The sequence below is a fragment of the Glycine soja genome, chromosome 8 (genome assembly GCF_004193775.1).
Source record: "Glycine soja cultivar W05 chromosome 8, ASM419377v2, whole genome shotgun sequence".
NCBI lineage: Eukaryota > Viridiplantae > Streptophyta > Magnoliopsida > Fabales > Fabaceae > Glycine > Glycine soja.
The window spans coordinates 21,248,702-21,310,526 of NC_041009.1; the positions used below are offsets into that span (position 1 = coordinate 21,248,702).

At 34.8% G+C, this 61,825-nt stretch overlaps 2 protein-coding genes and 1 pseudogene across 2 annotated transcripts; all 3 read right to left on the bottom strand.

The window, feature by feature from the left end:
• Positions 1-28,821: 28,821 nt before the first annotated feature.
• On the bottom strand, positions 28,822-31,006 carry LOC114423790 (probable endo-1,3(4)-beta-glucanase ARB_01444). Its single transcript, XM_028390673.1, has one exon. It carries the CDS (start codon positions 30,970-30,972, stop codon positions 29,014-29,016), a length of 1,959 nt encoding a protein of 652 aa, XP_028246474.1. The 5' UTR covers positions 30,973-31,006; the 3' UTR covers positions 28,822-29,013.
• Positions 31,007-34,672: 3,666 nt separating this feature from the next.
• Positions 34,673-36,873, bottom strand: LOC114423789 (probable endo-1,3(4)-beta-glucanase ARB_01444). Its single transcript, XM_028390672.1, has one exon. The coding sequence runs from the start codon at positions 36,778-36,780 to the stop codon at positions 34,807-34,809; it is 1,974 nt and encodes a 657-aa protein (XP_028246473.1). The 5' UTR covers positions 36,781-36,873; the 3' UTR covers positions 34,673-34,806.
• An 8,951-nt stretch (positions 36,874-45,824) lies between these two features.
• Positions 45,825-49,479, bottom strand: LOC114424015 (annotated as a pseudogene).
• Between the last annotated feature and the right edge of the window lie 12,346 nt (positions 49,480-61,825).

The following is a 61,825-nucleotide window of genomic DNA, read 5'->3' on the forward strand; positions in this document are numbered from 1 at the left end:
CTCAAGGCGAGGACATGTAGTCCTCTAGAGGTGAGGGCGTACAGCCCTCTGATGGTGAGGACGTGTAGTCCTCTCAAGGCGAGGACGTGTAGTCCTCTCAACGGTGAGGGTAACTAGTACCCAAGATGAGGGCGTGTAGCCCTCTCAAGGCGAGGACATGTAGTCCTCTGGAGGTGAGGGCGTGCAGCCCTCTGATGGTGAGGACGTGTAGTCCTCTCAAGGCGAGGACGTGTAGTCCTCTCAACGGTGAGGGTAACTAGTACCCAAGGTGAGGGCGTGTAGCCCTCTCAAGGCGAGGACATGTAGTCCTCTGGAGGTGAGGGCGTGCAGCCCTCTGATGGTGAGGACGTGTAGTCCTCTCAAGGCGAGGACGTGTAGTCCTCTCAACGGTGAGGGTAACTAGTACCCAAGGTGAGGGCGTGTAGCCCTCTCAAGGCGAGGACATGTAGTCCTCTGAAACGGAGGGCGTGCAGCCCTCTGTTGGCGAGGACGTGTAGTCCTCCTAAGGCGAGGGTAACTAGTACCCAAGGTGAGGGCGTGTAGCCCTCTCAAGGCGAGGACATGTAGTCCTCTGGAGGTGAGGGCGTGCAGCCCTCTGTTGGCGAGGACGTGTAGTCCTCCCAAGGCGAGGGTAACTAGTACCCAAGGTGAGGGTGTGTAGCCCTCTCAAGGCGAGGACATGTAGTCCTCTAGAGGTGAGGGCGTGCAGCCCTCTGATGGTGAGGACGTGTAGTCCTCTCAAGGCGAGGACGTGTAGTCCTCTCAACGGTGAGGGTAACTAGTACCCAAGGTGAGGGCGTGTAGCCCTCTCAAGGCGAGGACATGTAGTCCTCTGGAGGTGAGGGCGTACAGCCCTCTGATGGTGAGGACGTGTAGTCCTCTCAAGGCGAGGACGTGTAGTCCTCTCAACGGTGAGGGTAACCAGTACCCAAGGTGAGGGCGTGTAGCCCTCTCAAGGCGAGGACATGTAGTCCTCTGGAGGTGAGGGCGTGCAGCCCTCTGATGGTGAGGACGTGTAGTCCTCTCAAGGTGAGGACGTGTAGTCCTCTCAACGGTGAGGGTAACTAGTACCCAAGGTGAGGGCGTGTAGCCCTCTCAAGGCGAGGACATGTAGTCCTCTGGAGGTGAGGGCGTGCAGCCCTCTGTTGGCGAGGACGTGTAGTCCTCCCAAGGCGAGGGTAACTAGTACCCAAGGTGAGGGCGTGTAGCCCTCTCAAGGCGAGGACGTGTAGTCCTCTCAACAGTGAGGGTAACTAGTACCCAAGGTGAGGGCGTGTAGCCCTCTCAAGGCGAGGACGTGTAGTCCTCTGGTGGTGAGGGCGTGCAGCCCTCTGATGGTGAGGATGTGTAGTCCTCTCAAGGTGAGGACGTGTAGTCCTCTCAACGGTGAGGGTAACTAGTACCCCAGGTGAGGGCGTGTAGCCCTCTCAAGGCGAGGACATGTAGTCCTCTGGAGGTGAGGGCGTGCAGCCCTCTCAAGGCGAGGACATGAGGTCCTCTGATGGCGAGGACATGTAGTCCTCTCAAGTTGAGGACATGCAGTCCTCTGATGGCGAGGACATGTAGTCCTCTCAAGGTGATAGGTACAAGTACCCAAGGGTCCACCCTTATGAGAAAGCAAGAGATCGACTCATCGAGAGGGCCGGTCATCCCAAATCCACAAGATTTGGACATTAGATGTAGGAAATCTATGCAGTTAACATGATTTTTAGGGATGCAGATGCATGCAACCTTTGTCGTGAAATTTGGTAAATGCGGACTTCATATGAAACAATGCAATGTAATGGAAAGTTGTACAATGTTCATGACATTCTTTCCCTATTTTGTGATTTTGATTTTGATTTAATTTTTTTGGAAAACACAGATTGACTGTCCTTTTGAAAGAGGTGATAATTCATGCAACCTCATCCTATCTTTTTGCAAATCTCTCCGGGAACTCCTTTAGAGTGTATGTTCTTTTTGATTTAGTCACTTGACCATTTTGGAGTGACGGCAATGGAGTCGTTTGATGTTTGATCAATCCATTGAAATCCTAGGGTTTGTCCCCCTTTTTTTGTTAAAAACATCGATGGGTGAGAATTTTTGATCGGCCCCTATGTTCACTTGAGGCTCATGAACGATGCCCCTCATTGCCCCAGTGTAAGGCTTTGAGGTACCAATTGTTATCTTTCGTCATGACCTTGTAGCTGGGAACCTATTGGGTGAATACTTCTAATCTGCCCCTAGGTTCGCTTGAGGTTTTTGCATGGTGCCTTTCGTTGCCCCAGTGTAGGGCTTAGAGGTACCAATTGTTGTCTTGTTTTCACAACCTCGTAGTGAGGAAGAATGAAAGAAGCAATTGATTTTTGCAAAAAGAATTTTCCAAGGACGAGAAATAGTTGAAGGATTTTTTTCAGTTGATGGATTAAGTCAAATGACTCCTATGTAGAAGCAAGATGTTTTGATTTCTTGATGATGCTAAAGGATCAAATGCTTCTAAGTTTTATTCAAGACAAGAATCCAAGAAAGTCAAGATATATGATCAAGTTTGATCTCTTAGAATCTTTAGGAAGAAGTTTCCAAATTGAAGAAGCAAAAGGTTTGACCAAAGAATTCTATCATTTCAAATTGAGATTTGCTCTCTGGTAATCGATTACCAGCAGTTTGAAAATGTTTTAATTCAAATTTTTAAAACCTGTAATTGATTACATAAGTCTTGTAATTGATTACCAGAGGGGATTTTCAGAAAATAATTTCCAAGAGACATATCTATTCAAATGTTTTATGAATGGCCATTCAAATGCTTTAAAGAGAGTTTTCATTGCCCAAACAGTTTTATCCTCTCGAAAGATCAAGAGTTTTTCTGAACTGAAATGTCTTATCCTCTCAAAAAGATTCCTTGGTCAACCACTTGCTTATTCAATAAGGAATTTTTGATTGATCTTCATTTTACAATCTACCTCTTTTACGAGAGACCTCTTCTTCTCTTCTTCTTATTTCTGAAAAGGGATTAAGAGACCGTGGGTCTCTTGTTGTAGAGGATTCTTGAACACAAGGGAAGGGTTATCCCTGTATGCATTGTTAATCCGAAAAGAGAGATTGATAGTTCAATTGGGGAATAGTCTTTGCATCTTAATTCAACCCCCCTTTTTCCTAAGGTAACTGAGGCCATTTGTCCAACATCCTATTCTTGATAACTCACTTCTCTCTAAAAAGACAAAATGAGGTCACATGAACGTCTATATTTTTACTTGAAAACACAGTCAATCAAATGCCTTTTTATTTTTTATTTTGAAACTTATTTTTTATTTTGAAACTTATTTGTTTTGAACTTTGCTCGTTGTTTTACGGCACCCCCACCAACGTGCAAGATGAGTAATCTCTGATTGAACGGTCTTGGAAGTCAACACTCAGGAGCGCAGGTTGCTTGAGCAAACAGACCAATGGCTTACACTCACATTCCGGTGGAAGTTGAATAAGCAAAGATGTGTTCGTGAGAGGATGTCCATTTTATCTATATCATTTAACATTGTAACTGTGGTTTATGGCATAAACTTGGAAATCCTGATGAGTCATAACAACAGCTTCCAGAATTGCCCTATGTAGGGTGTTGCTTGTTAATGTTAGGATTCAACAAGCGATTCTCCTCAAATTTCAGCCAGCCCGTATCAATTAGACCTTGCACCTTACGCTTCAGAGCCGTACAATGCTCAATGGAACGCCCCGGGGCTTCTCCGTGACAAGCACACGTTGCGTTCGAGTCGTATTCTCGGAGAAATGGAGGTTGATGAACCTTGGCTAGGGTTATGGCTACCATTTGAATTATCAAGTAGATATGGGATCAAGTTTAGCATATGACAACGGAATTTGGGGTGAACCCTACAGGCTTTTTGCTGCAAAATTCCTTTTTGTTGGTGTTTTTTTTTTTTTTTTTTTTTTTTTTTTTTTTTTTTGGTTTGTGCTAAAGGTGGTCTTCATCATTGGAAGTGCGGTAGACAGGCTTTGTGGTTGATTTAGGGATGGCCTTTGTGGATAACTGGGTGGTGGGTAAGGAGGAGGTTTGTTATTGACTGAGTAATGACATTGTTGGGTTTGGTGGGAAACTTGGCCGTATAGGAATGGCAGTCACAGCATGGGTTTCTCCCTCTTTCTCACCCTCTTCATTTGCCCCAGTTTTCTCAGTCGTCCTAGTAGGATGATCAAATTTGGCTCTTTTCGGATCCACTTTGATCTTTTTGCTGGCGAAGACCAAATCTGTAAAACTTGAAGGTGTGTAACCCACCATTTTTTCATAGTAGAACACCGGTCACGTGTCTACTATCATTATGATAATCTCTTTCTCTGTTTTTGGGGGTGCTACTTGAGTTGCCAAGTCTCTCCATCTTTGGGCGTATTCTTTGAAAGATTCGTGCCCCCTTTTTGCACACTTTTTGTAGTTGCATCCTATCCGGAGCCATATCAGAATTGTATTGACACTGCCTAATGACGGCAACCATTAGGTCCTTCCAAGAATGGACTCAAGAAGGTTCCTAAGTTAGTATACCAGGCGACAGTTGTCCTAGTAAGACTTTCTCAGGAAAAATGTATCAGCAGTTTCTCATCTTTTGCGTATTCCCCCATCTTCTGACAATACATCTTTAGATGGTTCTTGAGACAAGTAGTCCCCTTGTACTTGTCGAAGTCCAGCACCTTGAACTTGGGAATGACCATGTTTGGGTATTAGGAACAACTTTTCTAGGTTAGCAAAGGCATAATCTTCACCTCCTTCAATGGCCCTGAGCCTTTCCTTTAGATGATCCGCCTTTCCCTTTTCGGCCATAGCAGGAGGGGCTCTTCCCACCGCAAAATGCAATGGTTGTGGTTGTGGGCGAAACTGAGGGCCCTCCAAAGTGTTTTCAAAGGGTATACCACCAACTGCTTGCCCTTCAGTGGCATATCCGAGCCAAGGCTCGAAGTCAGCTAGATTGTGGTGGGGAATTTCATGTGTCTCCCCCATGGGTCGAGAGACATGTGCATGATCAGATTGAGGTTGTTGGCTCTTAATGAGTATGGGAGTGGAGTTATTGACATCCTCATTGGGAATGTACACCACATTGGGTGGTGTATAGTTTGGGAGGCAAACCATATGGCGGGAAGGCGTGCTTGTTTTGAATTTGCACATCATGGGGTCATCCGTATTTCCCAAATCTTTGCCTACCATATTTGAGGTTGGATGATTCATTTGCTTGAGGCCAGATGGGAGCATCGGGTTCACCTTAGCGACAGCGCTAGTAGCGGCAACTATAACCGCATTGGCTTCCATTATCTTCTTCATGCTCATCATGGCCTCCATCATTGTGGCCATTTGCTCTTTCATGGCCTCCATGTCGGCCTTCATCTTCTCTTGCACCTCCTCTGCTTCACCCATTACTCTAGCTCTAGCACGAGTTCGGTAAGGGTGCCGTAAAGCGTGTCCTTTTCTTTTTGATAACAATGATTAAGTTCATTTTATTTTATTTTATTTTATTTTTCAACGAAAGAATGCAATGAGCAATGCAACCAATGAAAAGCATGGATGCATGCGAATGATGTACAGTCGAAGTATTGCGAATTTTTACGCAGGATATGGGGTTGAATCAATTTAGATTTTCAACATGGTCCATGACATCTTTGTCAAGGTGAAACTGGAAGTAACAAGGACATCAATAATCCTAAATATGTTTGGCAGTAGACGAAGCAGTGATGTGACTCGATTCATCTTTTGCCCCAATTTTGCAGGATGGTTACTTCCATATTTCAACTTGACTTGATGAACCTTTTTGTAAAAGCTTGAGCTTGGTTCAACCCCGTAATCCAAGGAATGGAAATTCTGATCGCCAATACTTCAACAACATCTCATAGGGATGAATGACTCGGGCATACTTTAAGCTTATGCACGGAAAATGTAATTATGAAATTGAGATGCCCGAAGAAACACCATTTCCTAGTTAACCATGCATTAGGTACCATGTTCAATTATTTTGTTTTTAAGTGAAACGGGTTTATGATCCCAACATGGTTGGCTCCTAACACATGAAACTAAGAATGTAGTGTGAAGTTTCACGCTTCCCCCTTCTTTGTTTTTGTTTTGTAGAGGAAAACGCAAGGATGAGCAAACATGAAAACAAATGGTATGCAATTTTGCAGATCAAAAAGTTTGTTGAACGCATATGCATGATGATGCCATGACTCATGCAAAATGTGAGGCTGGAATATGATAACGGACAAATGCAGGATATGTCCATTATGATGTTATGAAGAGATGCTTATGCGATGCATGATATGAATGCATTTTACGGACACGAGAGCCCGGAAAATTATCTCTTCTTACTCGCGCATTTGGGGGCGCAGTGCCCCATGTGTACAATTAAGAAGGTGATATGGACCTTCCGGCTTCCCGTGACAAAGGACGAGACCAACATACAATGCATGCTATAGATAAAATGTAGGAGTGATTTGATTTGCACAAGCTTTTTGGAGTAGAAACATGGGATAAACTCATTTTATTCAAAAAGTTATAACTAGTCAAGATCTGAGCGACAATACAAACTTCCTAGCGGTTTCTAATCATATGGTCCATTAAGTCTATCATATGTTGACAATAGCTGAGAAGTCCGTGGATCTTCTTGGGGGCGGAGTAGGTGTCCGCCATTGCTTTGGCCTTGGCTAGCAATCGGGGAAGTTCTTGACTCCTGTTCAAAGTAAGAGCAAATCGGTCCGTCCACATTGTTGCCTCTTGGTGCCATGAATCAATTACCCTCTCCCTTGCTTCGCTTTCTGCTGATATCTTGGCGTACTCATCCTCTAGCCTTTGCTCGTGAGTCGCCGCTAGATTTAGCTTCTCTTTGCACTCATCGATGACGGCCCACATATTCCCTTCAGTCTCGCTTAACTGTTGGGACAAATTTCTTTTCGACCTAAGGTAAGCCTTTAGCTCGTCCTTCAAGATCATGCCTTTGACCCGTGATGATTCCTTTCACCTCTTCGGAGCTTGAGCTTACTATTGCTGCCCTATAAAGCCCCTCAAAACTTTGCTTGCACGTGTTCTTCCTTTCGGGCCTTCTTGGTTTCTCGTTCCAAGGCTTCAGCGGTGGCCATATTGACGTCCCTTAGTTCATCATACTCTTTTCAGACTTTGATGGCTATGGACTTGAACTTCTCTTCGACTACTCGGGCTCTTTCAAGCTCTGCCTTTAGAGCTTGTACCTTATCACTTTCTTCTGAAGCTTTAACCTCATCGTCCCTCACAGTCTTTAGATTTGGGAGCCAATCCAATCCTTGTGTTCGGACTCTCAGCCACTTATGATAGCCGCCGATGATCCCATTACTGTTTCCCCTAAGCTCTCTGTCCTTTCTTCACGCCGCATCCCATGCCTTGCGAACTCCTTGGAGTACCCTCGCGTTGTGGTCACTAAAACCCCGTGCGATGAAAGGCGTGATGCTTTCGTCTAATGGCGCTTCTCTCATGGGGTAGCCAAGCTGTCTTATGGCGAGGACGGGATTATAATTAATACAACCCCTTGTTCCCATCAAGAGAACATTTGGACATCCTTCGCATGAAGATAGAATCCTGATTCTTCCTTCCTTCTAGCGAGGAAACCAATTAACAGACGCCCCTCCATGCTAGCCAAGAGTTGGTCCCAATTCGCCTTTCCTTTTTCGACGCACGAGCGGTAACCTTGTAGCGGATAGGCGGGCCTACCTTCTTGGAGAAAAAGGTGTGAAACCAGCCCCACATAGAGAGCTGGAGTACAGCAAACAATCCTTGCACCGCTCTTTTCACATCCCCGGTCGAACGTGTCATACATGGCCAAAATGGCGACGATCGGGCTTTCCTTGCCATGATGAAAGGCGAGGAAAGCGTCAATCGCTGCTAGGTCCACTAACCCTTCCATATTCGGAAAGAGGACAACTCCAAAGATCAAAAGCGCCAAGATGTCAATAAAAGAAAGCCCATTCGCCTTGATTTGCCAAGGCCTTTGCCCTTTCCTCCAAACACTTCCTTGGTACTCCGACTACCCCATTCCTGTTTTGCTTTACCCGGTCCAACTCTTGTGCTGAGATTTTCACTACCTTGGCAACTCTTGTCGTGGAAGGATAGAACCTAGAGAAAAGATATGGCTTCCTTCCTCCCATTGGGCATCCCAGGATTTCTTCAAACTCTTTCACAGTCGGCACTAGCCGGAAGTCCTCAAATGTGAAGCACCTTAGGGGCTGGTCATAATACTGGGAAAGGGATGCAATCGGTTCCATGGAGACTTCTACCCTAGCTAGGTCCCAAATCTTACCATAGGCTTTGCGGAAGGCTTGCCGTTGAAGTTGACCCATTAATTGCCCCAACTTTCGTAAACTGGTGACCTCTAAGCTCTTGATTTTGACTTGATAAAACCTCTTTTCAAGCGAAGGCTTTTGACTTGATCCCATGTTTTACTAAAGTGAAATAAAATCTAATGCGAATCAAAACTCCGACATCTATCATGGGTGGGATGGATGAATGCATGATGGAATGCATATGACACAGATGCAATCTAGAAAAGCGGGGGTTCGGGGAATTTGTCCCCTTCTTAGATACGACGTCTAGGGGTAACAGAATGCCCCAACGCACGTTTTTAAGAAGGCGACACGGACCCTCCGTTGGTTTGTTTACAGAAGGGATCAAGACAGAACCCATATGCGATGCCTATGCAAAAGACACAATGCGGGAATGTACACAGTATGACGATATTTACTGAACATAAGCAAAAGGGTATATGATACTTATGCATGGCAGTGTGAAAAATGGCACGCAGCGTGTCTGCTCGTGCCCCTATTTAAGGGACCTATAAGGGAGAGAACTAACTAGGCATTTAGTGATAACCCCCAAGGTAGTCATATCTCTTTTGATGGTTTCTAGAGGTATCATCCCCTTCGAAGAACATATTGCAGCAGTAGGGACTACTAGCAACAATAAGTTTTCAAAGAGAAAAGCTCTAGATGAGGGTTCACTGTAATCAAGCAAGTCGGAGACCTAGCATGATCACAGATTCACCTCCACTCCTTATGTTCCCATGAACCCGGGTATAGGGCCCTTTTTCACTCACAGTGTGTGCAAATAGTGTTGGTGTTTGTGTGCATCAAATGAATAAATATTTACTTCATGCATACATTTAAAACGCACTAAAAGCAACAAAGAGTTTATATACACAAGAACATAATGAAGGAAAACAACAAAGGAGTAAGTCATGGTAAAGATTTTGCACAAGATTAAATGGCCTAACTCTCTAAAAACAGTCCCCAGTGGAGTCGCCAACTGTCGCAACCTACCCTTCGGCGGGAGGGCGACGCGAGACTCGCGGGATGCGTGTTCCACGAAAGGAATACGCGCGGAGTCGCCACCAACGTTTATTTGAGGAAAACGTCGGAAAAACCGGAAAAGACGCGATCTACGAACTTTTTAAGTGAAAGGTTCGGGAGTTGTATTTACGCACGGGGAAGGTATTAGCACCCCACACGTCCGTCCCAAGGGACGGCAGCCTTTAATCGAATGTGCAAACATGACTTTGATTTTTATGTTCCCTTTTATGTTCTTATATCCTTTATACCCTTTTTATATTTTTTCTTTTTGTGGTCGACAAGGGTGTTTCCCTTTGCTCCTACGTATTCCTCAATTTGGGATGAGAAAATCAGACCTACGTAGTTCTTTCGGAACAAAGTGTTTGGTTAAGTTGTTTTTGTCTTTTTTGTAAAATATGTTTTTTATTTGAACAAAAGGTCATTTAAGGTGTTGAACCATTAAACGGTCTTTTGATTTTGAAAGGGGAGAAACGTTAAGGCGTTGGACCATTAACGATCTCTTGTTTTTGAAAGGAGAGAAACGTTAAGGCATTGGACCATTAACGATCTCTTGTTTTTTTGAAAGGAGAGAAACGTTAAGGCATTGGACCATTAACGATCTCTTGTTTTTGAAAGGAGAGAAACGCTAAGGCATTGGACCATTAACGATCTCTTGGGGTGGTCGACAAAAGCGGGGCTTTTGCTCCTACGTATCCTCAATGAGGAACTCAGACCTACGTAGTTCTTGCTTATCAAGTGATTCTTTTTTACTTAAGTGGTGATCATTTTAAGGCGTTGGACCTTAAAAATGATCCATTTTACTTAGTGAGAAATTGAAATGACAAACTTCAAAAGCCTATTTTTATGGACGAGCTTGACTAGGTGAGTTGATTTTAGCCTTAGTTTCACTTTAGTTATTAATCAATTCGATTAAGAATGAGAAATCCCAAAGAGAAAACGTCCGATTGATTTTCCGCTTTATTTTACTAAAAGATGTCTTTTTGATTATTATATTATTTTTTTACCTCTTTTTGATTTCCAATGTGGTTACGGCATGACCGAACGGTCGGAATTGATTTTAACCGAAGTTAATGGATAATATGATTCAAATGTTCGGTGGAAATTTATTTTATTTTTAAGTTAAGCGAGAAATGACTTAAGCAAAAAGGCTTAAGCATGTCAACAGGGGGTATAAAAAGTAAACAAAACGAGAATAAAAATGCACGAAACACAATGTGGACCACTACGGGTACATAGAATGAATCGAAAAGCTTGGTTCGAGGTACTTACCCGTTGAAGATCGAAGAACGATGAAGAACGAATGAAGAACGTCGAAGAACGGTTCAAACCTTTGCGAGATTCCTCACGGAAAACGTTACGGAAACGTTTCGGAAGCGCCTCGGCTTAGATTTTCTTCACGGAAACAATTTTTCCAAGCAAATTCCAAAGAGAGAGAAGTGCCTAAAGGGCTGGGATCCCCTTCTTCTTCATTTCCTCCCCTATTTATAGCAAAATAGGGGAGGTGGTTGCCGCCCAGCTCGCCCAGGCGAGCTCAGCTCGCCCAGGCGAGCAGGGTTGCTTCCTCCAGAAGCAACCGCCTTCTGGAGGAATCTTCTGGAGGGCCCAAATGGGCCTGGGTGCTATTTGCACCCCCATTTTTACTAAGTACACCCCCCTCTGCTGTTTTTTGGTGATTCTTTTTTCGTAAAGTTACGGAAACTTACGAATTTCGTAACGATACTTGTTTTCCCTCCGTAATGTTACGGAACCTTGCGGATTACATAATCATCCCCTTTTTGACTCACGGAATGTTACGGAACCTCACTTAATTATGCAACGATGCTTCCTTTTGATTTCCGGTGTGTCACGGAAACTTACGGATTGTGCATCAACATTTTTTTGGTTTTTCGGCATGTCCTGGAATTTCATAAATTGCCTAATGATGGGTGCCAAGCACCTCACGAGGACCAAAGAATGGTCGCATGTCATCAAGCAAAGGTCCCCGGACGAAATTAGGGTATGACACATGTCATATTACTTTCACATATACTTGTGGACATCATGCATTCAGTCATAATATTGATCATGGGCACATTCACTCATGTACAGAGCAATATCATCACATCACTTTATTCATCAAATCATAAGTATAAACACCATGCATCATACTACCACTCATTATGATATCAATATTACATACTCATTTTTCCTTCTACGTTACTATGTCCTTCATAGAGTACAATAATCATGTTTAGAGTTGTACTAATCCTATTAAGTTGGTTATTATCTCGTTAGAAAGATAAGACACTTATCTACAACTCTATGTTGACCTCAAAATCCTTTTCAATCATTTAGAAACCAAAAATTAGGAGATATACAAACTGACTAAATAATTTTGACAGCTTAACCTTTACCCACTAAAATGAAACATCTGGAGTTATATAAATCTGTTTTGAGTGAAATCAAATCCCTTAACTAGATAATATTCAGGTATACAACTCTTATGAAGAACAAAAAGTCTAATTCTATCATTTAGTACACGTTTTGGTGTCATAAGTTAAAATTTTCTATTAGAAAATCAACATGTGCGTCCAACGTCAATTATTAAATTCAATTTCAAAAACATCAAAATGAAAAAACATCAAAACATACAACAATCAAATTCACCCAAATCATAACAAAACAAAGTGCTTTAAGGTATTCACAACCCATCCAAGAAAATAAATTTGTTATAATTATAAACCTAAGATCATACAATTTACTCGTGATTCATTACTACTCATACAAAAAAAAAAAAGATAACTCACTCCCCCTAACCTCAAATGAAACAATTCCTCAACAAAGAAATGGAAGATGATCTTGTGACTACTCCCAAGAATGCATTGACCCAATAGTTTCATTCACCACAATTTCAACGACAACTATTACTATGACAAAAACTTGGTTGTGGTTTAAAACACAATCTCAAGCCGTCTAAATTTTTTGAGTTTGAAAACTCAAAGGAAAATATAAAAATATTGACTGAGGGGCTCCGCGCCTAATGCTAAGCCTACTTAATTCTTTGGTGCATACAAGGCTTGTTAGTCTCCTCTATATATAGGGGAAAAAAGGGGTTCATGAAGTTATTTTGTCCAATATGAGACTTTGAACAGTTTTCATGATCAAGTAACCTACTTTGGAGTTGATTTTCTCTAAGATAGAAGTTGATTTTGATTTTTAAGGTATATGAACGAATTGTAGCTTTTTAGCAAGCTTTTCAACTGCACAAAAAATACCTCAAACGGACAATTATAACTCAAGATAAGACATGGTCTATTTAAGGTTGTCATTATAAAACTAACATTAGAATTAGACAACTTTTCAAGCATTTTAACTATAAGAAATTAACAACAACAACAACAATATACATAAAATACACACGTGTATAAGAATATATACACTATGGCAACACAAATACATGGTTAGGACAAAATCAATAATATAAAATAATAATAACAAATATTTATAAAAAATATAATAAAAGAATCTTAATAAGAGCTTTTCTTATGATCATATATTTTTAGTACTCAAAATTTGGAGTGTTAGTATGTTTACAACTTTGTTTCCTTGTTGTTCTTGCAAATATTAAACTATAATCAATCAACAAAAACGTTTTTTTTCTTCATCTTATGGAATATTCATCTTATGAAAAAATAGAAGAGAATCATAGAAGAGTTAGAAAAAATAGTAAATATAAAAAATTATGAAAAAAGTAAAGCATATTTAAATTTTACGCAGTGAAAATAATTAAGTTAAATAAATAAAAATTCCTTTCCTTCGTAGTTTTTCTTGTCTTTATTTCATGGACTTCGCAAAAAAAAAAAAATGATACTATCAAACCGCATATGTTACCCGTTTCTGGGATTTTAAGAAGACAACAACGTTTACAATATGTTACATTTTAATACCACAGTGTTATGCATAATTTTTTTTAGAGGGATTGAAGAATCTTTTATGTTAAATTTTAATACCGCAGTGTTATGCATAAATTTTGTATCTGTTTATCTTTATTAATGAGTATTTAAAGACTTATTTAATATTTATGAGAGATGTTAAATTTGTATATACAAAAGTATATATTTACCTCAAGTATTTAAGGTGTTAAATATGTTTATAAAAAAAATACATATTTACCTCAAGTATTTAAGGTTTTAAATGTAAGATTTTTTTATTTATTTATGAAAGATGTTATACATTATACACATTTTCTTTATAAACAGTAGTCGGGTATATTTTAAAAAACAAAATTGTAAGATTAGAAGTAGTGATCTTTGTATAATAGAGCATACTCATACATATTTACATTAAAGTATTTCAGGTGCTTTTCTTTTTGTTTTTTTTTTACAATTTTTAGAAAAAGAAAAATATCTTATCTTATAGTCGTGATATTTAATTTTTTCAGTTAAATAAACAAGCGTAAATTTCTAAAAATGTATTTGTACTACATGAACAAATTTGTATAATACTACGCAATAAAATAAATATAATTATAAAAAAATAAAATAATTTACGCATCAGAATAATTTTATATTATCATTTAATCATAAAACCCATCATATATAATAAATTTATTAAATTTTATAATAATTATTATATTAATAATACTTTATAATTGATTGAAAGTATAAAATTATTTTAAATTATGATTATATGTGTTGATGTGAATAGAAGTTAAGAAGTTAGTGGTAGTTTCTTGTAAATAGGAGTTATGTGGAGTAGTTATGTGGATTAGTTTTAAATATATTGTAACTGCAATAGTCTATATATTGTAGCTTTGTAATTGCAATAGTTGAATTTGAAGATTAAGAAAAAGAACATTCTCTCTAAAACTTGTATGTCATTGTTCTTTTTAACAATTGGTATCAGAGCTCCATTGTAGGGGCCTGATATTGAGTGCATGTGAGGAAAACAGTGAGTGTGTGAGGAAAACAGTGAGTGTGAGTCAAGAAAGAAACTGTAGTTTTTCTTTCTTTTGAGTAGAACGAGTTGAGAAGAATGGCAGAAGGTGGGAGTAGCAGTTTCGTGCAGCCTGCAATTCCAAGGTTTAATGGTCATTATGATCATTGGGCAATGTTGATGGAGAATTTTCTCCGCTCCAAAGAATATTGGGATCTCATTGAGAATGGGATATTGATGGTGGCAGATGGAATATAGCCTACGGAGGCACAATGCAAATTGATCGAGGAGCAGAAGTTGAAGGACTTAAAGGTAAAGAATTACCTTTTTCAGGCAATAGATCGTGAAGTCCTTGAAACAATCCTCAAGAGGGACACGACAAAAAATATATGGGATTCAATGAAGCAAAAATTTCAAGGTTCAACCAAGGTCAAAAGGGCTCAACTGCAAGCTTTACGCAAAGATTTTGAGATTCTTCAAATGAAGGAAGGAGAAACAGTGAATGCATATTTTTCTCATACTTTAACCATAGCCAACAAAATGAAGGCTCATGGTGAAAGTATGAGTGAAACAGTCATTACTGCAAAGATTTTGAGATCAATGATCTCAAAATTTGATTATGTGGTATGCTCAATTGAAGAATCCAACAACTTAGACATGATGACTATTTATGAGTTGCAAAGTAGTCTTCTTGTTCATGAGCAGAGGATGAGAAGTCGTGGAGAAGAAGAGCAGGTTCTGAAGATCTCCCACGAAGACAAAGCAAGTAGAGGAAGAGGTAGAGGTAGAGGTAATGGTTCATTCAGAGGAGGTCGAGGAATGGGAAGGCAATCATTCAATAAAGCTGTTATTGAATGTTTCAAATGTCACAAGTTAGGACACTATCAATATGAATGTCCTGATTGGGAGAAAAATGCCAATTATGTTGAATTAGAGAAGGAAAAAGATGAAGAATTGTTATTAATGGCTTATGTTGAATTGGAGCAAGACAAAATGGAAGAAGTGTGGTTCCTTGACTCCGGTTGCAACAATCATATGACTGGAAACAAGGAGTGGTTCTCAGAACTGGATGAAAGCTTTAGCCAAACTGTAAAACTTGGCAATAATACCAGAATGGCTGTTGTGGGAAAAGGTATCATTCGTATGCAAGCGAATGGATTTACTCAGGCAATTTCTGGTGTCTATTATGTTCTTGAACTTAAGAATAATCTATTGAGCATAGGGCAACTTCAAGAAAAAGGCTTAACTATTTTGATTCAACATGGGAAGTGTAGGGTATATCATTCTGAGAAAGGATTAATTATGCAGTCAGATATGAGTGGAAATAGAATGTTTTCTGTGTTGGCTACCATGATACCAAAAGCTTCTTCGTGTTTCCAAATTGTATCAGAAAATGAATCTCATATTTGGCATTGCCGGTTTGGTCACTTAGGCTATAACGGATTGAGGACACTTTTTTATAAGAAGATGGTAATTGGGTTGCCTTCGGTCAAGATTCCAAAGAAGATATGCATAGAATGTTTAACTGGAAAGCAACACAGAAACTCTATGCCTAAGAAGAGTTTATGGAGAGCATCAAACAAGTTACAACTTGTGCATGCAGACATATGCAGGCCTATTAAACCAGAATCAAATAGCAACAAGAGGTACATCCTAAGTTTTATTGATGATTTCACTCGTAAAACTTGGATTTATTTCTTACATGAAAAATCAGAAGCTTTTTCCATGTTTAAAAATTTTAAAGCTCATGTTAAAAAGGAGATTGGTGCATATATTGCTTCTTTAAGAACAGATAGAGGTGGTGAATTTACCTCAAATGAGTTTGTAGAATTTTGCAAAAATCAAGGCATTAGTAGACAATTGATTGCAGCCTATACTCCTCAACAAAACGGAGTTGCAGAGAGGAAAAATAGAACGATAATGAACATGGTGCGTTCTATGTTAGTTGAGAAGCAGGTTCCTAAAATGTTTTGGCCCGAAGCTATAAAATGGAGTGTGCATATCCTCAATATATGTCCTACTGTGGCTGTGCAGAACAAAACTCCAGAAGAGGCATGGAGCAATGTGAAGCCAATGGTTGATTATTTTCGAGTTTTTGGGTGTGTAGCTCATGCACATGTCCCAGACCAGAAGAGAAGCAAATTAGATGAAAAAAGCAAGAAATGTGTTTTCTTGGGAGTAAGTGATGAATCAAAGGCATACAGATTATATGATCCAATTTCCAAGAAAATCATCATTAGCAAGGATGTGATTTTTCAAGAAGATGAATGCTGGAATTGGGGCTAAAGCAATGAAGAATGCAGATCAGATGTTTTAAAGTGGAACGATGATGGTGATGAGAATAACATGGAAGAAGGAATAGAAAACAATGAAGAAGAAGGTAACATTGAAGGAGAAGGCAGTGATGTTGATACAAGAAACTCAAGTGAAACTGCTGTTTCTTCTAGTGAATCAATTGAAAATGATTCACTAATTTTGAATGAAGGGAGGGTAAGAGGACCACCATCCTCGGCAATAAACTATGTAACAGGTGAAGGTTTGTCAGATGAAGATGGTCTGAATGCTATGATAATGCTCACTGAAGATGACCCACTTACATTTGAACAAGCTGTCAAGTGTAAGAAGTGGAGGGATGCAATGATGGCAGAGATAGAGTCAATAGAAAAGAACAAGACTTGGGAGTTAACTATTCTACCGAAAGGGGTGAAGCCAATTGGAGTTAAGTGGGTTTTCAAAACCAAACTTAATGAGAAAGGAGAGGTAGACAAGTACAAAGCAAGGCTAGTGGTGAAGGGGTATGCACAATAGTATGGAGTTAATTATACTGAAGTTTTTGCTCTAGTTGCTAGACTTGACACCATTCGATTAATACTTGCTTTGGCAGCACAAAACAATTGGGATGTTTTTCAACTAGATGTAAAGAGTGCATTTCTTCACGGTGAACTCAATGAAGAAATCTTTGTGCAACAACCATTGGGATATGAGAAGAAAGGTGAAGAAGGCAAAGTTTACAAGCTAAGAAAGGCATTGTATGGCTTGAAGCAAGCACCAAGGGCGTGGTATAGCAAGATAGAGGCTTACTTTGTTCGAGAAGGGTTTGAAAGGTGTTTATGTGAACACACACTGTTCACAAAGTCGAAGGAAGTAGGTAAAATTTTAATAGTAAGTCTTTATGTTGATGATTTAATATATACTGGAAATGATAAAAGTATGTATGATGATTTTAAGAATTCCATGATGTTGGAATTTGACATGACTGATTTGGGGAGGATGAGATATTTTCTCGGGATTGAAGTAATACAAAGTTTAGATGAGATTTTTGTGTGTCAAAGAAAGTATGCTCATGAAATTCTAGGAAGGTTTGGAATGGATAAAAGCAATCCAGTGAAGAATCCTATTGTTTCAGGCACGAAATTGTCAAAGGATGAAGCAGGAACCAAAGTTGATGAAACTTTGTTCAAACAGGTAGTTGGCAGTCTGATGTACTTGACTGCAACTCGACCTGATTTGATGTATGGAGTGAGTCTTATTAGTAGATTCATGTCTTGCCCAACTGAATCTCATTGGCTTGCAGCAAAAAGAATATTAAGGTATTTGAAAGGTACAACTGAGCTTGGAATTTTCTACAAAAAGGATGGTTGCACAAATCTGGTGGCTTACACCGACAGTGATTTTGCTGGTGATTTGGATGATCGTAGGAGCACTTATGGCTTTGCATTCTTACTTGGTTCTGGAGCAGTTTCATGGTCTTCTAAAAAACAGCCTGTAGTGACATTGTCTACTACTAAGACTGAGTACATAGCTGTTGCGTTTTGTGTCTGTCAGTGTATTTGGTTGAGAAGAGTTTTAGAGAAACTTGGCCATAAGGAGAAAAATAGTACTTTGATTCAATGTGACAATAATTCTACTATACAACTATCAAAGAATTCTGTTTTTCATGGCAGAAGCAAACATATTGATATAAGGTTTCATTTTCTTAGAGATTTGACCAGAGACAAAATTGTGGAGTTGAGTTACTGTAATTCTCAAGAACAAGTTGCAGACATAATGACAAAACCTCTCAAGTTAGAACAATTCTTGAAATTACGGAGTATGCTGGGAATGGTTGATGCGTCAGTTATAAACTAAATGTTTGTTTTTCTTTTTAGTTTAAGGGAGGGAATGTTGATGTGAATAGAAGTTAGTGGTAGTTTCTTGTAAATAGGAGTTATGTGGAGTAGTTATATGGAGTAGTTATATGGAGTAATTTTAAATATATTGTATCTGCAATAGTATATATATTGTAACTTTTTAACTGCAGTGGTTGAATTTGAAGATTAAGAAAAAGAACATTCTCTCTACAACTTGTATGTCATTGTTCTTTTTAACAATATGATCATGAAAATCTTATAAAAAATAATTGGACTATTCTTTTGAACTATTTAAGATAGAAATTACATTACATAATATGAAAATGATAAATCCTAAAATTCTATAGCTTCAATTCAGAGGAGAAGAGAACGATCATGCACACTCGCATGTTCCTTATTTTGTTAGTAGTTAAACTACAAAATATATGATCAAATAACTAATAAGACAATTTCCATTTTCGTGAAACTGGAGAATTATTATGCCTAGCAAACGAATATTGTCCTTTTTTTTTTCTAATTAGAGGCAAGAAATTAAGATTAACAGAAAAAGAAAAAAGGACATTATACATTATCTACTGTGTCTCTTGACGTGCACGCGAGGGGTGGGGATTGAATTCTGAAAATGGAATGGTGTGATTGTTGTGGCCGCTAACATGATAAATGATAATGGCTCTTTTGAATCTGTGTTGCCAAGCTGCCCTACAACTACAAGCAGGTTGGTTGGTTGCAAATGTGTGATTAACACTGAGTATGAATTGCAATTTGCTTACTTTTTTTTATCTGCTTCTAGGATTTAATAATTTCTGACTTGTTTTAATTTTAAATTTTTAGAATTGAAGTCTCATCTATTAACATAGGTATTTTTTTTAAAAGATTTGATTTGGTCTTTTTAAGAGATTAATCCAACGTAAAAATTTATATAAAAAGTTATTTTATGATTTTTTAAAAAATAAAAAAATTACCTCAAATAGTAAATAGTCTGACGAGTGTAAACTGGCATGTAAATTAGTGAGATTAAATCATTAGATATACTAATTTTTAAACTAATATAGTTTATAGGAGTTTAATTACTGTAGGTGTAAATTTTTTATATTAAAAACTAATTATAATGAATTATATATGACTATTATGGTAATTATATATGATAAGACTCAATTTTTGTAAAGATTTGATATTTTATGACTGGTTAATAATTTGCAAGAGAAATTTTTTTACAAGAACGAAAAATAAAAAAAATATATTTTGAATAGTAAAATAATATTTTAAATAATAAAAAAATATTATCTAAAATATTTTAAGAAAAAAAATATTTTACAAGAAATAAAATAAAAAATTACAAAAACGAAAATAAAAATACTACATTTTAAGAATGAAAAATGTATTTAATTTTTATATTTTTAGAGAAAAAATTAGTTTTATCTTATTATTTAATTACAAATCACCACATAAAAATTATCATAATATTTATCTTAAAAATTATATAATAATAAATTATAATTAAATGATAATATAAATTAATTTATATTAATATAATTATTAAGCTCATATTTTATTATATAAATTTAATATCTCTAGTAAGAGTCATGCAATTACAATTGTTTTTTTTTTTTTGGAGGGACAGACAGAGCAAGTAGGGGATGAAAAGCAAGTGGATGGAGTAATTGGAACTTGAGCTTTGTATAGGGACATAGTTAGACACCATAATCAACCTCGCTCGCTCGTACCTAAATTCAAAGGCATTGATTGAAGACTCAGTAGGCTATTTGTTGTCACTGTCACGTCTCATGGTCAATGGCTCAATGCTCATCTTCTCCCTCCCTCAAGACCCGCACGGAACTTGATTTATGGCCCTTCCACCCATTTTTAAATCTCATGTGAAATCAATTCCTCCACTCAAATTATGAAGTATATAGTCTGACAAGTGACAACTTATTTATTAATTTAATATAAATAAGCTATCATACATCTTATCCTAACTATAAGTTGACATCTTCTGAAATTTAATACCATGCCAGGTGTTATCATAAGGAACCGAAGTCAACCTTAGTCATATATGCTAATTATCATACATCTTATCACAACTAATTCAATCACAAGCTGTTAGATATATAAAAGTAGAAATGATAGAGTATATATGTATTAAGATTTTTTATTTTTAATAATGATGACATATTAAGTTAATACTTACAAGACAAGCCTTTGCTTTCTGAAATTTATTTTTACGTATATTTGGATTTAGATAACTTTGCACGGTGCTATAACTTGTCACTGAATTTGTGCTGTTTGTATATATGTATCTCTTGCCTCATACGTTTCCATGTTACTTTACCGAGTATCCGCTCAAAAAGTTTTGATGTGTTATGGTTCTGACTTCTGAATGAGAAAGTTCTGAAAGTAGTACCATCAGATTGTACAGTAATTATGCTACACACGTGTCCTTTGAAGTGGGTCAGTCTCGTGAGCGCAATGGACTAGCTTGTAGCTTCAACTGAGATTATTATGCTATCAGATTGTCATTTGTTATATATTTTAATTTTTAAATAATGTCACTCTATTTAAATTTGGTGTAAACTAATAGTAAAAAATAATAAATAACTTTTGCAAAGTAAAAAGTTATTTAAAAAAACAGAAAGCTAAAGCACCTGATCATATCCTGCAAAATTCAGACTAATATGTAAATTTACCCATTATTATCATCCAATAATACAATGAATAATGGATCGTTAATTAGTAGGCGTTGCTCCCTTTTCTAACCCAAAAAATTCAAAGTTGTTTGCATGTGTTTTCTTTTAATTAAGAAACATATTTAATTAAAAATATGCTTAAAATTATAGTTTTTTTTTTTTAATTTTTAAACTAATAAAAAATCTAATTTTATATTAAGCTAAAAAAATCTTCTTAATTAGAAAACCTAAAAAATTCGAAATTATAAAAATATTTATATAACATAAAAAAAGCCATCATTAGTTAATAATAGTATATAGGTGCCGAGTAATAATGAGTTTTTGAGTGATTATGTATTCTGTGTTCCTTGAAATTTTTAGTTTTCTTAAAAGATGACTTCTCACTTATATATTTTTATATGAAACTAGTTTTTTTCGATAAGTTTTAACTGATGATTTAAAAAATCAATGTTCAAATCACTGTTCAACAAGGGAAAAAAGCAAAATCAAATACTATATAAGTGTGTTTGTACAACCTTTGTCTGAACGTAGCACGGCACGTGCATGGTTACAGAAAGTTTTTGCAGCTGAGATTAAACTTAACAAGCATGAATCCCAAGCACGAACCAGACACCAGACAAATTTTTTACCTTCTCATCGTTCATTCGCGATGGGAAAGGTATTTGGTCATAGACAAAAAACAATGATGATTAATTAGTTGTCTTAGTCACGTGATCAAACACATAACGGTAGAAAAAGGGAAGTAGCTACTTGGTTCTCACGGGCCACGGAGTAAAAATTCTAGTAAAACTTAATAGAAATCACAGTTTACTTCTAGTACTATTAGCTTAGAACAAAAAGAATTCTAGTACTATTAAAAAAATTCTGTTGGTTAAAGTTCACACACTATTAACTTGAACAAAAAAACAAACTTAAAAAATTTACTGTAAGTTGAAAAAAAAATTCTTCGGTGAATATTTTGACATATTTTGAGTACGTTGTGGAATTTGAGTTCGAGGTTGTAGAGGTGACAGATATGCCTGTCTGGGTAATTATAAGGTAGCAGAAGGCTTTGATAATTTGATTCTTTTGGTTAGAAACAAAGTTAGGGTACTAGAAATCAATTTTATGCCTGAGAAGGCTTTTATATATTTCACATGTGGTCATGGCCACTTAATGTGATGAAAGTTTAGTGAATGTGGCTAGGGATGAAAAATACTTATACAACAGTGGAAAGTGTGGAGTATGTGCTGAGGAGTGGAGTGATGTGGGCTTAGTACAGTGCAGTAAGGTGAAAGACAAACAGTATTGCCTCTGCTGGGACCTCTCTGGCCTGCAGAGTTAGTGTTGTGTGAAATAGTTTGGTGAACAAAAAGTTTTTTTTTTCTTGCTAGATAATTGTGTTCTATACACAGTTTATTTGATGACAGAATTTTTTTCTCTGCTGGAGTATTTGATGACATACTTTAAGCTAATTTATAATTTTTTAAAATTAATTATTTGAAGTTTCCTCTTTAATAACTTTTTAGCATTTTCCAATTAATTATTTTGTTTGAGTTGTTATTTTCAGTAGCTCAATACCGACTCGAGGAGTCCAATGAACTACATGAGCAGGTGGAGTTTTTCCTATAAATTTTTTGAATCGGACGTTGCTTTTTAAGAATGCAGCCAATTTAAGTGGCATATACAATTATTATTAGATTTTAGATGCTTGTCGAATGAGTGTAACTTTGTTGGCATCATATCTTAGTTTGTTGGGGAGAACATCTGTTCTATTATCTCAACATATACTGATATAGAGTGAGACGATAAATTTTAAATGTAATTTAATCTTGATCAGATGATTAATCTCAGACGGTTTAAAGAGTCGAAAATTATAAAAATATATTATAATTCCATTAAGAATTTAAATATCCTAATAGTTAAAAAATTTTAAATCCTTTTACAGAGTCAAAATATTATAGTTTTTCGCATATCAAAATGTTAAATCAGTTTGGACTTTTTCGCATTTGAGTCTTTTGGGTCCACAAACTAAATTTGGGTTGATGTGCCTTGGGCACCTCTGCTTTTAAGGAACACCCCAATAAAAAGGTGGCTGATGCTAGATGCACCCAATAATATTTTTTAAATATGTCAAAATTGTTTATGTGTTTCTTCGCATTTGTATTAGGTGTGCGTGAGGATGGTCCGTAAATCGTACAGATCAAGTTAATCTGTAAGATTAATACGAATAAAATTGATTCATATGTTGATATTAAGCATACAAATCAAGTTGATCCGTAAAAGACTTACGGACTGTAAGGTTTCTATGGATCAACTTGATCCGTAAACCTTTTACGGATCAACTTAAAAGGCTTACGGATCAGGGATATTTCTGTTGGAAATAAGACTTTTTATGTTTAGGAAAAATGTTTAGGAATATTGGAGACTTTGAATAGAAACTTGATAGGAAGGAGAATTCTTTATGGAGGAGAGAACTTTGTATTTTTGCTTGATACAAATGTGTAGGATTACATATCTATTTATACTACTCTAAGGAGAACTCTAGACACACTAATTCTAGAGAGTTCTCAACTCTAGAGATCCAAAGAATATTCTAGAGAATATTACAACCATAAGAAATACCTAGACACTCCAAACACTACAAGAATTCTCTAGAAACATGACCCATAATTACTTAAGCCCAAAATAACTAAGTCCAAGGAACCAAATAATTAATTTAGGCCCAAATCAAGTTTATATTTCAACATCCCCCCTTAAACTTGATTTGTGACTCCAAGCATACTCCTTAGCTTCACGAAAGTTTCCAACTTGAGTGGCTTTGTGAAAATGTCGGCAGCTTGATCTTGAGACATCACATACTTCAACTTTACCTCCTTCTTCTCAATGCATTCTCTTATGAAGTGGTAACGGGTGTCAATGTGCTTACTTCTTTCATGAAAGACTGGATTCTTTGCCAAAGCGAGTGCTGATTTATTGTCAATACATATTTCCGTAGGTTCTTCTTGTGGCATTTTTAACTCTTTCAACAAGTTCCTTAGCCAAATTGCATGACAAACACATGATGTGGCAGCGACATACTCGGCTTCACAAGTTGATAGTGTGACTATTGGTTGCTTCTTTGACATCCAAGTGAAACCAGTATCTCCCATAAAGAACACAAAACTAGTAGTGCTCTTTCTATCATCCAAGTCTCCACTCCAATCGCTATCACTATAGCCAACAATGTTATAATTGTCAGAAGAGTAATAGTGCAAGTCAAAGTTTGTTGTACCTTTGATGTATCGAAGGATTCTCTTTGCCGCCTTGAAGTGAGTTGTGGTTGGAGCTTCCATGTAGCGACTTACTACTCCTACAACATAGAGAATATCCGGCCTTGTACATGTCAAGTAACGTAAACTTCCAACCAAACTTTTGTAAAGAGTTGGATCAACATTCTCTCCTTTTTCATGCTTGCTCAACTTGCTGCCACATTCCATCGGGGTGCCAACTGGATTGGCGTCATCCATCTTGAACTTCTTAAGGACTTCTTTGGCATAGCCTTCTTGGGTGATGAAAATTCCTTTGTCTTCTTGTTTTACTTCGATGCCGAGATAATATGCCATGAGCCCCATATCCGTCATCTCAAATTCATTTGACATATCTTTCTTGAACTCTTTGAACATGCTTGGATTGTTCCCTGTAAAGATTAAGTCATCTACATACAAACACACAATCAAAATATCACCACTTTGCGCTTTGATATAGAGTGCATGCTCATATGGACACTTGATGAAGTTCTTGTCTTGAAAGTACTTGTCGATTCGAACATTCCAAGCTCTCGGTGCTTGCTTGAGACCGTACAACGCCTTCTTCAACTTCAAGACTTTTCCTTCTTGCCCTTTTACTTCATAGCCCAGTGGTTGCTCAATATAGACTTCTTCTTCGAGAAAACCATTCAAGAAGGCTGACTTCACATCCATTTGATAGATCTTCCATTTATTTTGGGCTGCCAAAGAAATGATCAGTCTAATAGTTTCAAGACGAGCAACAGGAGCAAATACCTCATCATAGTCAATTCCTTGTCTTTGACTATAGCCTTTAGCCACCAATCTTGCTTTGTATCTCTCCACATCTCCTTTAGCATTCTTCTTTGCCTTGTACACCCATCTTACTTCGATTGCTTAGTGTCCTCGTGGAAGTGTAGTAAGTTGCCACGTATCATTCTTCGTGATTGACTTGATTTCTTCGTCCATGGCGTCTTTCCACTTTATGTTTTCCGCCGCTTCTTGATAGCTTAGAGGCTCACAATCACCAAAAAGACAAAAGAGGTTAATGTTGTTTAGGTTTTTGGTTACCTCATAAATCTCTTCAATGCTCCTTAGTCGCGGTGTCCTCTCACTTGAACTTGTTTCATCCAGCCTTGGTGTCAGTGAGGCAGGTGGTGTAATATGCTCCTCTATGATTGGTTGTTCAATTTCATCATCTTCTTCAAAATAAGGAAGAAAATCATACTTATCTTCTTGAACACTCCAATCCCAACAATTTTCTTCGTCGAACTCCACGTCGCGACTCATGACGATCTTTCTACTATTTGGATTATAGAGCTTGTACCCCTTGGATCTTGAGTCGTAACCCACAAACACGTACTTCTCACTTTTATCATTGAGCTTTGTCCTCTTTTCGTCTGGAACATGGGTATAGGCAATGCTTCCAAACACTTTGAGGTGAGAGATCCCGGGCTTCCTTCCACTCCATGCTTCTTGTGGTGTCTTCTCATGCACGCTTCTTGTTGGGGAACGGTTTGTTAGGTAAACTGCACATGCCACTGCTTCAGCCCAAAACTCCTTCGACATCTTCTTGCTCTTGAGCATGCTTCGCACCATTTTAAGTATGGTCCGGTTCTTTCTCTCTGCTACTCCATTTTGTTGTGGCGATCTTGGCACTGTCAGTGGGCGACGGATTCCATGGTCTTCACAATATTTGTTGAACTTATTTGAAGTGAACTCTCCTCCTCGATCAGATCTCATGGCCTTGATGGAAATACCACTTTCTTTCTCCACGAGGGCTTTGAACTTCTTAAAGTTTTCAAACACTTCTGATTTCTCCTTCAAGAAATAAACCCAGATTTTCCTGGAATAATCATCAATAAAGAGGAGAAAGTACTTATTCTTACCAAATGAATTGGGTTTGATTGTCCATAGACATCGGTGTGTATGAGCTCTAGCGGCTTTGTTGCTCTTGTTGTTGATTCCTTTGGAAAACTTTTACGAAATTGCTTCCCAATTAGACATCCTTCGCAAAGTTGGTCTGGGTGGTTAATGCTAGGCAAGCCTCTCACCATCTCCTTCTTCGCTAAACGTTCTAGACCGTCGAAGTTGAGGTGCCCGAATCGTAGATGCCATAGCCACGAAGAGTCGGTATAGCAAGCCTTGAGACACTTTGCACATCATTTTGAATGTTCAAGAGGAACATTCTATTCTTTGACATAGGCACCTTAGCAATCAAGTTATGTCTACAATCTCTCAAGAAAAGACTACGTTCTTTCAAATGGATGTCATAGCCTTTCTCTAATAATTGTCCCAAGCTCAAAATATTATTCTTCATGTTAGGCACATAGTAGACATTGGATATGAATTGATGACTCCCATTCTTCAAACGTATGAGAATTTTACCTTTGCCTTTGACTGGTATCTTTGAGTCGTCTCCAAATGAGACATCGCCAGTTGCCGCTTCATTGATCTCCACGAACATGCTTTGATCGCCGCACATGTGGTTGCTTGCGCCGGTGTCGAGGTACCACTTGTTTCTTTTCTCTTCAAATTTGTTTTGGCACGTGAGTAGCAAAGTTTCTTCTTCTCCGCCTTTTTCTTCTACAAAGTTAGCTTTCTCTTCAACCTTCTTCGAGAATCTACACTCGGATGCGTAGTGACCAATCTTGTTGCAATTGAAGCACTTGATTTGTGATTTGTCATACCTCGACCATGAATTTCCTCTTCCACGATCTCTTGTTACTTGTGGATTCCAACTTCTTTCTCCATTGTTGAATTTTTTGGAGTGGTTGTTGAAACCACCTCTTCCTTCTCCTCCATGTCCTCGTCCACGTCCACGATCTTGGCTGCGACCTCGTCCTCTTTGGCTCTTGTAATTTGCATAGTTTGCTTCCTTTACGTTGAGTTGTAGTAGTTGCTTCGTAGCCTCCTTTTGTTTAATTTTTCTCTTTTGTTTTTCTTCGCATGCTTGTAAGGAACCCATGAGTTGCTCAATAGTCATGGTCTTTAAATCCTTGTTTTCTTCAATGTTGGTAACAATGAAGTCAAAACTTGGATTTAAAGTTCGAAGTATTTTTTCCATGACCTTCACCTCATCAACATCTTCACCATTTCTTTTAAGTTGATTGACTACGGCCAATACTCGAGAAAAATAATCAGAAATTGACTCGGACTCCTCCATAAACAAACGCTCAAAGTCACCTCTAAGAGTTTGAAGACAAATCTTTTTTACCTGCTCAACTCCTTTGTTGCAAGTTTGAAGCTTATCCCATGCTTCTTTGACCGTCGTTGCGTTGGATATCTTCTCAAATGTATCTTCATCCATCGATTGATAAATGAGAAAGAGAGCTTTCTTGTCTCTCTTTCTTGACTCCTTCAACGTCTCCTTTACACCTTGGCTTAGCGAGGCTTCATCTTGCTCCTCGAAACCATTCTCTACGATATCCCACACATCTTGAGCTCCTAGTAGCGCCTTCATCTTGATACTCCAATTATCATAGTTGTTCTTTGTGAGCATCGGTATTTGGAAAGGAAAACCTCCATTCGCCATCTTTTGAGGATCTTGAAGCTCTGATACCACTTTGTTGGAAATAAGACTTTTTATGTTTAGGAAAAGTGTTTAGGAATATTGGAGACTTTGAATAGAAACTTGATAGGAAGGAGAATTCTTTATAGATGAGAGAACTTTGTATTTTTGCTTGATACAAATGTGTAGGATTACATCTCTATTTATACTACTCTAAGGAGAACTCTAGACACACTAATTTTAGAGGGTTCTCAACTCTAGAGATCCAAAGAGTATTCTAGAGAATATTACAACCATAAGAAATATCTAGACACTCCAAACATTACAAGAATTCTCTAGAAACATGACCCATAATTACTTAAGCCCAAAATAACTAAGTCCAAGGAACCAAATAATTAATTTAGGCCCAAATCAAGTTTATATTTCAACATCCCCTTAAACTTGATTTGTGACTCCAAGCATACTCATTAGCTTCACGAATTGGATAGCTCATGAATTTTTTTCCCCGTAGGTCTAAATGAAAAGAAGGAGTCCTACAACACTTGCGTGCTTCCAAGGCCCTTATATATATTTGATAAAGGTGAAGCTTACATGTATATAAGTATGGATTTTGATTTTCTGGTTCTCTTTTGCTTTTTCTTACCCTTTATAAAGTTGACATATTATCAAACACTGCTATCTACATAAAGCGTGTTGTTGTGTGGTTTGTGTAGCATTCATTTCTGCCTATTAAATTTTGAACCTTGAAAACTCTGTATTGCCAAAATAATACATTCCTCTTTAAAAGCATGAAGCATTACGAAAATGAAACCACACCTACTGAGATAGTTTTCTACCTTTCTTGTGAACTTGAACATCATTCCTTGACTTGATTCCCAAAGCTCAGACAGCAAGCTGCCAAACTTGGCTCTAACACTACTTATGAACACCAAACACAAACAAGTGAACTATGCTGTGTTCGAAACACTTAAAAATTATAGGAACCCTAACTTCTAGTGCACTAAAAATTATGGTAAACCACAAATTTTATTAAATTCTTAAAAAATCCCCAAAACACATTTCACATAACTGATATATGAGATACAGAATTTCGTAAATGACTGCAAATTACAGCATTGATAATTAGTCAAATTGAAACATCATACATTTTTTGGATTCGGCTCAATTTATCTAGTCCAGAAACTTGTGTGCAACACTCCTCATCTGCTGTGAATCCACCACAAGAGATTACTCAACGAGTTCCCATCATCAAAACCTTTCAACTTTCTAATATTTTCCAATGCTGTTTCCTTATCATAAATTCCTTGCAAGGCATAGGTCATTCCCTTCCACCCTTCACTAGTCAAAGAGGGCATTGTCCATTCCACAAGCTCCTTCACATAATCAGCATCAGAGAACAAAGTCTCAGTAACAGGAGACAATGGTAGCACTTGAATTCCAAGCCTACACTCTCTACACGTAGCAGGGCCCCACCATAGGGCACTATCTCTCTTGTTAGCCCACAGAACACCCACTATTTTGTTCTCTTTTGCAAATTCTTCTTCGTACAAGTTGCCTTCTGCTTTCACGTGCCACCAAGTTTGTGCAGCAAGAATTTCCAAAGCCAGTAGTGTTGATCCAATGGCAACAAGATTTGAGTCACCATATGCTAAACCTACCAATGCCGCTGAATAGTACGCATTCACAGCCTCACTTGTACTTTCTTGATTCCTTCCATCTGCGAATTCAGTCACTCCTGAAGCCCAAGAGTGTAAGTTGTAAAGGTCAAAACACCTTAGACGTGGATAACGAGAGTTATATTTTTGGCCCAAGTTCATAAAATCTGTGACAAGTGAATAAACTTGTGGATTGTATTTTTGTCCCCACTCAGGATCAATCTTTGCAAGGACCGCAATTCCATAAAGGAAGTATCCCAAATGATAATGGTGATCATTGTACACTCCAAACCCAAAATCAGCTGTTGAATCCGTTGACCCCAGTTTGGTGACAAGTCCACCCCATTTATTTTCGTATAGAAATCCATTCCCTTGTAAAGTTCCATCCAACCAAGGCTCAATAGACTCCTTAAGAAACTTCTTAATCGTGGGAACCACGTTAGAAAAAGAAACTTCTTCCGCTATCAACGCCAACCTTGCAGCCCTTCCAACACGCTTTCCATAAAAATAAGATGAACTTGTTCCTATTGATGAAGAATTCAGCTCTTGCACATCCTTAACAAGTGCCGAGACAATCTCATCATAAGAATCTTTTTCCATACCTTTGTTGGAATACCATGTCACAGGAATAGGATTGGTTTCCAACACCCATGAGTCTCCAACAACACCAACAAGATCACCATCAATGCTTCTATACTTAAAATCGTTCAGCACAGTAACTAGACCATTATAATTATTTGATAGAAGCTTAACATGAAGAGGGTGAGCTAGCATGAGCAAGTCCCCAGAACCTTCCTTTTGCCATTCATACACCACACGGAAAGGCTCTACGAGTGTTGCATTACCCGACAAAGGGTAACAAGTGCTGAACTTGTCAAGAATTGTTACGTAGTTGTGGTTAGGCAACACTGCCACACGAATGATGCCAGAAAATGGCTTGGATGTAACCTCTGAAGCATTATTATGGGTGAAATAGATTGGTGAGGAAGTGTATATGAGCCATGTTTGAGTGTTGTTAAGCTTAAGGGTGTATTTGGTGTTGTTGTCATCATTGGAAGACAAAGAGACTATGGTATGCACTGTTGTGATGGAAAGAGATGTTGGAGATGTCACAGAAACGGTTAGAAAAGGGCTTCCCCTTGAGAGAAAGAACCTTAGGTTGGAGGAGGGAATGTCCAAAGTGACACCAAGGTCACTGTATGATGAGATTACATGGTTTTGTGAGGTTGTTTGAGTTGAAGAGATGGTGATATCTGCCACAAAAGTCTGGTACAACACTGCAGTGGTGAAGAGGATCAGAAGAGGGTATGAAGCTGATAGTGAAGAGTTTGAGGTTTTGATGAGGTAAGGGTGAATGTACTCAGCTTGGGACCCGTTTGGAATAACGAAGTTTTGGAAGAAAGAGTTTGTGGGGAGTGGAGATGAAAGGAGGTTTGAGGAGAAATAGGTTGAAGGGTCTGAGAGGACTGTGGATTGTGTTTGAGGGAAAAGAAAAGAAGACATTGCTTTTTGTTTGTGGGGAAGTGAAGGTTGTGATTGCTCTTTGCAGTATTGTGTGGTGCCGGCCTAAGCCTCTTATATATATAAGAAAAGATAAGAGATTGTTTGGTACCAAAGGTTGCACTTTAGAACCAAGAGAAATGCTATAAATTTATTAATTAATAATTATTATAACCATGTCCGGTTGTAGCCCCTAAACATTCTTTATTACTATTAAATTAATTTCATTAAAAATAAAACAAATTGGGTTGGTCATATGTCTTACTCTACGAATTAGTACGGAAAAAATTAATCTACATTCCACTTATGGGGCGTATGAGTAGAAGAAAGAATGAGACAGAAAAAAAAAAAAGAAAACATTAAATGTGATAAATAATATTGTAATTAATGTAATGGGAACTTAAGAAAGAAATTGAAAAAATATGAGGATCCAAACCTTGATTAGTTAAATTGCGGGAGGTTAACCCTTTTATTAGATCCAACTCTCATTAATGAGAAACTAGATGTATGATATTTATAAATATTATTTATGATTTTTATTATTTTTAATCAATTTTAGTTGGTGATAAAAATGTCCAAAAAAGAGTATGATAGTGAATGCATTATTGACCCTACGAGAGTAAACTATGATTTTCTTATAACTTAAAATTAGACATTTAATTTATATTTTTCCATTTTTATTTTGTACCACCTTAGTTTTTCTAAATTTTAATTTTTAGTATAGGGTTAAATTTTAATATATATATATATATATATATATATATATATATATATATATATATATATATATATATTGGGATATATTTTTTTATAGTTTTCATTATAAAAATAATGTCATATTTTTTAAATGAGGAGGGATCAACTTATTCAAAGAGTAACTTTTTTAAAGTTACTTTTTATCCTCATCTTTCATTTTTTTTTAAATTTAATAGTTGTAATAAATAACTAATCTTAACCATTAGATTTCAATAAAATAAACAATAAAGACAAGAAATAACTATAAAAGAATTATTCTTGGAGTATGTGAATCTATCTTCTTTTTAAATAATTATTATTGTAATAATTATTATTGTAATTTTCTTTTTATGATGAAGATAATGACCATTTTCAATTTTTAGATAAATATTATAGTTTTCTTTTTATAGTCTTCATTGTTGAACTAATGTTATTTTTTTTCTCTTTTTAAATTGAGTATCATTCATTTTTATTCGTAATTTTCTTTTTATAATTTTTTATTGGTGTTTTAAATACTATAAATGATTATAATTACAATCAAATAGCTTTATTAGCCTTTTGATTATAATTAATTTGAGAAATAAAAGTTACTTATATATAAACCTTTGTTATTGAAATTGTAGAGCAAGCTTATTAACACAAATATAAGAGATACATGATTTTCAAACATAACAACAAATATTCTATTTTTTTATGATAACTCTATATATTTTCTTTATTTCTTCTTCTTCTTATTTTTGTCCTCTAGGCATTATGTTTGTGAGACACACTGCTCTTTTGACCTTCGATTGCACGTGTCTAGATAGGCTAACCGGTAAATCTTCAAAAATAAATTTAAATTTAGTTATAGCAATTTGTATACTTTTATTTAATTAAATTTATTTATAATGTGTTAAAATAGTGTTATATATATTTTTTTGTTTAGAAAAATATTTTTTTGAAAGAAAATTGTTGAAAAAATCTGTGTAAGCCATAGATGATTTTTTTTTACTAAAAAAATTATAGATGATTTCCAAACATGTAAAAAAAATGTTTTAGTAAATTATTGATGTAAATAATTTTTTTGAATATATAATTATTTTATAAACAACTTAAAAATAAAAATTGCTAAAATTGAGGGAAAAAAATCTTTCAATTGATAGGTATAATTTTTTCTTTTATTTTTCATATTTGGCTCTCCTTTCCACCAATCCTGGGTCCGCCCCTGACTCTATGGTAATTATTTTTATATTAGATAAATCAATAAATGAAAGATAATTATTTTGAATTTCTTTGCTGCATGTTTGTTACACAGATTATATATATTTTATTGCATAATTAAGCTCCCTACGTTAGGAATGCAGAGCATGTGTCCATTTCCAAGGCACGTGAAATTCCAACGGTGGAACAAAACTTGTTCGTTGCATTGTGTATTAATTATTATTTTTTTCTTTTTAACTACCTTGTTAATGTTGAATATAACAGATGAAGTACTTTTTTGTTAATGGATTGCACGAGAAGTTATTCTTAGTCAATTCTACTCTATTAAAATATAACACACGACACAATACATATGTTATTATGTAAGTTTTGAAAAAAACTCTACATATATAATCGAATTTAAGTTATATCTAATTTGTTGAGAATATTTGGACATAAGTATTGATTGTAGACCTTATGTTAGCTTTAGGTTTGTTTTACTGTTCGTCTGGGGAACTACTTGTTCTCAATATATATATATACACACACGAGAACATTAGCATTAGATAGTAATATGCTAGTTAACTGGATGTGGCTTTTTTATTTCAAAAAAATTTAGGTAATTTGAATCTTGGAGCACATGAGTGTCAGAGTAGGTATCAAGCAGCAGAGACAGACCTAGCAAAAAAAAGTTAGCAGGACCAACTATAACTTAAATGATTTTATAATAAAATATTTACATTAAATATTTATTTTTAAAAAAACTCAAAACCTATTAAAGTAAATTTTGACAAATACTTGGTACAACTTAATATTAAGTTTGCTTTTACAAATTAGATTTGAGCTAACAAGACAAAAAGAATAAAAATAGGATAAGCGAAAAAATGAATAATAGTAATAAAAAAGAAAAATAGTTATTAATTAGTATGTCTTAAATTAAAGGCTGATACAAAAATATGTCTCAAAATTAAAGTTTTTTTTTTCTTTTTAGAAGAGTTGTCAATTTCATATGGTGCAAGTTTGTCTCATAGACAAAAATTAATTATAATTAACATTAATTTCTCAAAATAAATCAAAACCAAATCAATATAAAAGAAAGAATAATATTGTCATCTGTTTACAAATATAAATATTTATAACCTTTAAAATAAAAATAATATATTATAAAATAAAATGATATCAACAAAGGAAATAAGTAATATTGAACATTTTGTTTTAAAAAAGGAAAAAAGGTAATTATTTCAATGATAAAGACTATAAAAGAAAAATAGTATTTATAAAAAAAATATTTTGTCTAAAAAGAGAAAAAAATGTTATTATTTTTGTAATATATAATATAAAAAGAGAATAAAATATTTTGTCAAAAAATAGAATAAAATAGACCATTAATACTCAAATACTATACTTTATATAACATTAAAATATTATATTATATATTAAAGTATTAGAATTTCAAAAAACAGGGGTCAAGCCTTCAAGACCCCATAAATATGTTTTTTTTTCTAATATCAAATATTAAAGAGTACTTACAAAAATATTTACGATTATTTATTAATAAGATTTTCATAGATAATCGAATCACATCCTTTTTAAGATATCAACTTGTTCTTTATTGATTTAATAAACTTTTATTGCTGCATAAAGCGATTTGCATAAACGGTAAAAATCTTTATATGTGGTGGTCAAAATTGTGGTCCTAATTTAAAACCTTAGTTAAGCTGGAAACACTTAAAAATTATATATAGGACCTGAACCTCTAGTGCAATAGAACATATAGTAAAGAGCAAAGTCTATTAAATTCTTGAAAAATCCCAAAAACAAATTTAAACCATCATGATAAGATACAAAGTTACATAAACTATAACAATGAAACATGATATTTCCTGGACTTGGCACAAAACTTATGTGCATCCATCAGTCCGATCATCTGCTATGAATCCACCACAAGAGATTAGTGAATGAATTCCCATCATCAAAACCTTTTAACATTCTTATATTCTGCAATGCTGTTTTCCTATCATAAATTCCTTGCAAGGCATATGTCATTCCCTTCCACCCTTCTCTACGTGCAGAAGGCAGTGTCCATTCCACAAGCTCCTTGGCATAATCAGCATCAGAGAACAATGTCTCAGTAATAGGCAACAATGGTAGCACTTGGATTCCAAGCCTACACTCTCTACACTCAGCCCTGGCCCACCATAACTTACTATCCCTCTTGTTAGCCCACAAAATCCCCACTACCCTATTCTCTTTTGCAAATTCTTCTTCGTACAAGTTGTCTTTCTCTTTCACGTGCCACCAAGTTTGTGCAGCAAGAATTTCCAACGCCATTAACGTTGACCCAGTGGCAACAAGACTTGAGTCACCATATGCAAGACCCACCAACGCTGCAGAATAGTAAGCAGTCACAGCCTCACTTGTGCTTTCCTGATTCCTTCCATGTTCAAATTCAGTCAACCCTGCAGCCCAAGAGTGCAATTTGTAAAGGTCAAAATTCCTTAGACGTGGATAAAATCTGTTATAACTTGGCCCCAAGTTCATGAAATCTGTCACAAGTGAATAAACTTGTGGCTTGTACTTTTGTCCCCATTGAGGGTCAATCTTTGCAAGAACCGCAATTCCATAAAGGAAGTTCCCCAAATGGTAATGGTGATCATTGTAAATTCCAAAACCAAAATCAGCGGTTGAATCCGTTGACCCTAGTTTGGTTACAAGTCCACCCCATTTATTTTCATATTGAAAACCATTCCCTGGGAAAGTTCCATCCAACCAAGGCTCAATAGTCTCTTTCAGAAACTTCTTAACTGAAGGAATCACCTTGGGAAAAGACACTTCTTCTGCTATCAACGCAAACCTTGCAGCCCTTCCAACACGCTTCCCATAAAAATAAGATGAAATTATTGTTTCTATTGCTGAAGAATTCAGCCCTTGCACATCCGTAACAAGCGCTGAGACAATTTCATCATATGACTCTTTCTCCACACCTTTGTTAGAATACCATGTCACAGGAATAGGATTGGTTTCCATCACCCATGAGTCTCCAACAACACCAACAAGATCACCATCAATGCTTCTATACTTAAAATGACGAAGCACATTAACTTGACCATTATTAGTAGATGATAAAATCTTGACATGAAGAGGGTGAGCTAGCATTAGCAAGTTCCCAGAACCTTCCTTTAGCCATTCATACACCACACGGAAAGGCTTCTCGAGTGTTGCATTACCCGACAAAGGATAACAAGAGCTGAACTTGTCGAGAATTTTTACACACTTGGAGTTGGAATCAGGCAACACTGCTACACGAATTATGCCAGAAAATGGCTTGGATGTAACGTTGGAAGCAGCATCATGGTTCAAATAGATTGGGGAGGAGGTGTATATGAGCCATGCCTGAGTGTTGTTAAGCTTAAGGGTGTACTTAGTGTTTTTGTCATCATTGGCAGACAAAGAGACAATGGTGTGCACTGTTGTGATGGAGAGAGATGTTGGCTTTGTCACAGAAGCAGTTATAAAAGGGCTTCCTCTTGAGAGAAAGAACCTTAGGTTTGAAGAGGGAATGTCCAAAGTGACACCAAGGTCACTGTATGATGAGATTACACGGTTTTGTTGACGTGAGTGTGTTTGAGGGGAAGAGATAGTGATATCTGGCACAAAAGCTTGGTATAACACTGCTGTGGTGAAAAAGAGAAGAGGGTATGAGGCTGAGAGTGAGGAGTTTGAGGTTTTGATAAGGTAGGGGTGAATGTACTCAGGCTGTGTCCCATTTGGAATAACAAAGTTTTGGAAGAAAGAGTTTGTGGGGAGTGGAGAAGAAAGAAGGTTTGGTGAGAAGTAGGTTGAAGGGTCTGGGAGGACTGTGGATTGAGTTTGAGGGAAGAGAAAAGAAGAAGACATAGTTTGTTTGTGATTGGAGTTTTGAATGCACTTTCAATGTTGATGTGCGGTGCCGGCCTAAGCCTCTTATATAAGCAAAGATATGAAATTGTTCGGCATGAAAGTTGACTTTAGAACCAAGACAAATTCTACTTCCGGGTTCACCGATTTTTAATGTAAGGAAACGTTGGATGGACACTTCAATATGCCATTTAACACTTGAAAAAAAAGAAGAGAAAAATATAAATGATAATGTTTATGAATAGATAAAAAGAGAAGAGAAAAATGAAAGATATTAATGTAGTGTTTGAAGTCCAAGGATGTTTATGAATCATTATTTTAGATTTAAATATAAATATATCTTAACTAATTTATTGAGATTTTTTTTTCACACACTCTTTTTTTTACTTCTCTTAATGTTTAAGAGACTAAATTTATTTCTAGTATGTGAATACTCCCTCTGATTTACCATATTAGCTTAGGGCTTGTGTTACTATAGAAAGCATATTCAGCGGGGGAATGTTAGAGATGATTTTTATGATTGATTAAAATTTATTGAAAATAATAAATTTTAATGAGTTTTATATTTAAATCAAGAGAAAATATCATTAAATGATATATGAGACTCATTAAAATTTATAATTTTTAATAAATTTTAATAAACTAAAAATGGATAAGAAAGATAGTCAGAAGAATGAAATGTTACAAATATTTCTCTTATCCAATAATCTCTTTCTTGTTCATATTGATATAGAGACTTTTGTTTTATAGTGTAGGCTAAATGAGTTAATTTGAATTTATAAAATGTGTATTTGATTTTATGCTAAAAATATATATTTTAAATAGTCTTTTACATAGTTAGTTTTACTTTAAAAAATCAAAATTAATTGATTTTAAAATTAATTTTGAATTAAAATAATTATATATATATATATATTAATTTTATAGTTAAATTATTTTTATTATAATAAAAATATTTAAATATAAATTACATCACTTCAAAATCAATTTTAAATAAAATTAATTTTATAACACTTATCCAAATCCACACTAATTCAATATCTTCGTTTTCACTCTTAGCCCTGTTGGACAATGGCAAACTGAAGCCACAATTTATTCCCAAATTTCCTAACTGATTTTAAACAGTTTTGATTGTTATTCTTTTAACAAATATTTCCTTTGTTTTAATGCTCTTGATTAGCTATAAATCAAATAGCAAAACCTCCACTTTATTAGGAATTCTCTAACGGTCAATTTGTTAAATGTGTAGCTAATAATTATGATTTGTGGACAAGAAAAGAAAAAGATGTTTTTGTGGTTTTGCTATTAAAAAGAGGACTGTCATAGTCTTGCACAGGCTTGCACAGGCAGAAAATAATTTCCAATTCTTTTCTTATTATCTACTTCTAAAATTCTGGGCAATTGTTCTGTGATTTCCATAGCCTAAGGCCACGAGTGCACGTGTTCATAGGCTCGTTGTGTTAACCTTGGGGAGCAGTCGGCAAACTAGATTGCATCAAGGTCTAGCCGAATTTTGCTTTCAAGGCAGTGATTTTTCACGGCACAACAAACCTCCAATCTGTGTTATATGTTTCTGTTTTGTACTTATGACTTCTAGTTTTTCCAACAAATTTGAAAGCAAAACAAAATTATTTTTTCATTGCATCAAGTACTAAACAGAAATGGCTGGAAATCTATCAAAAATCATTCCGGATATGTCGAAAATAGAACCTCTAGACGGCTCAAATTATAGGAGATGGTCTAAAAAACTGTTAATTTTGTTTGAAGCCTTAGAGGTTGATTATGTGCTATTTGAAGATCCTCCCGCTAATGTCAACGCTTCTGAATCATCTACTCCTGAAACTCCTGCTACCCCTGTCGTCACACCGCTTCCTGCAGAAACCAAGAAAGCTGACGAAGAAGCAAAGAAGAAATATGAAAAGGACAACAAAACTGCTAGAGGTCATCTGCTAACTCATATGGCAGATAATCTGTTTGATCTTTTCATTAACCAAAAGTCTGCGAAAACAATATGGGACACTCTGCTGAAACGTTACGGCGATGACGATGCTGGAAGAAAGAAATATGTGGTAGGAAATTGGCTGCGTTTCCAAATGATGGATGACAAACCAATCATGGAGCAGATTCATGAGTATGAGAATCTAGTTGGTGATATACTAAATGAAGGAATGAAGATGTGTGAGATATTGCAGGCTAATGTGCTTCTAGAAAAATTTCCACCTTCGTGGAGTGACTACCACAACCAACAGAAACACAAGAAGAGGGACTTGTCACTTCAAGAATTAATAAATCATATGAAGACAGAGGAGGCCAACCGACTTAAAGATAAGCATGTTTTACATTCTGTAAATTCAGTTAATGCTAATGTTGTTGAGTTTGCTGATCAATACAGGTCAAAAGGAAAAGAAAAATGATTTCAGAAAAAAGGACAAAAGAAAACACACACTAATATCAACAAAGGTGATAACAAGATTCAGAAAAGAAAGGGTGAGTGCTATGTTTGTGGCAAAACAGGTCATAAAGCCTATGAGTGAAAACTGAGGAAGGGACAACAATCTAACAACTCGAAACTTGCTGCACCACATGCTCCTCAAGCACATCTAGCAGAAAATGAAGAAGTGATAGCTGCTGTGGTAGTGGAAGCAAACATGGTCGACAACAAGGTGGACTGGATTCTAGATACCGGTGCTTCTAAACACCTATGCGCCAACAAAGAGCTTTTTCACCAAATTGAGGATGCTGATGACGGAGAATGTGTTTTCATGGGAAATTCAGCTACAGCTGGAGTGCTTGGTAAAGGAACGATTCTCCTTAAACTTACTTCTGGAAAAACATTATCTTTGAGTGATGTTTTGTATGTTCCCTCTCTGCGTAGGAACCTAATTTCTGGTAGTTGTCTAAATAGAGCTGGATTAAAATTGGTTTTTGAAGCTGACAAAGTAGTAATAACTAGAAATGATGAACGCTATGTTATTAAGTTCTGGTATGTCTACCCAAATGTGGGGGGAAGCCATTTTGTCGGCCTGTTATATACTAAATAGAGTTCCCCATAAACGACTAGATAAAACTCCCTATGAATTATGGAAAGGATTTGCGCCAAATTTAAATTTTTTTAATAGTATGGGGATGTCTTGCTAAGGTAGCTCTACCAGATTTCAAGAGGACTAATGTAGGTACCAAAACTTTTGATTGTGTGTTTATTGGATATGCTCAAAATAGTGCTGCTTATAGGTTCTTGCGTTTGAATGATAATTTTATTTGTGAATCTAGAAATGCAGAATTTTTTGAACAAGAATTTCCTTTAACAAAACATGTTAATGAATTGATTTCTTCTTGTAATACTACTTCAGTGCCTTTACATTTGCATACTTCTTCCTCTGTAACAAATGAACAAGTTAATGAACCTAGAAGAAGTAAAAGGAAGAGAATAGAAAGTAGTTTTGGACCAGATTTTGTTACTGCCTTCGTGGTTGAAAACAATGATGTCGATAAAATAAATGATGTTTTTGTATCTACTTTTCTCATTGAGGAAGATCCTAAAACTTATAATGAGGCTGTAACTTCCATTGATGCCAATTTTTTGGAAAGAGGCAATTAATAGTGAATTAGATTCTATCATGTCTAATCATACTTGGGATTTAGTTGACTTACCTTAGGGAAGTAAACCAATTAGATGCAAATGGATTTTTAGAAAGAAATTAAGAACTGATGGAACCATTGATAAATTTAAGGCTAGATTAGTAGTTGTTGGTTACACACAAAAGAAAGAAATTGACTATTTTGATGCATATTCTCCTGTTACTAAAATTTCCACAATTCGCTCTCTTGTTGCTTTAGCTGCTATTCATGGACTTATAGTGCATCAAATGGATGTAAAGACAACTTTTCTTAATGGTGACTTGAGAGAGGAAATTTATGTGGAACAACCTGAGGGCTATGTGATTCAAGGTCAAGAGAACAAAGTGTGTAAGTTGAGAAAATCATTATATGGCCTTAAACAGGCTCCCAAACAATGGTATGAAAAATTTGACCAAACTTTAGTAAGTGATGGTTATATTGTGAATTCATCTGACACTTGTGTTTACTCTAAATTGTTTGGACAAGAATGTGTGATAATATGTTTATATGTTGATGACATGTTAATTTTCGATACTAATGTGACTGTAGTGGAAAAGACCAAATTATTCTTATCTTCTCATTTTGATATGAAAGATCTAGGAGAAGCTAATGTGATTCTTGGAGTTAAAATGAGAAAAAGTGATAGTGGTTTTTCCTTGTGTCAGTCACATTATATTGAAAAGATACTTAAAAAATTTAACTGTTATGATGAATTACCTGTGAGAACTCCCTATGATCCTAGCATACATCTTAAGAAAAACAATGGTTCTAGTGTTTCACAAACTGAATATGCTAAAATCATAGGGAGTGTTATGTTTCTCATGAATTGTACTAGACCTGACATAGCATATGCTGTGAGTAGACTAAGCAGATATACTCACAATCCAGGTAATGAACATTGGACTGCACTTCGTCGCTTACTCAGGTATCTTAAAGGTACTATGGATTGGTGTTTGCATTTTTATAAATTTCCTGCTGTGTTAGAAGGATTTTATGATGCAAATTGGGTTACTGATAATGATGAAGTAAGTTCCACTAGTGGATATGTTTTTACTTTAGGTGGAGGTGCCATATCATGGAAGTCTTCCAAGCAAACTTGTATAGCACGTTCAACTATGGAATCAGAATTTATTGCTCTTGATTTAGCAGGTCAAGAAGCTGAATGGTTGAGAAACTTGTTGGCAGATGTGCCATTGTGGGGGAAACGGTCTATACCAGTTTCTCTTCATTGTGACTCTGAAGCAGCTATTGGAATTGCTAAGAACAGTGTTTATAATGGAAAAAGGAGACACATACGCATTAGACACAGTTCAGTCAGAGAATTGTTAAAAAATGGTGTGATCTCATTACAGTTTGTTAGATCAGAGAACAACTTGGCAGATCCGTTCACTAAAGGTCTAACAAAGAAAGTTATACTTGAATCGTCGAGGGGGATGGGGCTTAAGTCTTTGTGTTGAGGAAAGTATGGTGGATACCATCAATGGTCAAACGAAACCATATGATTACTCTATTGTATTACATTTCTCATCTCCATGACATGTGGTAATACATTGTGGATAGGTTGAACTTTCAGTTCTTTATGAGTGCATAGCCTTAATTACTAAGTGGTCCATATGAATTGGACTTGATGGACTCACCGCTTGTTATTTTGAAAGATGAGAATTTTTTGCTCTTAATGAATCCATGGCCTCTTTGGTGGTGCTTTTGAGACGCACTTGATGGATTCAACTTCGTGAGAGTGAAGGTGGGCCGCCTTCTATGAAAGAATTAGGCTTTCTTTCTAGAGCTCTCATTAGTATCCAAGGTGTGCGCATGACCATTAAAAGCGCTGGTTTGTAATATCGCGGAAATCACAAATATTAGAGAAATACATGTGTTGTAAGGGTCTCATTTGAAAACTTGGTAGTTCAACAGTAATTCACTACCTAGACACAATTGTTGCCTTACTTCACTATGTATCAATTCAATCATTATGATATTGATACTTAAACGTTACTCTCTCTTTTGCCCAGAAATTGCTTTTTTTTTTTTAACTCCAGCTTTACCATTGGTGGGGGATTGTTGGACAATGGCCAACTGAAGCCACAATTTATTCCCAAATTTCCTAACTGATTTTAAACAGTTTTGATTGTTATTCTTTTAACAAATATTTCCTTTTTTTTAATGCTCTTGATTAGCTATAAATCAAATAGCAAAACCTCCACTTTATTAGGAATTCTCTAACGGTCAATTTGTTAAATGTGTAGCTAATAATTATGATTTGTGGACAGGAAAAGAAAAAGACGTTTTTGTGGTTTTGCTATTAAAAAGAGGACTGTCATAGTTTTGCACAGGCAGAAAATAATTTCCAATTCTTTTCTTATTATCTACTTCTAAAATTCTGGGCAATTGTTCTATGATTTCCATAGCCTAAGGCCACGAGTGCACGTGTTCATAGGCTCGTTGTGTTAACCTTGGGGAGCAGTCGACAAACTAGATTGCATCAAGGTCTAGCCGAATTTTGCTTTCAAGGCAGTGATTTTTCACGGCACAACAAACTTCCAATCTGTGTTATATGTTTCTGTTTTGTACTTATGACTTCTAGTTTTTCCAACAAGCCCGTGATTATTCTCTTGAATTAATTTGATCTACTCATAATCGATGATTGAATGTTTTAGCAATCATTTGTTTCACTGTCTTAACAATTTAATTCATATTTAAAGTTTTTGTTAAAAGATGAATAAAGAATATTTTTATTTTAATAAACTTCTATATCAATGATTAGTTCGATATGTTTGATTTAGAAGAGAGAAATGAACTAAATAAAAATAAATGAAAGATAATTTTAAAAATGAGAGATAGAATAAAAATAAAATAATATGTTGTGTTGTTTGATTTAAAAGAAATAACTGAAAAATTGATTTGTTTTTCTAAAAAATCGATTTTTTCCCTACAAAAATATTTTTTTTTGCCTTAACAATCGATTATATTATAACAGGAAATATGAAAAATTTTAAACTATGGGTCCACTACTTATAATTCTACTCTCTCATATCAAACTTTATCATTTCATTTCCATCTTCTGGTCCTTTATTTCTGTCTCCCATCCAAACACGGCCTAATTAAGTATTATTTTAGTCTCAAATTGATGTCTTTAGGCTAAAATAATTGATATTATTTTATCTTAACCTACTAAATTATTTTTTCAATGTTATTCATGTTTTTTTTAGTAAAAAGTTGAATTGTTAAAGTATCGTAATTTAAAGAACTTTTTCTTCATTCTTTAGGAAGGAGGAAGTCAATAATTGCGATCCATCTTAGTCTACTCCCTAACTCAACTTAAGTCTTTTTATTGTTCGTATGTGTTTTTTTCTTCTTCGTAACAAAAGTTATATTTATTTACTTTCATGGAATATTTTATTTTTAATTAGACTAAATAGACAGTAATGATTGTTGATTCTACTTATTATGCGAAATTCGCGAGTACCCAACCTAACTACCCTTACGTATATATAAAATAAAGATAATACCTGCTTCATTATATATTTAAATCTTTTTTATGACATGTTATATATTTAAATTAAAATTAAAATATATAATAAATTTAAATACTTATAATTTTAGGATAAAATAAGCTCTGTATACACTTCCTTTCTTATAATTAATCTCGTATATGATTTTTGAGTAATATATGTTTCTTTTTAGCTTTTATATCAAATCAAATTCTTCCATATTTATTAATTTTTTCAATAGAACATTTTACTTTTCTAATTTCTTAATTTATTGCATAACTAAAAAGTATGATTAAATTTAATATGCACATATATTTACAGATACTCACAAGAAATATAAATAAATTGCTAATATTCATTTAACAGATATTTATGCAGATATAAAAAGATAGTAGAGAAAGATGGTGTCCGCCGCCCACGTCCATCCTATAAACTTTATAGGTCTGAAGTCCATTAACATCCCTATATATGTATATGTTAACCATCATTGACTTAAATTAAATTTTTTTTTTGGACAATTCAAATAAACTATAAAGACGTGTTGGATTGTGTTATTTGTCAAATAAATCTTATAATTTTTCCAATCTTTTAACATGTCTCTCTAATCTCTATACTTTAACCAAAAAAAGTTTTAATGCTTATTATAAAGTAAATATATACTGATTTTTTTAAAAAATATTATAGGAACTTTCTTTAAAAAAATTATAAATGTATTTTAAAATTTAATAATAATACGAGGACCTAGAATTTAACTTAGTTTTTATTCACATATTTGTTTAGTGCAACGCACATTTTCTACATGATTTTTTTGAAAAGTTTTTCAACGTAATTTGAGTCAAATAAAGTTGTTAATATCGTTCCTTATACGTGAGGTTTTATATTGATTGTTTGATAATACTCTTCATTTTTAGGGCATTATCTTTAAAAATGAAATTTGAGAAATAAGAATATTTTAGAGTTCCTGGCCTCCTGCGATATAACAACAAAAAAGTCTCTTTCTATTGGGTTATATAAAATACACAACATACATGTTATATATATATATAACACAACGTCATTCCATTAAAGATTGATGCATTTATTCATCATAAGATTTTTCTTAACCTTCTTCCCATTTTTAAAAGAATAAAAATCAAGCAATATACTCTTTTTACTCTAGTGTCACTAAAATGACTTTTTTTTACATACTCAAATTATCTTAACTATTTTTTTTATCTTAATTTGTGTCACACTAATATCTGTTCTCGTAGTGTTATTTCATATCTCGTCCAGACTTGTGTGGTCATACATCAATTTCAACATTCACATTTTTGTCTCTTCAACATTTTTTATTTTTGTTCCTTTAAAACCTAAAATTTACTAAAGTCACTACTAGAAAAATTACTTTTTACGACGGTTATTAAGTGCTTTTAATGACGGTTGTAAATCGTTATTGTATATAATGTTGTTGAAACGCAACTGCTTTTTACGACGATTATTATAATAACAGTCTTTGAAAGTTAGAACAATTCAAAGACGGTTATTATGTAATAACCGACTTTGAAAGTCGAACCAGACACTGCATCCAAAGACGGTTATTATTTGAATGCAGTGTCTGGTTTGACATTTAAATATGGTTTTTGGATAATTCTGAATTCCCCACATAATCACTAAAATAATCTTTCAATATGTGTTATGACCCATATTTAGAGAGATCCTCAAATCCCATGCCTTCAACGGGCTTCAAAAAATTTCTGTTCCATGAAAAGAATAACCAGTAGCCATACTTAAATACTACCAATGAGGAAATAAGAATATATTTCTATTTTACTTTTATACAACAAGCAAAGGCAACAAGTCAAGCTCTTCATATTTCCACTATAAATTTTGCCAACAAGTCGATGTAAAACACAAGAACTAGGGGAAAAAAACTTCATTGTGCCAATTCATATGATGCTAAAGTGTCAGCAGCGTACCAGTACAAACAAGATTTCGACATGCGCCATTACGGAAGTCATGAAACACTCTGTTACGATGGTCTTGCAACATCTTTGCATGAATGTAGAAACATGAATACCCAAGTTCTGTGATTTTCTTGGCAAGGAGTTCAACCCGATTTACTAAATTGCAGAAGATGATAAAATGGTTTATTTGCTGCTGAAACAGAACCCATCATCAGCATCATCATATTTCAAAGGCAGCATATAAGAAAATCTAGAAAACAAAGAAAAAGCAAACCTTAGAAAAAAGAGTATTTAGACAGTGGACTTTCTGTCTCTCTTCCACGAATACATAAGGTTTTTGAAGATACCTATCCTTGAAATCCTTTAGAGTAACAGGAAATGTTGCTGAAAACATCAAGATTTGACGAGTTGTAGGAAGAAAATGAATCAGCTGCTCTATAGAAGGTTGAAACTCTGGGGACAGAAGCTTATCGGCCTGACAAACCCAAAATGCAATCAAAAGCCTCAGATTGATAAGTAACTGTTACTACTAAAGACATAAATCTTAAAAGTGCCATAGAATGAACATACATAAATAATGGAAAAGAAAATATGTTCAGTTGTATTTAAAACATGAATGAGAAATCAATGAATAAAGGCATTTGCTTTAGAAATACAAATTCCTAATCCTAGCACATTGGACAAAAAAATTAAAGAACATAATGCCCATCAGATCTTCTTCGTCGAATATGATATAATCATGTTTCTTACCTTTGACTTCCTAAATTTCTTTAAATATGAAAATGTTTTACAAACTGTACAAGATTCTCAACCAAATTATATAAATGAGTGAATTCAAGGTGAAATGTGTTTACCTCATCCATAACAAGCATAGCACAATCTTTCAGAATACAAACACCTTTTTTGGCAAGATCTAATATTCTTCCTAGAGTTCCAACTAGTAAATGAACTGGTTGATATAAGCACATTATATCATCTTTCAGGCTGGTACCACCTGTTGTAACCATAACTTGAATTTTCAAGTGCTTTCCAAGCTCTTTGCACACTTGAGAAGTTTGCAATGCCAATTCTCAGGTTGGGACCAGTATAACAACTGCATTACAGAAAAATACATTGAAAACATTCAATTCAAAGCAAGGGTAAAGCCAATCATCATGCATATTCAAAAAGTCCACAACCATGAAATAACTGAAGATGATGCAGAAATGAATCATGAATCAACAATGCCACCAAAAATATATCAACTATTTCCAGCTATTGCAATAAAATCCAAGTATCCAAAAATTCATCTTCATCTAAAATAACTTTTCAGGAGAATCAACAAGATACCCATTAATTTAAAGGGAATATCAAAATCTTATAACTAAAACATAGAGCTTTTATTAAAACCAGATGTCCAGTAGAGAATAAAGAGAAGACAAATAAACTCTGAATTTAGCATTGTTTCATATATATATTGCTTCAATTCTGTGTAGGGTCATATCTCAGGTTTGTTGTACCAAGTGAGGACTGAAACTAAAGACAATCAACATGTAAGTTGTAATAGTTTCAGTATCGTTCATTTTTTATGACAAAAACCAACTTGATGTGCCCTTCAAACTTGAAAGTTCGGCTTGTTACTACAACTCCAGCTGAGCCTTACCAGTCACAAGTCCCATTTTCTTTTTTTAATAGAACACTGCTTACAATCAGTAACAGGCTACCAGATATGCTTATGGAATTGAGACATCTTTAAATACTATTCTTTCAACTAGGCTTTGAGAATCATGTGAAAAGCTTAAGGCAAGAGGACTAGATGAGGACATCAAACCTTGAATAACATTATTGTCCTGGTCAATTTTTTCCAATGCAGGAATGCAAAATACAGCTGTTTTGCCAGTTCCGTTCTTAGCCCTAGCAAGAATGTCACTAACAATAAGAGCAATCGGAATGCTTTCTTCTTGGATGGGAGAAGGCCTTTCAAAACCCTTCTCATATATTCCCATGAGCAGCTCATGCTTCAAAAAGTAATCCTCAAACTCATTTCCTTTAGTTGCCGTTACATCCTGAGGAGCAAAAAGGCACCAGATCAAGATAAACAGGTATATATTATAAAATAAAAGTTAATGATGACAAACCCATAATCATAGTAGCTATACGACTAATAAATGGATGGTATTATTTTATGCCTTTCAAGTAGCTATACGACTAATCAATGAAATTCCAGTTAAATTCTATGACAAGAATGTTCTTCACTAAACATTTATAATGTGTGAAAAAATGACTCCATACTTAAAGGATATGCAAAAAAAAAAGTATGGAATTAGAAATATCACAAGTAAGGTGTAATGCTCTAAGGATCTCAAAGAAAATATATGATTAACACAAAATGCACATAACAAATAACTTGAGGCATAACATGATGTTATTCCATGACCATACCTCTATCCTATAGCGAGTATCAGCTGGTGGAATCTTTAGTCTTGCTTTCCAATGTTGGGAACTAATAAAGGAAAACCAAAAAACAAATGAGGATTCTCTTTCCTTTTGAAATAACAGAACCACTAACAAGAAAATAGCTTCATCTAGCAGTAATAGAACAAAACCATACAATGTGATTTTATAATTCCAACTTATTGTAAACTCATAATTGCACCAAAATAAGTCGTAATTAATAATCCTAATAGTTTATAAACTTCATATTATAAACAGATAAACAATAAAACATGTTTCAATCATTGTTATCATAATTGTATAAATTTCTATACAATTCATGTGATTCGATTCAATTCTGAGACACAGCAATTCAGAACGCATTTATAACTTTGGTACTAAATTGCACATAGAATCATCTGTACTGATATGAATTGCAGGTATCTCTATATTGTATAATGGAGCAATAGGATCTTGCATAAAACCAGGTCTGGTCAGGTCATGCAAAATCTGATAACCATGGTTTCAATAATCACAATTTAAGAAACATTTATTAGTTATATTGCTGAAAGTGTAATGAAAAGCCTTAAATACAAATTACAAATATCTAACGAGAATAATAAGTTAATAAAAGGAAAAGAGGATAGTTATGCCAACTGCCAAGAGGCAAGAGCAACAAGACTGATGCAAATTCCCAAATAAAAATAGATCATTGATGTCATTTCTTTTTATGATCAATAATAGTTCACTCAGATAAAAAATTCCAGAGGGCAATCCAACCAGACAAGGAGCCATGCAAAACAAGGTAAAAGTGTCGTGCATTTCAGTTCTGAAAAGAACACAAGCAGCAGCACATAGAAAGAAGGCTAGCAACACCACAACAGGACCTCACAATCAGGCTAGACAGACAATGGGATCTCTTTGATCTAGAGATGCCAAAAGAAGACAGGTTCCAGCAATAGAAGTGTTATCAATGGCATATCACACAAAATGAAAAACCAATAACCCAGTATATCATATAACAGATAGTGTTGCAGGCAAATAGCAGATTTAGTCATATTCATATATCGTTTGAAATTCATGATATATCAATTATTATACATGTATTGAAATTTAAGTTGCATGAAAATAAAAATTGGAATAATATTAACTTAAAAAGTTAAATTAGCATTAGCCAGAGACTTGCTGGAGATGACATAAGGTTGCAGGATGCAAGCTGCAACCACAACACCCATGCCCGAAACAGTCCTGATCCCCAGGAATTCCACAATGCAAGAGTACTATAGCAGCGCCACAGTAGTTATTTAACAACACCCATGCTTTTTTGAGTTCGATGATGAACTGTTTCATTCCTAGATTAATTTTAACCAAGGGCTAAACTCATTGTCAAGCAAATCTAAATTAGAACAAAAAAATTTGTAACCCGTAATACCTTGCACACAATGGAAGTTCATCTATGTATTTCAACAGAGTCTCGGGTGATAGTGCAGATTTTCCCTCCTAACAACCCATTTATAGTCAACCATTAGAATAATAAAACAAATAGTAATAAGATGACAAGAATTATTTAAAAAGCTTGACAAGAACACCCAGCAGTTTGAAGCTTGGATGAAATACCCATGCCCATAGGGTGAAATGTCTAATGGATCAAACACTAAACCAACCAAAAAAATAAAATTAGACCAACTTGGGCTAAATGACACTACTTGAAATGTTTGAGAATGAAAATATGCACACAAAAAGGATCCTAGTTTGCTGAGAGATGTGTGAATATATATAAATGAGGAAAAAAAAGGATTTATGTCATTTATGTGTACTTTAAGAGAGGTATTATATTTTCTTTTGTTTTCTGAAGACCTAGCTACCTAAGCCACAACGAATGGGTAGTGAAGGATGTGTGAATTGTGGGTCATTTTTTATAATATCCACAAAAAAATTGAAAGTATAAATTTCATCTATACGTTATATGACAAAAATTTATAGGAGAAAAGAAAAAGGTAACAAATATTCTTTAACCTTAGATTTGACTAGCTTGAAATTTGAACCTAAGCTATTCTCCTTCAAGCCTTCTAGGTTCTATCAATGATAAAATTTTCAGGTGTCAATTGAGAAAGGTATAAGAAGGTTAATTTATCAGAAAGAGAGGAAGACGATCATCATAGTACATAGATTTAACAGCAGGTTTTCAACAAACAAAGAATGATCAAGAAACCAGGAAACTTAACAATGATGATTGAAGAAAATCACAAAAACTGGGTTCTGCTTGATAAAATTTGAAAATATTAAGTACTAATGATTGGCTGTGGTGAGACAAACCTATACTTCAACTGTTTAACAAATTTAAAGTGTAGTCCCATACTACCATGCCTGAATCAACAGAAAATAACTAATAATCATAGTTTGGCTTGTGTACAACACAGACACTCCTCAATTCAACCATTCTAATAATCCAATTTTTTCTTTACTTGTCAGCAGATTGTTTTTCCTACTTATCGTTTGCCATGTACGTCTTTCGATTATTTTATTGATCATAGTTTGGCTTTAGTAAAATTTGGACTACACAATAATCCAGTTTTCATTTCCAATAATTATTCTGATATGAACTAATAATTTCCACGAGGCAGAACTTTAACATAATATAATGATAACTTGATATTAAGACATTGCTTCTTGTTTTCATAACTTACCTTATGCAAAGTGGGGGAGTAAAGCGTATAATTGTATCATGTGTTGGCTTGGCAAGGACTCCTCTATACTTTAATTTTTTGCATACCTCATAGCCAGATACAGGGAACAAATTTTTGCTGTTAAACTCCACTCCAATGAACAATCCTCTTCCCCGTACCTCCTTCACGTAGTCTGGATATTGCTGCTGAATCTTAAGCAGCTGACCAGCAAGCTCCTCTCCCATTTGGGCAGATCTGTTCAATAGTAATACATCATTTGCAGATTTTATATATTAATATCTCAGAAAATTCACAGTAGAAAAAATAAATGAACCAAATTAATAAAGCATTTACTGAAACTTGGAAATTTAAAGTTTGAATGGATTCAAGTCAACACAGCTGGAAAAACACTCAATACTAGTAAAAAGCCAAATAAAAAATTTTAGAACATAAATTGATGAACATAAGCTTTGTAACTCAAGTTTTGAAGGGTGGAGGGGGGACTGAGTAGAAAGTTAAAGGGCTTAGAAAGAATTATTGATTCCGTACATTTAAATTTTGTTAGCAAATAAGTACCTCAGGATCTCCAAAACTTGTATTATTTAGTATCTTCAAGGAACATTCAATCTTTTTTGCACGCAGACACAGTTGTAACTCATGTGATTCAAAATAAAATTATAATACCATGTTCTTATGAAGCTTTGTAAACATGGTCTGAAACTAGTAAATGGGGCAAAATTAGAAAATACACAGACTGAAAATACAAATATCAAGCTAGGTCTAAAGAGTTGTGGTTACTTTTTCGGGAAGGGTGAGGAATAGGATCTGAAATAAAAATAAGTACTGTTGGAAGTGCAAATATTCAACATATATGATGAATAGAAGTCCTTAACACAAAACATCCTAATGGGATTTGATCTAAGCTATTGGGATTTATTTGTAAAATTCTCTGAAAAGCACAAGAAGCATGGAGACAAATTCTCAATCATCAATAAACAAATTTATCCCAATATAAGAATAACATTATATTTAATACAGTTATTAACTCCCAGAACCCAGGCCTTAGTTTTGAAGCTTTTATTTCAGATGCTGATGATGCCTGATGAAATGAATAAAATATACTTGTCAAGACTTGGATTGAACTATTCAAGTCTGCATTATAATAAGTATGTATTGGCAATATAAGATTTGGCAATGCATTTGATACCTCTCAACGAGTCTCTCAATTTTTATCACTTCTAGTGAGGCAATTGCAACTGCACTGGCCAGTGGATTTCCACCGAAGGTACTGTGAACAATAACAGAGAAGAAGAAAGCTTCAGCATTATTAGTCTTAGCTTTCATACTTTAATAACATTGAATTGTATTGTACTAAATGAAATTATTGGCTAATTACATAAACAAGAAATGAATGCAAAACAAAAAGCAAAATTTCCAGAGTACACAAAGGATGGAATTTTTTTATAAAAAAATAGCAATTGAAAGTTCTTAAACGAAGAATTCAGTTTAATAAGAAAACCGAGGGCTCTTGAATAGGTTCGTCAGCCTGGAGACCTTCCATCAAATAGGAAATGATTTTACCATCCTTGAAGGATCAAATATTTTCTTTAAGTGCATTGAAATAAAAATAGCTAATTATTTAATGTGCTGGTGATGCTACAGTTCCTGTCCTGAACGTAGGTGCTTACATCCATAATGACTTTGCAATGGAACATTTTTTTTATCAGCAGCAATGGAACGTATAAGAATCCTACCACAATAATAATCCCAATATTCTAATAATATTTATCTTTATTTTCAGATACTTCCTACCATTAGAACTTATGAGCACACATAAGTACAATATGAATGACCAACCAGTGTTTGTAAGTATCATCAGCTACAAATTCCAAAGAATCATTTATGGGAATTTACGGTGCAGTAAATATTCTCATCTCAGTCAATTGTTTCTCTTTTGGAAATATAAATGGTTCTGTTCACAGATAGCTTTTGCAAATGGAGTAGTCTAATTTTGTCCCATGATCCTATCAACTTGAACAGAACTAACATCCCTAACCCAAAATAAAACAAAGGCTTAAATGCAGTTTTGGTCCCCCTATTTTGCTCAATCCGCAATTTTGATCCTTCCATTTTAAAAGAGACATTTGGTCCCCCTGTTTTAAAAAACCTGCAATTTTAGTCCCAATATTTCAAAATAAAGACATTTGGTCCTTTTATTTTAGGAAATTCACAATTTTGATCCTCATATTTTTTTTTTTAAAAAAATTACCAATTTTGGTACAATCTTCAATTTTATTTACGTTTTGTTTCATTTATTTCTTACATTATAATTAATCAAATAATTTTTTGATGATATCTTGAATGAATATGTTAGGTCTAGGATTCAATTACATCAAAATAAAATAAAAACGTAGGCAAAATTGAGAATTTGACTAAAATTATAAATTTTATAAAATAGGCCGGCCAAATGTTTTTATTTTGAAATAGAGGACTAAAGTTGTGAATTTTTTTAAAACAGAGGGACTTAATATTTCTATTTTAAAATAGAGGGACCAAAATTGCATTTAAGCCTAAAACAAACTATATACTATAAGATTCCAGGTTCCAACAGAAAGGAGAGTTTTGTCTCTTCACATGATCTGACAAATAAAAGGCTTTAAGGATGAAAACAGATGTCTGTCATAATCCAGAAGTTTGACAACTACAGACAAGAAAATGCTAAACAAAAGGAGCAGACTAAAATAAATTAAAAATTTATAATAAAATGAAACCTTCCATGCTGTCCCGGTTGTATACAAAGCATCACATCTTTGTTTGCAAGAACTGCACTAACTGGTATAACTCCTCCACCCAATGCTTTCCCTAGTATCTGAGTAAAAAGACAATTAAAACAGTTATGCATGGTGGTATAGAAAGGAGATAGAACCTTAAAAAAGGTGGGGAAAAAAAGAGTTTGCACTTTGCACCAGAGGCAGTAAATTTCTCATCCTACAGACAAATTTGGATACTTTCTTTTTCCTTAGAAACATGAGTATCGTGTTCGGAGAGAAAAACACAGAACATGTGCACTTACAATATAGGACAAAAAATGGTGGGGAGCCTCCAGAACATTGATAATTATTACAGCAGTAGTAAAAGAACTAGCATATTAAATATTACACTCCATGTAACTAAACGAAAATAAATAAAGCTTAATTACACATTTTACTACCCAATTATCTTCATTTTGTGAATTTTACTACTAAGTTTTTTTTTGCACATTTTACCATGTTTTTTTGGTAGCGTGTCCCTAAAAATACAACAACTAACTTTTGAGTATAGTTTCCATAACAAGAATACATACATGAGTATAAAATATAAATTAGTATAAAGTTAGTTACCTTGATATGCATTGGATGACCTATTCTTTCATGTGTATGAGGGATGGCATCATGAAGTATATTTGAAGTCTTCAACCTTTGCCATGTTTTCTGTCCAAAAGTAGAGAATCAGCTATGCATTGTCCACATAATTACATCTATGTACAATGTCAAAACTTCACCTTCCTAAGATAATTTTGAAAAGAATTTCTAAAATTAAATTTCAATACTAATACAAGAGTCACAAGCTAAATGAGATTCACATCTGTGATGCCAAAAAGATTTCAAAACTAACAAACAAATTTGTTTTTTAAATTGAAATGGCTTTTGGGGGGTATTTGCTGACTCGATATTTTCCTCTAAAATAACCCTTTGAAAATGTGTTTTCCACATGTTAAGAGAGATGGACTCATCCTAAATAGGGACCTACAAATTGTCCCATGCAATCTTTGCAAGAGCGTGTGCCTCTCTCTCCATGTGATCCTGTTACTTTAAAAACTCAAATGAGGACTCGAATTTGTCCTTGTCTCCATCATGCAGAATTGTCTTAAAAGACATTTGTCTGGAACCCTTTTTTTAATAACGAGGGTACTGGTGATAACACCTAAACAGTTAATGGTCAATATCTGCTTATTTGTTATTTGAAAATATAAATATAATACAGTATTTTTGTTTTCTTATTTCAATTAAGTGAGACATTTGACAAAATATTGACCACAACCTACTAAGGGAACCAGCATAATCACAAAAATAAAGGGTACCCAAGAATCTAGCTTTATATATATATATATATATATATTCCCTGACACATCTAATTTATTCATTAAAAGCTGATAAGAAAATCATATTACCTTTGTGAAGCAAAGAATATATCTTGAAGGCAAAATCCCATTATAAGCATTCTTCACTCTTTCAATAGTGGGGAATATAATCCTAACAGAAGGATTCTTCAATTCTTCGCTAGCATTCCAGCAGCCCCACTGCCAAGGCATAATAAATTATTGAATTAAATAATAAACATAATTTCAACAAATCATGCATCTTGCAGAAAAGATGTAAAACTTTTCAAGGAAATATAATGTAAGTGCAAAGGCCTTCAAATTTCTTCGGGATCAGACTCTTTTGAATCAAAATGTTGCAATGATTTCTTCCCAACAGAAGATGAAAAATCAGCAAGAAATTTTGAATTGGCAGATGAACCAATAGAAGATGCACGTGATAGACAGAAAAGGTATCAAACAATATATAGTCCAAAAGGAGGAAAAAAGAATGAGGTTAGCTTGTTGATTTTAACCTGTAATGAAGAAAGGTTGCCATTGTACTCAATAATATTCAAAATGGGCACTTACTGTATATAATTTCAGACTTCAATGATTCATGCCATCTGTATTTATTTAGGACCTAGTACAGAAAGTAACAATAACTATTCATAACTGAGTTTTTCAAAAATTAGGGAAGGATAAATCTATTCATTCGCAACCAGTATCAAGAGTGCTACTTAAAGATAACAAAACTAAAACAAGGAATCAAATATAACCTTAATTTCAACAATAAACAAAGTGTGACTATTTTAATCTATTAGAAATAAGTAGCTCAAGGGGGAGGGGGGATTGTAGCAGCCTTATAAGGAGTATTTTGGCCATATTTCTAGCCAATATGAGACATCTTAATATACACCCAAGACTGGACATCCAAAACATCTGAACCGTTAAAGCATAAAAATATTATTAACCTATCTAGATCATTTACAATTTTTCCAACAAGATCTAATATTATTGACAATCATTCTCTCTTTTCCACTTTTTCCTCCTATTCCACCTAATCAAATAATTTTAACAAAATAAATACACATAAAAGGCCACTTAAAAACATAATGATTCTATAAACTACAGCTTCTAATGGGGGCTTAGAAACAATGACTTGCAACTACAATCAGACAGAAACAAAACACTTGGGAAAGGCAACAAAATGAGAACAATAAAGCCAATTGGTTATCAAAGTAAGAGGCTCACAATAAAGCCAACCAAAAAGCAGGCAGTAGTATAGAAATTTCTAAATTTATGCCGAAATTTTTTTTTCTAACACTAGGTTATGTACTAAAAAATATTAAATAAAAAAAAAGGAAGTGGGATAATTGAGGGGATTACAAGAGTAAAACATTACATGAAAATAATGAAGGAGAAAAATGTGGTTAGAAAAAAAATGATTTTTAACAAATAACAATAGGACAATAAATACTTCATTATTTTTCTTCCAATGGATATGAGCTTTTTCCAGACTTTTAACATATGAAAGATGAAAAACTATAACCAAGTTCCCTTCATTGTAAATCAAGCTTAGAGGGCCCTGGAAACTGAGGCAGTATTCGGGGAAATATGTTATGGCAGGGTATTAGAGTAAATACTCTAATACAACGGGATATACATGATGCAATCCTACCCCGCAAGGGCATTGGATAGCTCCAATGGAGCTTGCATCAATACATGTTCCATTAGAGTTGTCAAAATGGGTCATCTAACCCGGCCTAGTGGGCCAATGTGTGAAAATCAGGCCAGGTTGAGCCCGCCCGAATTCTTTTTGGGTTATACATTTCCTAGCCTGGCCTATCGGGTCAGACCAAACTGGCCCACTTTACTTTTTTTATCAAAATTATATCAAATTTAAAAAGTATATATTTATAATACTTCCCCAACATGTCAATGGCCTATTGAAGCAGGCCAAATTGACCTAGTTCTTTTTGGAACTCAATTTTGAGAGAGTCCAGCCAGGCACATCAGCCATCGGACCGGACCAATTTTAGTAGCTCTAGTTGTTACTGTAGTTGGAGACGAATGCTTGGTTTTTGTGGGTAAACTGTTGCTAGAATTTCCTTTGGGATATGACTAATAGTTACAAATGCAAAGAGATTGGAAAGCATAATTCAATGAGTGCTAACTAAAGAGATATGCTTACATATGTTTTTTTATGCTCAGTATCCAATCAGGAATTGGTCCACTTAGAGAATTGTTAGTCAGAAACCTGCATCCATCATGAATATATGTCTCATTATATCAGGAAAAAAATAAGTTGAGAAAAAGCAACCAACATTCTTGAGATCAAATTAATATAAACATTCACATCCTATCGGTTAATCTTCTTGCTGGAAAATGAAAATACACACTTACAAGTAATTTAGATTTCCCAAATCCTGAAATGAATATGGGATTGAACCTGATAACATGTTGGAGCTCAGATCTCTAAAAGAGAAAATAGGAAATTACTATGATGTAGTAATGGCACATGCCACTTCCAAATTCTAACAACAAAATATAATGGAGGTAATTTCAAGTTTCCAATAATTTTTAATTTTTTCCTCTTTTTGCTGGCATTTTGAAACACAATATTGCAGATAATAAGGCATTTTGAAACACAATATTGCAGATAATAATTTGCACAAATGATGCATGCTAAAATTTATATCCACATTCTTGGTAGTTATATTGTCATTATACTGGTATAACTAACCAACAAATCACAATCACCTTAAAGGACATGCCCCCAATGATTACACAAACAAATGAAGAGTGTCCAAAAATAAGTCTTGAAAAATATCTAACAATTGTTGATTACCAGAGGGGCAAAGAAGTGTTAATCACAAAATTAATTGGATTCAAATTATTTCCTAAATCCCGATCTTTATAATGTAGAAATTCCATACTCATAAACTTTATCTAATGAAGAATAGAGGGAGAAAAGGTGCTACCTAACAATATAGGTGCAAAATTAAAATAAACACATACTGTAGAAATGGAGATGATAAAATGATCAAATTATTACAGAGTGACTTCTAAATCCTTAATTGCGTCATGATTCAACTAAAATTAGAATGTGTTTTTGTATACTAAAATTAAATAGATAATAATGAGATTGGCTGACGATATTATTGCTACCAAATGATTACATGGCTGACGATATTATTGCTGGAATTTAACATGAAAGCTAAGATATTCTACTAGCATACCTTAACCACAAGTCAGGTTTCGGGGTATATTATTCTAATCCAAGCTAGGCGAATACATCTGTTATCAATAAATCAGGATCAAATAGTCTCAATGCAGGTGTTTAGAAATTTTACCGTGCTAGAGTTGGATTCAAGATTATCAACTGCACCCATCCTTGTAAACATACGATCAACTACCCTTACAGTTGAGAAACGAGCAGGAACATAGCACCCAACTTGAGCAAGAATAACTATGAGACACACTTGTTGAAGGTAAGTACTCTTTCCACTCTTGGGGGAATGGAATATGGAAAATAAATATCAAATTTGATATTCTTCATTTAAACAGATATCCATCCAAAAAGAAAGTAAGCTTTGCTATAGTTCATAAATAATTCACCTGTATAAACTTTATGTGAGAAAGACCTAATAATTATAATATTGATGCCATGCCAGCTACTTACGACATTGTTTAAAGGAAAATACACCTGACAGGCTTTGTCACATAAGTCAGTCTAGCTTCAGCTTTTATAGTTCGCCAGATTTTTCGAAGTGACAAACTCATTAAGTAAAACCGTTTGGAATCCGTTTTGCTTTTGGTTCATAATTGTGAGATTTACATTTGCACATCACTAGTATGTCTATAATTGTTTCCTTATTCTTGCTAGAAGCATTTGGTCACGATTCATGAATAGGTCGTTTTATAGGCTAGGTAAGCTCTTAAGGAATTTTATTGTCCTCTATCTTCCTTTATTTAACAGTACACCTAAGACATGTAACATAAATTCCTTACATATTGGGGCCCATCACAATCGCCATATTCAAGGCTTCAGTCAGAAATATATTATTGGCCTGCAATGCATAAGATTAATTACTGCCAAAAATAAGTGCCTAATCCTTCTAGGTGAGAAGAGTGTCATCAAGTGGGGGTATGGTATAATGACTATTGGATATACTCATTACTTACAACGAAGTCATTGTGTATGCTCTCCAGGATTGGGTGTCTACCAGAATCAATTGCCAATGGCCCATTCTCTATCAAATAAAAAATACCAATAAAGAAATTTCTTACTGATATACAATTTTTTTTATAGAAATGATCAATTTCCTTACCTGTAAATTCTGGTCTTGTATATCGATCAACAGGCTTAGTTGATATCATATGAGCAAATGAATTTACAATCATATCCAGCAAGCAGTGTCAACACAGAGACATTCTCACGAATGTCATCCATAAGTTCTGTAATTTTTTTCTATTACAATAGATATAAATGCAATAGTTGAAAATATGAGATAGTGCAAGTCCAAGGAACTAAGTAGATAGGACCTTTATCTAGATATCAATTTGTTCCAATTAGTTTTACGTTTTAAACATTTGCTAAAGACAATCCAATCCAATTGAATAACAATAGTTACATGCTAAACTAGATCAATTTAATCATGTAAAGCTCGCATTAAGTAGTTCCATTGAAAATTATTTTAAGATAATGCTAACAGAACATTGTGATAACTCATCCTACTGTAATTTTACCAAAAATAATACATTTTGCGCATGTTTATATGCTTTTACATGCAAACAAAAAATTACTCCACCCTCCCCCAAAAAATAACCATGCATGGACAAGTTCACACTCTAGTTTTACCAAATAAATGCTGAAAAAATATTTAGTTTACAAACAATGACAAAAAAAAAAGAACCAAGTAGAAAAGGGAAGGAGAAGAAAAGAAAATGGTGGATCGAATTTTAGTATTTTCTCTTGCAAATGTTTTTTTATTGAAATTAATGCCAGTTCACACAACCAATATTCCTTTAAATTATGCCAATTCTCTTTCTAAAATACTTATAGCAAACACTAGAGCTAAATCCATAATATAATCCTTCCCAGGAAAATAAGAAGTTAAATATATTGTGAGACTGTTTAGACCATGTTAATTAGTTATATGTTAGGACTGTGTTCTCTTTTTAAAATACTGATACCAAATACTGATACCAAAGTCAACAAGAGTTGTTTAATACATGCACAAATAAACAAAGAGCAAACATGTCAAGCCTGTGAGAGTTTGTACTGGCAAATAGCAGTGCATCAAGTACTACCTTCCAGACAAACCTCTGTTCTTGTATAGCATTCTGCGGCTGCAGATTTATTCCTAGCGTTCAACTGAAAATTCCATTAAAATAAATGAAAAACGGAGACTTTTCAAGAGCCTAAACAAGCATCTGAACAAAGTAACATCTTATAGTGTGGTAACATATATGCAACTGCATTTCATGTGTCGTACTTATAGTCAGAAGCTTGAATAATGTTTTTAAGTTTGAGAATCAAAAAGCATTTTGGGGCCAACCAAAAAAACATATGAAGATACTTTCACCAATGAAAAGTCAAAATGCCTAATCAATGTGACAACTTACAAGTGTCCTTAGCATATAAGCCATCTTATATGATAAAAGAATCTCCATAAACTAGTAAGAGGCAAATGGAATAGAAATGGTTTCTCATGTAAAATAGTGAAAAACTTGTGAATAGCTCTCTTTTCAGACATTTTTTGATTCCACCTATTTAATTTATGAAGAGAGAGATACACACAAACTTTTAAGATGACCTTGTCATGAGAAAATATCACATGAGATAATCCATTCTTGATCAGAGTAATCATTTTCTTCATGGGATAATGGAGTTAGCTTGACCATGATCTCATCAAACTTAATGCACACACAGTAAAGGCATTACGTAAGTAATACATATATATAGTCAACAAGCACAATTTGTCAATTTCAGTTCATGTATATAAATATATTGCAAGGTGAATAGAGTTCATATGTTCATGAAATCCAAATGATCAAACTACTCACAAATGCTAGTTCTAAACTTGAACAACGAATGTTGTTCCCATGTTTTACAACCTAATATAAACCAAAAGAACAGTAGGTTCAGGGAATTTTAAAAGGTCATTCTTATAAATATAGCAACAAAAATCCAATCCTTAACCTGAATGAACTTGCTTGGAAGCTTTCCTTGAATATTCTTCTGTGGTATAACAAAGTGGAATCCCTGCCTGTTTTTATAGGTAAGCTTTAAATTGGGCAACTTAAAATCCTCTCGATAATTGTTTGCAAGATTGTGGATGGCTGTGAAAGTAACACCAAATGCTTTGAGAACACATATATGATATGCTGCATTCCAAGAAAGATTACACTATTGACAGAAAAACAAACTCAAGCAAACGGATTATAAAACCTTCACTAGTTTCACAAAATGCTCTTCGTGAAATATCCAAGAGGCCATCAATTCCAGCCTTAACAGCAAAGCATTGTTAAGTGCAGGCGACAAAAGGAACGCGTGCATGAAGTACATCTTCATCAATAACCTCCCCTATCCTGTAACAAAAATAACTCCTCAAGTCATGACTTGATTGGTCCTCGTGTCTTGGTTGGAATTAAATGCAATTACAAGTATACAACCTATAACTTTTTGCCACTGGGATGTGACCATAGAGTATAAAGATTTTCTATCAAAATATTCTTGATTCAAAAGTAATGTGTGCGTACAATGAATATGATGGAGCAATTTGTATAAGT

Bases quoted from the DNA above. Each gene is read 5' to 3' on its own strand.
- LOC114423790 (XM_028390673.1), bottom strand. From the start codon at position 30,972: ATGTCTTCTTTTCTTTTCCCTCAAACACAATCCACAGTCCTCTCAGAC.
- LOC114423789 (XM_028390672.1), bottom strand. From the start codon at position 36,780: ATGTCTTCTTCTTTTCTCTTCCCTCAAACTCAATCCACAGTCCTCCCA.